At 40.5% G+C, this 63868-nt stretch overlaps 2 protein-coding genes across 2 annotated transcripts; one reads left to right on the forward strand and one right to left on the reverse strand.

Moving 5' to 3' along the window:
* Window positions 1–4326: 4326 nt before the first annotated feature.
* METTL4 (methyltransferase 4, N6-adenosine) lies at window positions 4327–23322 on the reverse strand. Its single transcript, XM_064442924.1, has 8 exons — window positions 22153–23322; window positions 21366–21428; window positions 17236–17602; window positions 14896–14965; window positions 13386–13560; window positions 13073–13179; window positions 12377–12465; window positions 4327–5596 (listed from the first exon to the last, which is right to left on the reverse strand). The coding sequence occupies exons 1-8, from the start codon at window positions 22579–22581 to the stop codon at window positions 5451–5453; spliced, it is 1446 nt and encodes a 481-aa protein (XP_064298994.1). The 5' UTR covers window positions 22582–23322; the 3' UTR covers window positions 4327–5450.
* Window positions 23323–23377: 55 nt separating this feature from the next.
* Window positions 23378–42941, forward strand: NDC80 (NDC80 kinetochore complex component). Its single transcript, XM_064442923.1, has 17 exons — window positions 23378–23498; window positions 24873–24983; window positions 25445–25531; window positions 26290–26413; window positions 26541–26713; window positions 28899–29001; window positions 29829–29918; window positions 31858–31951; window positions 33097–33203; window positions 34062–34206; window positions 34484–34689; window positions 35912–36064; window positions 36345–36434; window positions 37257–37349; window positions 38850–38980; window positions 39522–39624; window positions 39990–42941. Exons 2-17 carry the CDS (start codon window positions 24883–24885, stop codon window positions 40110–40112), a joined length of 1923 nt encoding a protein of 640 aa, XP_064298993.1. The 5' UTR covers window positions 23378–23498; window positions 24873–24882; the 3' UTR covers window positions 40113–42941.
* The last annotated feature ends 20927 nt before the right edge of the window (window positions 42942–63868 follow it).

A 63868-nucleotide genomic window follows, 5' to 3' on the forward strand; every position in this document is an offset into this window, starting at 1 on the left:
GCCCTTCTTCTCATAGGACTGATAGGGAGCTAAAAAGCTAAGAAGCCAGAAGGGAGGGCCATTGAGGATGACTGCTTGCAGTTTGGCAGCCAGGGTGTGTCCAAGAGGGGAAGCCTGGAAACCCCCAGCATTTTAGGTCTCAGCCCCACAAAGCAAGGCCCATAACTCTTTAATCCCATGACAGCCCATGTGGCAGGCTCAGATCCAAAGATGAAAGCCCCAGCTCTGCACCACACCATTGGAGATCAACAGGTTTAATAAAAAATATTTGCAAGTGAAAACTGATTTCTTTTAGAAAATTTTCAATCCACCCAAAGAACATCCCTAATGTGGTCTTGCCTCATCACCATTATCCCAGCAATGAAAATTCTCATAGCCAGGCCCAGCAAGGTGGCCTAGACTAATTAGAGCTGCTTTGGTGGCATTTTAATAATGCTAAGGCGAATCGAAGCTACCATAGAACCCATGAAACCACCCATCTGCCCAACCCTCTGCGTACTACTTGCGCTGTTGAGATGTGGCCAGAGTCATGGGAACTCATCTTGGCAGCTGCTCTGCTGTTCACTTACTAGAGTCTATGTTACGCCTTCGAAAAAACACCAAGAAAAAATGTATCTATCGTGCAGTCTCCAGGCAAGCTGTTAAAATATGTGTGTTATGAGGGCATCTCTAACCAAATAAAAAGTACCTTTCCCCATAAATTGGTAACATTAGGGCACTGACAGGTAAAAATGCAAAGGTATTAAGTTTCCAGGAATGCACAATTCTGGTTGTTATTTATAGGACAGTATACCCCTGATTCACACTACTTCAACACACCAGCTGTGCACATACACACACACACGCAATTCTCTGTGAAATACTGGCAGGTCCGTCCCCCTCCCAGTGCTGTCCAAACACGATCTTACGTACACTCTTCTCTCAAACCCGGCCGTGGACTTGGCATCTGTTGCCATGCTTTCCTCCATCAGACCACCGGGCCACAAACAAGATGTACCCGTTTTCTTCTGAGAGGTCCTCCATTTAGTGTGGGTTACCCAAGATGCCTTCTCTAGCAGTAAAGAGCACTTATGGCTGAGCCATAGGAACAGGTTTCTGGGTGAGATTTCCATCCTACTGTTCTGTACAAAGCTCCTTTCTCTTCTTGGGATCAACCTGTAAGACCCACTTTAGGAAGGCTGTCTTGCAGGAGCATCCGCCCCCAAAGGTCTCTAGTTAGACTGGTCCATACTAGTTGCTTCTGATAACCAAACTCCCCACATACCCCTCCCACCATGGTGATTTTTAACAGTTTAACGACTGCAGGCTCAAGCTTTGCCAATGCAACAAAGCAGATTTTGTCCATAAGGGAGACTCGTTAGTTAGTGGCTTAGCCATGCCTCTGTTGTATGGGTAGCAGTTTATCCCACCCACTTGTTGCTCTTCCTGGTTGTTTTCTCTAACTTCTCACTGTTCCTGAAATAACATCAGCCTTCAGTTACCACCACTAATGGAAAATACCTCATCATTCTAGGGAAGGGATTATCCAGTGGTGTCTCCTGTAACAGCAGAGACCTTGATTCACACTAGGTCACAGTGCGCACCTCTTCTACCAATACCAGACCTGACCAATGCACAGTGGGACTCCTCCTGATCCTTGGAGTCCTTCCTTTGGAGTCAGGGTGTAACCAGAGCACACAGTTAGATCAGACAAGCATTTTTCAGGTCTTGCAGTTTAGACATTGGCTTTGTGAAACAGAAGCTCCTTTCCATGGCTGTGTTCTCTGCAAAGAGCAATCGCCGTCCAGGTAAGGGCTGAAGAACATGGGGTAGCAATGTGCTGCCACCCAAGGACACCCCTAATCTTTACAACCCAAACATGTTACTGTGGCAAAAGTGGTTAAGTCAAGCAAGCTCCACTAGACTGTCGGACCATTCGGAAAATACCTGCCAGCTGGGACACCACAAGACTTCTTTCAGCAACTTGAACAAACCTCATTCCTTGGCTATTCTCTAGCCATCTTCCATTCCCTTACTGTTGCGTTCAACCCAAAATAAGCAGTAGGTAAGTCTTAAGTGGTATGCTGAGGTTAATGAACACAATTCTCAAGGCATAGTAGCATTTTCCTCCTGTTATTTTGTCATCATCTATATAGTTTGTAAATCGATTTTCAAGGTCAACTCTTTACTGCTGCTGACACCTACCTGAGCTGAATCCTATAAAGAGGTAAGAGCTGCTCACTTACTTCACCTTTTTAATAATGTTTAATCTTGCAGAAGAAACTTCCGTTTCCACAGGAGTTCACACCTAGCAATCACTATTCCAAAAACATATCTTACCGGTACAATTCTTCTTACTTTATAAAAGTTTTAAAATACAAGTAAAGGTCATATGCTAATTTGACATTTCAAAATCATACTCAAACCTGAAGCTTCGTAAAAGTAAGTTTGATTATGACACTTGATGTACTCTTTGTATAAGAGCAGCTTAAAATTACTTCTTATTGCTTTATGAACTCAGAATTTTTTGCAGTAAGACATAATTTTAAAAGGCCTTAAGTAGTGGAGAACACCTAGCCAAAGAATTTTTTTATCATTGTCCTGCTAAAATAACAGCAGATGTACCAAATGTACCGAATAACGTGCTTTCTGAAAATTCTTGAGCACAGTTCTCACTTCACCAAACTGCCACACAAAGAATTTAGAACTTAAAAAAACCCTATCAGTGTCGTTAATAAAATACACACTTCACTTATTTTTCCTTGGAATGTGTGAATTTTAAAATACTAAAATAGAAAAGCAGAAAATCTCTTTAAAAATTGGGGGAAAAAAGCCCTATCGTTTCTTGGGAACACTGAAGATGTGCATAATACCTAGGCTGCTACTTACCATATTCACCTCAACATCTCATTGCTTTCCTGTATTCCTCCATCCTTATCTTCTCCCTTGTTCTTTCATTTCTTACCAAGTCTGTAAACACTTCAGAGCAGGCTTCCTATTTTTATACAAGGCTTGACACAACAGAGGGCATCTTTCCAACACAAAAGTAATATGGAGCAATTGATATAGATAATATTATTCATTATAAAAGGAATTCGGATCTTGTCCTTTTATATTAGCTGGCTTCACTCACCACCGATTATTCGGCACGCTTCAGATGCTGCCTCAGAGGAACCATCTGACTGACACTGAAAGATCTGATGGCTGGTTGGGGACAGCTGAAATTTTGGACAGCTAGAAAAGTAAGAGGCTATTTAAATTATTAATTAAGCATAACAGGCCAATAATTATGCTTTAAAGATGACCCCGAAACTACCGTTAACACCACCATGAAATTTCTGAGTTAGCAACAGAGATACATTGAACCTCCTCCTGAGAAAACCCCATAGTTTCAGGTTGGCTGCAGTTGTGTTACGTTATGCACTTGTGCCATATTCAGAGCCAGAGTGCTGGAAAAGTAGCAGAGCAGACAGCCGTCCGACGCACAATTCTGTAACTATTTATGACAGGATCAGGTATTGTTTAGGCTCCAATTGTCAACTTCTGATTCTCAGACTGAGAAGCTTACAGCCTGCCTGCACATGCCCTCTACATACAAACCGTACTTTAAGGCTGGATTCCTGGCTGCCAGAATTGGCTGCTCAGCTTCTGAGCGCAGCAGCTCAGAAAACAGAGAAACGGACTACAAGGCTGCAACTTGCAAACTTGCACAGAAAAGAGACATTAAATAGGTCATCAATTCTTAAACAGCTAGAAGAAGGTCATTCCCTTAGAAGGATTCTGCTGCACAGCTCAAAGGAGGAGAAAGGTGGTTTCCTGATCTCTGAGACTGTTCATCCCTTTCCTTTATTTGCAGTTAAAAGATAATCTAGAGCCATTCATAGCAGTGGATGTGGAACAGACAATATCGTCACTTCTTGTGCTGTTTTACAGAGTAGAAAGGGAAAACAATATACGTGCAACAGTTATGATTTATTCCATGCTTTAGTCTCATACACTCATTTAGTACTGGATGAGACGACCTTGGGAGGGCAGGGGAATTCTGCCTGGGAACTCAGAAGCTCCAGGCAGGGAATGTCTTGTAAAACTGAAAGCAAACAAAGAACCACCTTCTCCCTTATAGTTGTAGGTAAGGTTGCTTACGTAGGCTAAATAAAATCATGCAGCACGAAGTGTTTTGCCTGGTAACTGTAACTACTTTCACTGTTACAGTACTTACCGATTTTGAGTATATGTTTCACCGGGGGGTGGGGGGGAGAAAAGAAAAATACTTTTTCCATGTTAACTCCACTGCTCCAATAAGTAAAACATAAAATTGTACCGTAATATAGAAACTGAGTCAGCAAATAAGATACTGACTTGTTTTTATTTTCATTTTTATTACAAAATTATTAAAAAATAATCTGCTAACATTTAAAGTTTAATTTACAGACCTTCACAGCTCATCAGACTACCAAAAGGGGAATGAATGCAAAGAAGGTATGCAAGGCATTTTGTTCTCCATTATAAATAGTCAGAGCTCAGGAGCTTGCCATCAGGAGAATCAGCTTGGCCAGCAGCTCTGCCTCTGCCTCTCTGCAAGTGAATAAGTGGCAGAGGCTTCGTTAAGTCTCCTTTTCTTTATTTTTCAAAGCAATTCTAAGGGCAGCAAAGGACACACAAAGCGTACCATTCTTAAGAAAAAAAAAAAAAAGATCATTTTTATGTTAGCTGAAAAATCCAGCTCACTTGCATGGCTTTTTAATGTTCCAAGAACATAAGGAAAGAGAATTTTTAAAACCCTTATAATCTGTTAAAATTTCAGTTAAATCTAACAGCTTCATATGCAGAATTTTTAAGATGTTGAGACTGATCATTTACAATGTATTCAAAGAATTAATACCATATACAGAAAGATGGGATTGCTGACTGTTTTAAAAGTGTGAGTTTACACAGGATGTGGTCAGTCAACAATTCATTTGCCAATTAATATAAGCACTGATCCTTTTATTGCCTCTGAGGTAGACAGATAATAACATGTAGGAGGATACACTTCATAATTATTTCAGTTCAAAATCCACTGTTTTGCAAAACCCAATCTTCTTTAAGAAAACATCATTCAGAACTGTTTACTTCCATTGCCATTCTTTAAAAATAATACCAGTGCAACAGTGTAGCACTTAAGATGCTCAGATTTGATAGCTGCAGTGAGACTGCTTTAAAATATCTTTATTTTCTTGAGGTTTGAAAAAAGCAGAGATGGACTTACACGCTGACATCAGTATTTAAATATCTCAAGATCTTCAAAATAAAGGACCAGCTTGTACAAATGGAGATACCATTAAACAGATATCCTTTCACTTCACTAATTTTAACTGAAGTGCAATTGGTTTTATTCCTGTTACCTTCTGAGTGCACCATCAGTAATAAAAGCAAGTTCAAGAGTCTGCTGGGAAGGTGTGGGATTGCAGAATTCAGCTACAAGACCCAACTCAGTTTTCATTCTGCAGAAGAGTGAAATAATCAACGTGCTGAAACTTCAAAACCTCATTTCCCCAGCTGGTCCAGCCAGGCTGTAGGTTGCGAGCAAACAACTCCAAGCATTCCACATCTGGCTTGATAAACTCTGCCAGAACCGCTGTGCAAGAGAAAAAAAAAAGAAAAAAAAAGATGATAACAACCGTGACTAAGGTACAAATAACAATAGAAACAAAAATAAACAATGAACAAATAAACAAATGAAACCTCCCGTGTGCTGCTAGTGGGTGAAAACTGAATGTTTCATTAAAAAAGGGAAAGACAGCAAATTAATTTCAGGGGTTTCATCAAACAGCTGGACTATTTATAGTGAGAAGGTAATTTTAAATAAGTGCCCTTGAGATTCTGAACAATACTGTCAAGGCCTTCAATAGCCTTGATTTATTGGTTTTCATTTAGAGAAAGGGAATCAGGATTTATTTCAGCCTCTACATGGATGAGTTCTGAATTTTTCACTAATACCAACCAAACAGCTCTTAAAAACTCACTTAGCTCCTATAACATAGGGGCAATATTTCTAAAAATAAATAAAAGCTTTCCTTAATTAAGATCACTCTTTTCCTCCACATCTTAAAGGGGATAAAAGCATTTTTTTACATGACAACTGCTAAAAAGGTAAAATAAGAAACACCAGTTAGATAAGCATAGCACTAAAAGGGCTATAACAATGCAGGGACTTCTTTTTCCCCAATATCAGCTTGGCAAATGCAGAAATATTTATATAACTGTGTTCTTTCATTCAGTAACGTAAATCTCAAATTTATTCTACTGTTGGGCACTTTTACTGCTTAAATCCAAATAGTTAGATGCCTGCCACTAACACCCACCGATTACGACTGGTATTCTTGGAGTGATAGAAAAAGATCTTACGTTCCACCTGAAAAGTATTATTGCAAACACTTTATTGTTAAATGTGTTACTTGCCACACAAAGCCATTTAGCTTGTGGTTGGGACAAACAAACCACAACTAGGTTGTGGTTAACGAGGTTTCAGGAAATAGCTACAAAGATTTTATGTATAAAAATAGGTATGAGAAAAGCAAAGGCTTAAGGAGTACCCAAAAAAAACTGAGGCAGAAAGAGTGAAAAGCATACGTATACTAAAAATTACATGTTTTTTTGTTGTTGCTACTGAGGTCAAAAGAAGAAAAACTAAGAAACCATTTCCTTTTCCAAAGGATCAGTGCAGATCAGATCTGAATTTCTGTAACTTAAAATTACAGCTCATAAATCCAGCATTATGTTGCTTGACCCAGTCTCTTCAGATATGATCATTGCAGAAAGCAAAAATACATCCAATCACCATATATCAAAGTGGGAGAGGGAAAGCTTTTTTTTTGTGCAATCCAAGTTCTGACTTTTTGCATCAAGTTTGCCAGTCGCAGACTCCCTGTGTGAGACCACAGCTGATTTTGTCACAGATTGCTCCTGTTGCAGAAGTATGAGCATCCACTTCACTTACTAGTGAGTGTTAACCAACCCCAGATGCATTTCCTACCTACACGATCACCCCTTCCACAGCTTCAATCCATTCAAAACTTTTTGGTAAACATTTTGTAATGGGTGTTTCCAGACTTTCTTGTATTTTGGCATGGCTTAAAAATCTATCCTCCTTCCCCCAATCTATACCAAATGTCAAATGAATGTCTCAGATGGGTTATCATCAAGGCAGCTTTTAATCTAAAAAATACTGCTACCAGCAGAAATCTTATTCTAAAAACTGCTTCTTTTAGAGGCAAGCTAAAATGTTTAAACAAATCTAACATTTGCAGAGAAGAGTCCAGGAGGTTTAGAGGAAAATGTACATTCTGACAGAAAACGCTGCACTGAACATCGCTGTTTGGTGTCACGGGAGTTTATCTAATTAGACACCACTTATGTGTAGCTGCTTTTATACCATTTTGCAAACCCAACATATTAAAAAAATGTGGTAAAATTTATTGTTCTTTTTCAATGTTCTATTTAGTTAAGGATTTCTTGTGCGCAATTTACTGCTCACATGATTAGAGGAATGGAGCACCTCTCCTATGAGGACAGGCTGAGAGAGTTGGGGTTGTTCAGCCTGGAGAAGAAAAGGCTCCAGGGAGACCTTATTGTGGCCTTTCAAAGTTTTATATACTTCAAATACTTAAAATCTTACAAGAAAGATGGGGACAGACTTTTTAGCAGGGCCTGCTGTTATAAGACAAGGGGTGATGGTTTTAAACCAAAAGAGGGTAGATTCAGTCTAGATATAAGGAAGAAGTTTTTTACAGTGGAGGTGGTGAAACACTGGCACAGGTTGCCCAGAGAGGTTGTAGATGCCCCATCCCTGGACACATTCAAGGTCAGGTTGGACGGGGCTCTGGGTAACCAGACCTAGCTGAAGATGTCCCTGCTCACGGCAGGGGAGTTGGACTAGATGACCTTTAGAGGTCCCTTCCAACCCAAACCATTCTATGATTCCATTACTTTAACAAAGATCTTCCAAAAATCTATTCTCTTGATCATCTAAGAAAAACCACGTTGCAGGAGGCTGCAGTTTTTCCACAGAAAAGAAGGGAGAGACTGTGGAAAGCAAAGTTCCAAAGCTTTCAATAAGCTCTCTGTGAGCAGACCCTGACATCTGTAGGACATCTTTTTGACCCTAATGGGCATAAGATCGTGCACAGCTTACAGCAGAGTCAGGCTTTATATGGCTTCCCCCACTCCATATAAAAACAAAATAGAACCATTTTATGCCTTATATAGGCTTCTAAGTAGAGGAAGCAATTGTTTAGGTGACAAAATTTCATTAAGAGCACATTAGTGTTGTTGACATTCATTCTTAAAATGCATAAATTAAAAGTACCATCACAGCACTAAGTCCAGTAATCAAAAGCAGTTTTACTAAGCACCAAAAACTTCCATGCCTAAAAACAATTTTAGAAGCAGACTTAGGAAATTCAACCAACCTCGAAGATTGGTTTGAAGGAAAGCAAAAAAGAGATAGCCAAAAAATAAGTCAGTTCAGCAGAAGCAGGAAGCTTGTGCCAATCTTTGGATTGATTTGGTTATAGAATTTAAAAAGGAAGTCCCAGGAATCTTCCCCTCGACTGCTGCCAGAGAGAGGGTCTTTTCTAAAGTCAGAAGGTTTTTTAAAAAACAGATTACATATAATTCAAGATCACATTATAGTATGATTTTTCATTGCTAGGTTGTAGGTATTTACATAATCACATCAGGCAGTAACTTGCACTGCAATGAAAATAACCATATCAAGAGGGCAATAATGTGGCTGTATCTTATTGGCATAAAATCTCATTACACAGGTTTCCTTAAAATAGGAAGAGTCAGTGTTCAGGTTACGAATTATAGCTTCTTTGCTAGGCTTTTATATCACCAGAAGGCTACTCTAACACACATGGATCTGACTTGCAGCCCTTAAGCAAACTCTAGAATTTTTTCCTCTGAAAACAGGTTAGAGGATCTACATCAGTAGAAGGATTAAATATTAAGTTTTTCTACCATAGCAACAGATTTAAATAAAAAAAGAAAAACCACACAATTACTTCTATCCACCTACAGATACCACTGACAATAAACAGCTTGCAGGTGTCATGAACACTATGACAGCAACTCAGGCACCTATCCTTGGGCACCTACACACAAAGCTAGCACAAAGCCAGCTGGTAGATGTAACACTGGTCTTCCAGAAAACCCACTTCCTTCTGAAGCGTGATCTGGCGGTCAGGCAGGATACCTGCCACACCTGCCTACTCCTAATCCCAAATATGTATTGAAGATGCATGCTGCTAAAAATGTTTAAATAAGGAATGCTTCAATAAGGAAAAGAAGGGATCATTTTCAAAACAAGCAACAGTTTCCCCTTATCTTTTGAACTTCCATCACCTAAAAAGCAAGTTCTGCACGGCAAATTGGATACATAAAGTGAAAATGACTGTCAGCTTTTCACGATCTGATTTGTGAGCCACACAAAGCACACGACTGAACTCATTTCGCAGTAATCCTTCAAAAGAGTTTGCAATGTAGAGGTCCTTACTGCCCAGTTTGTCTAATCCCTGAAGAGAGTAGGGCTAGAAAACGACCTGAAACTAAGCACAAAAATGGCTTTACATCTCTGCATCCTTCCTGAGCTTCAAGTTAACCCTAGATGTTGATGGACCTATCAATTAGTCTAACAGTAAGGACTCGCAAGGTGCATAAGGAAACAAAAGGTATTTACTTCTTACTTCCAAGAACACTTTTATAACATGGCCTAACAAGCCAGGGTTGCTACAGGAGGGAGTTCCCAAGATATCCCATTGCACTCTTCTGCTGGAGATATGCAAAGTGGCTAGAACATAGCCAAGAATTAATTCCAATGGTTTTAGGAATATTCCTATATGACAATATTATTTTCTAACAATAAATGTACATACTTAAAAACTGGAGGGGAGATGACTACAAGAAGAAGACTCTATAAAACAGGAAAAGGAAAGGGGGTGTTTGAAATTCTACATTACTTCACATCAATCATTTGTGTAACAGAATACCTTCTATGCCTTCTAAGAGCAACGCTGAATTGAATTAGGAAGAAACCCTGCTGTTATTTGAAGCAAAACCAGAAGTAATAAAATTTCATTTTAACGCATTTGCATAAAGAAGCTTAAGTACATTTACAATGACGTATTAAAGCTCTAAGCAGTGAACACAGCACATGCATCACCAAAAACCCCTACGGTCGCAATTTCATGGTTAAATGCACTGTAGGAACCCAAACATCTCTTTTTGATGGCTTACTTTAATTTACATCTTTCTCTTTCCCCAGAGAGATAAACTGTTACAATCAGTCATTAAGTGGCTACATATGTACCAACATACAGCCTTTATAGTAGTAATAAGAAATAAAGTACCAGACAGCATCAGTAAATACTAATATTTTTGGCTTTGTTACTACTTAAACAAAGCATAAAGAATGCGTGTGACTCATCAGGTGTCCTTCTGCCCCATTGCCAAATCTCTGCTTCTGTTCAAATTTCTTCTGAATCACTCTAGGATGTAGCTCAGCTGCTCTCTATTGGCCACTTGAGAATACTGTCCGGTCATGGAAGTGATACCCTTTTACAACACTGAAGTCAAAGCATCAGCAGTTAGCTTTTGTCTTATGGTCTACCTTTTCATACCATAAACATGGAGCTGAATGGAGCTGCCAAAACTGTAGGATACAAGTGGATTTTTATAAAAACCTTGTAAATCACTGATATTGCTCAACAGAAATTCATTCTTCAAACAGAAACATAAATGGTGAACAATGGTATCAAATGCCAGCATTCAAGACTCAAGAAATATATAAATTAGCATCGACAATTTATTTCAAAAACCATTCAGGATCATAATTTTTAAAGGATTCCCCAGTACGGTTTCTAGATTCTGCCCTACAAAAGATTGTTCTGAGGACCATTCTGGCACTAGAATTCTCTGTAATACTTATAAACCTCTGTTTTGCACCCCTGGATACCTCACAAGTTTACTGCTTGTGTCCGAGTGTGCTGCTAAGCACTGGTCTTCTGAAAAGGCTCTAGGTGGCTGCCTCAGATCACTACCCTACCATTCACTCGCTTAAATCAACACACGTACTTCCTGCTGTAGCCCTAATTCTTAAAGACATGGCTTCAGAACTGCAAAAAGATCCTCCTAGAATTGCCTTTTTTTACTTTTAGCTAACCAAAATATGTGCCTTCTTACTAGTTTTTCAATAGGTATATATGTATTTTTTTATTTAATAAATACAAGCCCAAAATACAAATTTTAGAACCTCCCTGAACATGTAACAACTGTCCAGATCAGCTTCCTAACCGAAGTTGTTCTATTCCTTGGGAATAGAAAAAGGAAAGCATGCCAGTGAAGCAAACTGTGATGCCTCTCCTCTCCAAGAACATTATGCATTTCTTCTACCTGCCTTTTCTGATGTGATTACATAGTGCCACGTGCACCTGGAATACTTGCAGATTCATCATGAGCTTTCCCCTTGAGGGACGATGAAACCATATGTTTCTTACCATAGCGTTGTAAAGTGCTCAGATGCTATAATGATGAAACAAGTACCATTTTCTATAGATGAAATTAGTCAGAGTGCTCCAGAACAATGTACTAATGGTAACATCACCCAGAAATCTTCAAATCCTTTGGACTAAACTCTGAAAAGTTAAATTCATACCCACGCTAACTGGCTGGCTGGTGTTACTGCATCAGTTCTAGTAAATTAAATGCAGCTCCTCAGAAATAAGCTGGGCACGTCTTATTTGCTGCCTATTGTTAAACAGTTTTAAAATAATTGGGTTTTTATTTAAACGCACAACTGTACTGCAGGTATATGAACAACTCAGGCAGAAATAAAATTATTTCTTTCAGGATGACATTGGCAGTGATAGGTTAGCATTTGGACTCAAGGATCTTAAGGGTCTTTTCCAACCTTAACGATTCTATGATTCTATAATAAAGAAAGAGGTTTCTGCTTTTATTAACTAAGTGTAAGATATCCTATTTTTTATATTCCCAAAGTTCCCCAACACCACAAGGTACTTTAGGTCATTTGGCATAACTACCTACTGTAAACTGTTCCTGCAGCATTTAAAAACAAATTTTAAAAATGTAGCTTTTTTCTTTACGCGTCTACCCAAAATATTCACACAATCATGCTTGAAGTTCTACTTTCATATTCATTTTTAGAGATCAAGACTGAGGCATCTGACAACATTGTTAGAAACGCTGAAGAACCACAAGTCCTATTAAGCAGAATTGTTTGGCATATGGGAAACCAAGGCACTTCATATATAAAGGTATCTCATTCTAGGTACATCATTTCAGATATCCAAGTCCAATGCCCTACAGAAACATTATGCAACAAAACAAAACGTACCAGTAAGAGGAGGTTTATGTGAGTGCAGACTGCAAGGTATGCTGACAATTAACTTATGTTCTGGAATTGGAAGTACATCTTCAGATTTCCTGTCGTATAAATCAGAAGAAAAGAGGCATGAGAATGAATACCACCAAATGTGATGCTGCAGCTCTCACAGAGCTCCTTCAGATGGGAGCTAACACAAAATGTTCATTCACAGTCAAACTTCAGATAAGTCTAAGGGAAGTTAAATGTCATTCACCCATAATACGTGAAAGGACAGTTTACGAAATCACTGAGGCTTTAGACAAAATGTGGTTAACAACAGCCATACAAAGCCTTTGAAAACAAACAACATAATCCTGTATGTTTTCATGTGTAGAAAAACACCAGCATCCCCAAAATGGCATCAGCCTGTGCCAGGGACACATGGTCCAAGAGAACTTGCCAGCAAAGGAAGCCCTCCCTGTCCACGAGGCTTTTATCTGAGCCAGTTCCCCAACACCGATGTAAGGAACAAAGGTCTCCACCCGTGAACCTCACTAGAGCACTCCCTCGTCCCAAAGCTAATAAAGCTATTTTTAGGTCCACAATCAGACACAAGATGATGCTAAGAGAAGATTTTGCATTATATTGTACTATGAACAAGTGATACATACAAAGAGAATCCTAGCAGCCTCAAAAAAGACATTTACTATAAATATCTTGGCATACCTTAATGTTTCCTTTACATCTTCTTGAACTCTCCCCAGCACAAGAACTTCATAGGGCTTTTTGTGTAAAGAATCCAACGGCAATATAAATTCTCCAGCTCTAGTAATCTGACACAAAGGAGTTAACAGTACACAGTAGAAGATTTTCATATCATATTTTTGAGACATTTTCTTTGATAATAAGATACTGTCAATACCATACCTTTCAAATACGAAAGCACATAAAAGTAAATAGACAAATTACAAGAATATGAAGTGTCATAGTGAAAGCCCTTTCAGTCTCCAACAAAGCAACAAAAAAAATGAGAACTTACTTTTACCCAGTGCCACTCAGCAAGTGCTTTCACAGACCAATGCGGATAAAGTTCATCCTTAACAAACCGTAAGTGCTTCTGTCTATTAGTCACCCACGTGACTACAAGACAATTTGGAGCAGCTAGTGCTGGTACAGGAATCTGCTTGATTTGCCATGAAGACAAGTGGCTGTATCTATACAGCAACACAGTGAGAATGCAAGTTAGCATATACCAAATACAAAAATTGCAAAGCAACACAAATGGATAAAGAAATTACACAGCCAAGATGTTTCAAGAATTGCCTCCTGACAAGTCATAAAAATAGATCAAGACTGACACCCAGTGGCCAAATCTGATGGAGTCTGATATAAAATTATTGGTGTATGTACTGAAGTTTTACTGAGCAGAAACTTTAACTACATATTTCTACTATTCCCCCAAACAAAGTATTATAAGTTGTGATTCTGAAGAAGTCTAAAAGCCCACATGATGCTATTCTATACTACCCGTGAGTCACAATTTGTGGAACCTACACGTTCCAGCATCGGAAACATTGGCATGCTGCCTACTGGAATTGGCAGCCACCGCCTGCGTACCTGGGATCCCTATACAACGCAGCACTGAGAACAACAGGGAGAAACAGGTAACAAGGATAAAATCCAAAATACCTCCTCGACTGGACTGCCCAGAGAAATCAAGATTCACAACCCAGATGTGAAATGCTTAACAAGGATTAGCCATCAACAAGGTAACTAACAGCAGTGATAACTCTTCCAACTTTTGCCTTTATTTTGTGCTGGCTAATTCATGCTTGTGAATAACTAAAATTTCTTTTTTTTTTGAGTAGACATTATTCTAGAAAGTTGTAAGGCCATATTTCCTGACTGCCCTTCTTTCACATGGATGCAATTCTATGGTAATCAAGAGAGCTCCACTGTCATAAGCCTGATGTTACTCAGTGGAGAAGGAAGCCCATAAAATTTTAAGTTAACCACTTGATAAACTACAGTACTCTGAAAGTTCCTATTGCACTTGAGGATTTTACTGCTGCATTATCACTTTCTCTCTTCTACCCATCACACTGAAGCCCAAACTACAGCACACATGAAAAAAAAAAAATTTAAAAACTAGAACTTCTGAATTAGACCTCAGTCCTGGAAATACTTACACATTTATCTCGCTTTATGCCCACTAAAGCAACCCTATTAATTTCAAATGAGTATCTGCATGATCTGGAGCTTACAAAACAGGCCTTCCTTATAAATCTCAAGGATTAACATTCTCTCACCAGTTAGGTAATTTAAGATCTACCCTTGCAAATATTTTGTATGCAAAGTATCCAAAGCATTTCAGTGAAACCCCCAAGACATTTCATAGATTTGAAGGTAGGCATGAGCCAAGACACTTGCTAGTTTAAGCTACAGTTTCACAGTTATATTGGTCTTGGATTGCACCGGTATATTAAAACGTTAATTACCCTTCGGAAACCAAGACAACAAAGTTCATTTGATTTTACTATAAAATTTACCTGTTACTCCTTTTAACGGACTTGTTGTCCCATGGTGGATCAATCACAATTACATCATACTTTTTCTTGTCTGGGAAGTGAAATTACAAAAAAAAAAAAAGCCAATAAATTCCTTTTAAAATAAATCTACTGATTTATTTTAAACTGATAAAGGCTTAGCTACCAACCTACAAACATTTAAAGAGCCAACCACGCAGCAAAACCACAGCTTTCTTCTGTTCTTTCCAAATAAGAAGTTAAAAGGCTTCTAGCATGCTTGTTTTAATTCAGATAATCATATACTTCAGGGATTTTTAGGCTGCTTACCAAAGGAAGGGACATAAATGTGATCTGTGTCAGAGCCCTCCACAAAATTTTTAACATCTTGGGGACTTTCAGAAAAAAACCTGATAGCAGAGCGCAAGTCTCAAAGATGAAAATTTCTCCAAGTTTCCTAACAGAAGCTATGTAATAAGGCACCCAGCCGAGTGAACGGCTGCAGCCCTGAACACAAGATCCCTGTCCATCTGATCCTTCAGCAGGCCAGTTGAGACACAGAGCTCCAAACCAGCCCTGGAAAACTCTGTTTTGCACCACTGGAGGTGAAGAGAGACAGAGAGCTAGACCCAGTGTATGAAATGGAAATTAATGGACAAGATGAAGGAGACCGAAAGAGTCTTCATGGAAGAAGCTGGGTTTGCTTTAGCTGGAGGAGAGAAAATACAGGACACATCCATGAAAAAACAGGACTCTCCAATTTTATTTTTTTCCACAGAACTTATTTGTTCCTCCATTGAGTGTGATGCTAATTGTTTAAACAGCTAGTAAGAATAACAGCTTCACTCTTAACGTCCATTCAATGTGCTTCCTACATCTTATTCCTTTATTAATATTGGAGGTGTTACACTGACAGTGGGCTGACCAGCAAGAAAGACTTCTTTTTTCTTCTTCCCTTTCACTTGCCAAATAGTAATTAAAATGAACAGTAGACTTTCACAAAAAAAAAAAAAAAAAAAAGAAAAATCTAAGTCATGGCATTATATTAACATTTACTGTTGGTTACTTCAAAAGCATTCTCTCAAATTTCTTGGACTGCTCTCTGACCTCTGGGAGAATCCAAACTTGCTATATGCACAGCTGTGCATAATGATAGTACAGTAGCACAGTAATAGTGATCTTCCTTCTTTCATACAGCTGAAAGCAATTAGCTGGCTAAATTCTGGACTTCAAATATAAAATTATTATTTCAATAATAAGATTCCACCTCCTGCATGTCTTCTTAATTAAAAAAAAATCAGTGAAAGCATCTAAATTGCATATTAGAAGGAAGGAAACATATGTAACTAACTAAGAAATCCAAAATTATTGATTAGAGGGTAGAGCAGTAATCCCCAGCTCTTGCTCACAGGAAACAACTTTCCTATAAGAATGTCTAATGAAGCTTAGATGCTAATAATAATAAAGGTCAAATTGAAAGTTAATGGAATGGTGAAGTACAGTGAAGACTACCACATGTTGTCAGCTTAAAGCTTTCTGCATGGCCCATTAAGGCTGGGGATACCGGCTTGGATAGCTTTTGATTTACTTTTACAGAGGAGTTATTAACTCTAAAATCCCACCACTTCCCTATCACTGATTTTGGCTTAAGCCAGCACTCTCAGCTGTGAAATGTAGCAGCTGATAACCAAGTCAGCTCATGTTTGCTACTCATGGTCTTGCTGAAGTGGTGTTCACCTCCAGCTGGGTCCAGCAGCCTCTCACATTGTTACCTTATCTGAGGGATGCTGGAGTTGGTTTCACAATCAGTTTATGACAATCTAAATAGACCCTGCTGCTAAACAGGATGAATCTGTAAGGGAACCCTTGCTTTAAGGTGCATAATCCCATCCCTCTCCCACGATCTAATCTAGCTAAAAACCAAGACAGCAGGAACACCACCCCAGCAGCAGCATGGATTTGTCTATATTAAAGCCTCATCCTATGGAATAGGGACCCAGCAGCACATCTAGTCCCAATTAATGCATTTACATGACTTCTATACTGACAGCGGCTCATGACACGCTTACAAATTGCCGTATTTTGGCCTTCATGTAAAATGCTGTGGCTGAGACTTTTAAAGGAGCCTCCTGGAGACAGATAATCCCCCCATGACATGAGCTCCTAATCACTCAAGAATCCTTTGAAAACCCTCACCTATTTGCACAAAGTTAGAAATACCACTTTGAAAGCTTGCAGCAGCATTTCCTACCAGTGTGATGCTGTACATTAAAATCCATTCATTGAGTCCTCAGTCATCCTGACATTAACTGGCCTTCTCATGTAGGAGGGAAGTGGTAAATTCTAATGCCTAAAGATACTTACAGTTCAGCAGGGGATGTAAACATGAAATATCAGATAAAAGGAAACTGCTTTTTGGTGGCACCAAGTATTTCTGCCCCATTAACACAACGATCTTTGCACAGTCTGAGCTGTTTTCTGTAACACACGAAAGCAGATCATGCTCTGGAATGGAGGTTTCATCATCTAGCACATGTATAGCTTGATGGTCACTTTCATTCACAGCTGGAAACTGCTTTGCCATTTCACATAATTCAGCCAACCCACAGCCTATGTGTCCAGGAACAACATTCTTCCTGCAACTGAGTTCTGCAGTAGTGCGGTGAAGAAAACCACTTTTCAGGCCTTCTTGAACTAAATGCAAAGTGCCTTCCCAAATGAGCTTCCTGACCTGTATGGTCATAAAGAAACAAGGGAAAAGAAATGATCTTTCAAGTATCTACTTGATCACAGAATGCAACGGAAATCAAAACATTTTCAATCTGCAGAGTGGGAAAAGGATCCTTGCCAAATACTGAGATCATTTACTCAAAAGCTACAAAGGCATGATAATGAGGCCATGCTAACTTTTGTTGTTGTTTTTTTTGGTAAAGTGACAACAATTAGAAGCCTAGAGAAAGAAAGAGTGACTGACTACTGAATAAAACATTTCACAGACAACAGAGGTGGAATATTATTGTTCCAAACAAACACAAATATCAAAGAAATAATTTAAGTTAAAATTCTAATCTAATTTCAAGCTACTGTGTCCATAAACATTTTTGTTTGAGATGTATACTGGGATCTAAAAATCAGTATTTTTCCACATTTTAATTAATTTTGAAAAACAATAGTTTATGCATTTTAAAAGTAATATGGAAGTACAAAAAGGAAATAAAATTATTAGAATTTGGTTTTGCATCTTTTCTAAGTGACACACCTCTCAAATAATCCGCCAGTGAGTCCAGAAAGACAAGACCCTTCAATCTATATACACTCTCAGTCATTTCAGCACCCTCCCTTTGCAAAATTTAGAGACCTAGTTTATTCCCAAATCACTGAGCCTGTATGAGTTTTAATTATCAATGGGACATTTTTGTTCATTTAGACTAGCAATACTGCCAGTTACAGTTGTATTATCGAAGGTTTCAAATACATATTATGGCTTCTAAAGCTCCTGGTTACAGAATCCTCAATGCTACAAGATATTTTTACAAAATACTCTTTATAACCATTTCCAAATTTGGGGGGGAGGGAGGGGGAGATTTTTTCAAAATCATTTTTTTAATATCACCACCATCTAGATATCTGAAGGGACAGAATCATCATTTTTTAGTACCTACATCTGTGATAGCAAAAGTTTGCACTACTTTAACAGAATTACTAGATGCATTCTTAGAAATGCTACATGTTGTACAGCTGAATTAATGCAGATGACTCTTCTTCTTATATCCACACGTTAATTCAGAGGTGAACAAAGCCTCTTATTATCAATTAATTTAAACATTAGTTTTAACAAATGGCTGCTGACGGAATATAGCGGTTTTTTTGTACTGTCCTCTGTGTTGACTCTGACTGAAATGCATAAATGGATTCAATGCCTGCTTTCATTGGCAGACACAAATTTAGGGGTTTTTTTTTTGGAAAATGATTCTAAAGATATCAATAAGTGCCAAAATAATCTGAACTGACTTGCAGAGCTACAGTGTTTAACACTACAAATACAGTAAAAACAATACATTCTAATCTGTGAATGGTATCACAGGCTAGCTGCAACCACATATTTTTCAAAACTGTCTTTTTTGCATATTCACCAAAAACCATTTGAAGCTACACAGGCCTCCACAACATCCAACTTCTTCTCTTCATTTCTTCCCTTATTCCTTTTGTTGAATGACTTTACTTTAGCTGAAAGGTTTTCATACTCAAAAATCTTCATTTCATGGAGCAGATCATCTTGAATGCCATTACACAGCACATGCGGGACAACCAGGGGATCGGGCTCAGCCAGCATGGGTTTATGAAAGGGAGGTCCTGCTTCACCAACCTGGTCTCCTTCTATGACAAGGTGACCCACTTAGTGGATGAGGGGAAGGCTGTGGACATTGTCTGCTTGGACTTTAGTAAGGCCTTTGACACCATCTCCCACATCATTCTCCTGGAGAAGCTGGCTGCTCACGGCTTGGACAAGTGCACTCTGCGCTGGGTTAAAAACTGGCTGGACGGCCGAGCCCAGAGAGTGGTGGTGAATGGAGTCAAACCCAGTTGGCGGCCAGTCACGAGTGGTGTTCCCCAGGGCTCAGTGTTGGGGCTGGTCCTGTTCAATATCTTCATTGATGATCTGGATGAGGGGATTGAGTGCACCCTCAGTAAGTTTGCAGATGACACCAAGCTGGGTGGAAGTGTCAATCTGCTGGAGGGGAGGAAGGCCCTACAGAGGGACCTGGACAGGCTGGATCAATGGACTGGAGCCAACGGTATGAGATTCAACAAGGCCAAGTGCCAGGTCCTGCTCTTTGATCACAACCACCCCATGCAACACTACAGGCTTGGGGAAGAGTGGCTGGAAAGCTGCCCAGCAGAGAAGGACCTGGGGGTGTTGGTTGACAGTCGCCTGAACATGAGCCAGCAGTGTGCCCAGGTGGCCAAGAAGGCCAACAGCATCCTGGCTTGTATCAGGAACAGTGTGGCCAGCAGGAATAGGGAAGTGATCGTGCCCCTGTACTCGGCACTGGTGAGGCTGCACGTTGAATACTGTGTTCAGTCTGGGGCCCCTCACTACAAGAAGGACATCCAGGTGCTGGAGTGTGTCCAGAGAAGGGCAACGAGGCTGATGAAGGGTCTAGAGCGCAAGTCTTATGAGGAGTGGCTGAGGGAACTGGGGTTGTTTAGCCTGGAGAAGAGGAGCCTGACAGGAGACCTTCTTGCTCTCTACAACTACCTGAAAGGTGGTTGTAGTGAGGCAGGGGTCAGACTCCTCTCCCAAGTAACAAGCGATAGGACAAGAGGAAATGGCCTCAAGCTGCGCCAGGGGAAGTTTAAGTTGGACATTAGGAAAAACTTCTTCACCGAAAGGGCTGTCAAACATTGGAACAGGCTGCCCAGGGAGGTGGTTGAGTCTCCATCCCTGGAGGTATTTAAAAGAAGGGTAGATGTGGTGCCTGAGGATATGGTTTAGTGGTGGACTTGGCAGTGATAGGTTAGCAGTTGGACTCAATGATCTACAGGGTCTTTTCCAACCTTAACGATTCTATTATTCTATGATTCTATGACCTTGACCTTCAACGTTCTCACCTTTAAGGTGATTCTGCACATGCATAGCTTATTCACAACAATAATTACAGGACCTCTACACTGTATCATAGCAAACTGTACATGTTTACTGCAAAATTGTTGCCATGCAAGAGAAGAAAAATTTAGTCTTTTAAATATAGCCCAAGAGGAAGAGAATTAAACAAAAAGCCCAGTATGACTAACACCTTTGTCAGAGGAAAGAAAGCAAGTGCAGGTCCTAGTTCAGGTTAACATCACTATTTAGGAAAGCAGTAAGAATACATCAAACATTAACCACAGATTACATTTCTAGGATTTACTAACATGCTTCAGTGAAATTCAGTTGTGACTTCACCAATACATTGCTGACGTGAGCCGAAATAGAGACTTGAATTCTAATTCATTCATGATGCTTTAGTATGACAACGTAAAATGTGAGAGGGAATAATTCATTCTCATTAGGCAAAGCGAGACATCTTGAAGTACATTTGTTCAGGGAAGCTTTGAATAACTTCAGCACAGCTAAAGATGAATTGATCTTCAGAACAGGTTACGCTGTTTATTTCAGTCATTTCCTGTTCAACTCAGTCACTTCCTGTTCAACTAATGTTCAACTCATGACTATATAATGCTCAGTTATCCATAACAGTAAAAGATATTTTGTGAATGCAGCTTGCAGCTCTTTGAAATGTCTCAGCTGTAGTTTCATGCCTAGTTTCACCTATATCTACACAGAAGATATTCTCTGTATGCACTTACTCATTTAAGGACTGGAGAGATGACCTCCCTGTTAGTGGAACAAGCTACAAGAACAGAACCTGTCTGCAACCATGACTTGCCCTCTGCACATGCCCAAAGTCAGGCATCACATACTCACAAAGTATACTTTTGTTCAGGCCTACCTTTGAATGGTATTCTAAAGCATCCAGTTCACCTTGGTTGAATACGCATTTCCTTTTACGTTTCTGCAGAATGAGCAAATGGGGGGGGGGGAATCCATATTACTCCATGACAAAAGGAAAAAACAGTCAAACATACCTGAATTACAAATGAACTCTTTCAAAAGCAAAAGAAACTTCAATCTCTTTCTTTTTCTATCACAAGCATAAGTCCAATAAGCAAAACGATCTCAAAATACTTAGGCTGCTGTAGGCATTCTCGAGGCACATCGATTCAAAGCTGTGTCGTGTTACTCACGGCATTGGGATCGGAAGGTACCTAGTGCGTGCCACAGCTCCCAAGTGCAGTTTATCAGTAACAGGAGAAAATTAACTAGTTCTTCACAATTACATCTGTTTGTTTAGATGAGCGACTGGGGTTATTTTTTTTTTTGTCCATAAGGAATAGTACTGAACAATCTAGATACTGAAAATAAATTCATACTGTCCTTCCCTCCCTGTTAATCTGCACAATCTTGACGGCTACCAGTTTTAGCTCAAGTGCCTGACCACAACCAACATCAGGTTTTGTGAGCAACCCGCTGTTTTTGAGTCGCAGGATGCACATTACTGACATAGGACGCAAGAATATCCTTACGAGTGCTTACATTTTCCATGCATCTTGAGATCTATTGTGGAAGACTTCCTGCTCTCCTACATAACTTCAGGAAACTGAAATGTGCAAGACATTTTTAATGGTATATTATTTACCAGGGGATTGCCGTAGTTTACTGTAATACAGAGAGCATACCTTCCTAGCACTGGCAACGGAATCTCCGACACCACTCGTGGTTCCTTCTTGGTGTTCCTCTCTGTTGCTGTTGGCCTTTACTTCTGTGAGAATCACCTCAGGGCATCCCTGCCACAGCTGCTCCTCAGGAGCTGCAGCTATATGGGGCTTAGAAATGTCAAAGAACTCCTCTCGAAACATATATCTAATTTTTTCTGTTTTACCTTCTGTTTCTATTGCATCTCCACGACTAGGAGTAGGACCATCTCTTGGTGAGGATGTGGCAGGAAAGGTAGAAGTAGCATGATAATGTTCAGTAGAAGCATCAGAAGCATTGAGAGTGACGTTACCACGGTATGCAAAGGAGTGACAGATCTCATAGCCACACTGGTTGATGAAAGACAGATGATCCACAAGCCACCCCGCCGTCAGCCGATGTACCACAGACATCACAGTTCCCCTTTTCACGAAGGAAAATCAACTCCTTGAAGCTGTAGCCGGTAATCGTACACACTTCCTGAAGCAAACTTCTCCTGTGGGAATTTTTTTTAAGAGTTCACTTTTCAGAATTATCACTGTTTAATAAAGCAGCACTTATCTTCTGACAGAGATTTCCACGTGCACACAGGATACACTGCAGAAACTTCTGACTTCAGCCGTTTTCCTCGTTGTGACCTGCTTCATTCCGATTTCACTTTTTTTATAGCAAGCAAGGTCTAAATAACTTTCTATAATTTTATAAAGTGTATATTTTATCTAAGATTACTTTTTTAGCCAGTTAGAAAACAGCATTATGATACACAGCAACTACATAAATCAAGACTTTACAGGGCAGCGCTCAGGAGCAGTAAGAGCAGTACCGGGTCAGTCGCGGCCCCGCGCCCGCAGGAACACCGGGCCCGGAAGCTCAGGGGTTTCCTCGGAACCACCCCTCGGCCGTGTCCCCTCGCCACTCGGCGGCAGGAGGGGCCCGACGGCGCAGCACCCCCCGCACCGAGCAGGGGAGGAGCTGCCGAAGCCCGTGCGGAGGCTCGGCACGGCGGCTCCGAGCAGTTACTGCGGGTGGATAGGGAGGGAGCGGCCCGCCGCCCCGGGCCCTGCCACAGCCCAACGGCACCCGGCAGGCTTACCGCCACCGCTCCGCCCCCCGCCGCCATCTTGCCGTACGGCCGCCACCTCCTCTCCAGAGTGCTTTTGGGGGAATCTGCCGGTTTGCGGGTAAGCAGCTGGTAAACGGAAGTGACGACACACCCCTTCAGCCCTCATCCTGATGCTTCGCCGCTCCGCTGTGACGTGCTGCGGCGCGCAGAGTGACGTAGTCGGCGGGCCGATTTGAAATTGAGAGGAAGGAGTCGGCGCTGTTAACGGTAACGGCTGGGCTGTTGGGACGGGTCTCTTCGTGGCGCGGGACTTCCCTGCCGAGCGGGGCGAGCGGCAGCCATTCCCCGACACACACACACACACCCCCACCCCCCGCCATTCCCCCCGGTCCGGGGCTGGCGCCTGCGAGGCGGGCGGCGGGCACCGCCCGGCCGGCCCCGGGGAACCCTGGGCCTCCCACCGGGGGAAAGCCGGTGCTGCAAGGGGGCCGGGCCCGGCGGCGGTGGGGAGCGTCGGGCTGTTGGTGCTGGCGTGTAAACGCCGCTGGCTTCCCTGTTTGCCTTTGGCACGGTGTAAACGCGCTGTTAATTCAAGTGGATGTAGCTGTGGCCGGTTCTGCCGCGCCCCTGACTTTTTTTTTCCTGCTAGCATGTTGTCTCTAGTAAACTCTGCTCTCAAACTAGTCACTTGGTATGTTTGCGAAAAAAATTTTTCCGTCTACCGTGGATCTCTGGAATAGTAATGGGAGAATGCAGCTTCTTCCAGAGGGAAAATGAGGTCGTGGATAGTCTGCCCTATGAAGTGGGCGGAAGCTAAACTTCTGCAACGGTTTGGGAGAAGTGCAGCTAGAAGTGTAATCGTGAAACACAATTTATATCGATAATGTGTTTTGGTGATGCTTGTAACAAAGGATTCAAACGATACAAAACAATAATGTTTTTGATGAGTTATAGTCCAGTCATTTGGGCACATCCCAAAAATAAAACAGATTATCTGTAGAGGGTAAAAGTTGGCATTTTTTGCAGAGTTAATGCCATTTAACTCAAAATCCCACTTAATACCACTGTGGGGAATATTCAATATTTTCAGGTGGGTTTATATTTTGTATGTGTAGTCTGAACATAGCCATAATATTACTTCAGAATAGTCTTTCCAGTTATTCTTCTATGGTTCTGTGAGGTCATTTGCAAAATCAATAACCAGGCTCAGAATTAGCAGCTAAGGAACAGAGGGATGATTGAAGTGCTAGAAACAGTAGTCATGTTAGTGTGGCCTTCCTCCCAGCTGATTGGACTGAAAGACTTCTTAAGCTGTTTTGCATTTGGAACCTGTAGGATAGAAATGACCAGGTATAAATAATAGGTTTGGAATAAGCACTGGTACTTTCATCAATAAGATAGTTAATTTGAAAGTCTGTGGCTACTGCTATATAGTTCTGGAGTCTGACATACACCATTTTCTATTAATTTTGGGGGTTTAAGATAACCCAATATTTCTGTAAACTGTCTGTCACACTGGTTGGTCCAAGGGGCAGTTCTACTTGCTTATTCTGACCCCTCAGAAAAGTCGTTGTGGTGTTTAAAAAAAGCAAATACTCTTAGGTCTTTGATTTTCCAATACTGACAGATTGTGATTTACAGTATAGTCACAATGAGGCGAAGCTCGAGTATTGCCGGAAGCAGCGGTCGGCAATCTATGATGGCACTGAGAGTGCAGGACAACAACAAAATGGGTCTTCAAACACCTCAGATGTAAGTGTTGCCGATCATCTTGCTAAGAATAGGTGTATAAAAAACTAACTCAGAAGAGATTTACTGTAGTGTGTTTGAGTGTGTGAGTAGCAACTGAAAAACAAAATTGGAAGCAGCAAGAAGAAAACTTGCTGCAGCCAAGGATATTTGCAGAAGAGCATCAGTTCTGAAAAAAACTTACTTTAAACTATTTGTTTACTCGTGACACATTTCAGATTGTAACACTTCTCACATGTTTCTTAGGAGGTGGCTGAATGCATATATGTATAAAATGTATACTTATAAATCTTGCAGGAGTAGTTTTGATAATGGACAAATAATGCATTAAAAACATTGACTTTTCTAAGATGGTGCAATGCTGAAGATGCGTAAGCTTATATACATGTGTTATAGATTTCTTACATGAACAAAAGACGAAATGGTAGAAATACATCATTTAAATGCTTGTCCCTATCCTTTAGGAAAGACAGAGGTACGTTTGGGAAGCTGAGCATGAGCAAACCTACACCTGGAACTTCAGAAAGAAAAGTCAGCTTTTTTGGGAAGAGGTATTGATAGCTTCAGATCTCTGTACTGTAAATTAAAACAATAACAGTCCCACATTGTTTTGTCATTTTTCTCTCTGGACAGATTTTCATTATAGGAAATAACAGATCTAAGCCCAGCAGACCTTCAGGTCTCCCTTCCTCCACTCTTTGATCACTGAACATTAATGCTGTGGAGTAGGAATTGCTTTGAGAGCTGTTCTGTCTCTTGGGAATGATATGTACTGCAGACCTTAAGAGCTTCTCATATGTTTGCCTGTGTAAGGAAGAACAATATCTCCAGTACACTCTGCCTTAGTTTTGTCTTCTAAAATGCAAACCTTCCAAAATTTTATTATTTTTAAGCTTAGTTCATGGCTTTTTGTGTTCTGATGGCTTGCAGATATCATCTTTCATAGGACCCTGCTGTTGCAGGGATCTATGCCTTTTAAATATTCCTTAAGTATTTAGTCTTTATTCTCAATCACCTACATAATTTTGTTTCTTCATCCTTGGGGTGTTTTTCTGCTCTATAAAACTTCATTTCTTTCAATAAACTGAAGGAAATATGCATCTAGGATGCATCTGTTGTATGCGTGCATCATGGCTTCCAGGCTGGTGTTATTTTTCCAATCATCCTAGATAAAGAGAAACCTTGAGGTATCCCTTGGCATAACAAATGCACAAGAAACATGAAAATAGCAATTGTACTGATTTAAACATTAAAAGAGTTCTTCTTTATCTGTATTGTGACAAGAACTGTATTTCTTTCTTGTTCTCAGAACTAGTGGGGCTGGAGGTTCACGCAACAGTCAGTATGGTGTGTTTGGTACAGAAAAGATCAAGGATCCCAGGCCGCTTCATGACAAGGCATTCATCCAACAATGTATCAAGCAGCTTTGTGAGGTAACTTATTAACTTATTCTAAATGTACGTTATTAGGCATAAAAGATACTAATAAAAATATTTATTTTTCACAGTTTCAACTTTAGATCTTATTTAGTGACTAATATGCCATGCTTCTTTTTCTCAGTTTCTTGTTGAGAATGGTTACGCCCATAACGTTTCCATGAAATCACTACAGTCTCCATCAGTTAAGGACTTCTTAAAAATCTTCACTTTTATCTATGGATTTCTCTGCCCTTCATACGAACTGCCTGACTCAAAATTTGAAGAGGAAATTCCCAGAGTTTTTAAAGAGCTTGGGTAAGATCATTATTGTTAGTCTGTTGTGCTAAATAGATATGATACAGCTAGAAATTTAAAAGCTAAGAACGCTGCATGATAGCTGGGGAGAACAGATAGGCTTCTTTATTCAGGTGAGACTCAAACTACAATGTTGTGATTACTTTGTTTCACTTCTGTTTAAGTTTACTCTGATCCTCAGACTCTACTATACATTTTATATTTGAACTTGAGAGCTATAGGCTCTTGGAAGCTTACTTCGTAATGTAAAATCTAATTAATCATCTTTTTGTATTAAACTTTGAAAGACAGACGCATTGGTTTTTGACAGACTTTTCTGGTTCATTCTGTTAAAATCCAAGAACTAAAAAACAATTTCAGAATGTTGGATCCAGTTAATTTAGTCAAAAATAATTTTAGCTGCAGTTTCTCCCACCCTGCTTTCAAAGCAGGGGGTGGAAATAACAAAAACAACTGCTGAGGTGAAAAAAAAAAAACACTAAGTAGCTCAGTATTTTATTTCTAATCTTGTTCAGTAAGTGTTTGAAATCATGAATGTGCCAACACTTTCCAAGAAAGAAAATCCTCTGCCTGTTGATGAATGTGAATTTTCAGTCTCATTAAAAAAAAAACAAAAAAGTGAAGTGTATTTTACTTCTGTAGATTTGAGGCCACGATTGTGTCAAAGCACCAGGGCTCCTTAGGTGTTAGGTACAAGTTTGTTCTGTTCACTTCTCAGTATTTTAATAACATTTTGTTTTAATCTATAACATTTGAAACTGGTGTCCTACCTGAAATGTTGAAAAGGCAGTTGCTCTCAAGAGGCTTTATTCTGCTGCACCAAGAGTGTAATCCTGGATAAAAAGACTTATTTTGAGAACTCACTTTAAGTTGTCATTTGAGAGTTATAAAATGGACCTAAATAATTAATTTTAAAAAAATTCTTAGGCTGAATGTCTCATGAGCACTTATTTAGAACCATCATAGCTTCTTGTCCTATGTTCTTAAAATCACTTTGAGCAGCTGAAAGTCTAAAGATAGAATAAAATCTGCACTTCAGTGTTCCTTGACTTGTAGAAGACTTTGAGAGGGTGTCTGTAATCAGCAGCGTAGCTTTTGTGTGCTCCATATTTATAGGTAATATTAATATTTTGATATGCAGCTGTTCCTAAAATCTTTTCTGTGATCGAACATTACTCATGCCTGTAGGGCACCCACTCCTTTTTCCTTAGAACCGCAGTGCCCATCTCTCCTCCCATAGCAGTTTCAGGAGAAAGACAAATCTGGCTTCTACCAAGACAACATACTAAGCTGAATAGGAAGGGGCTAAGGATTGTATGAAGGAATAGCTTACACTTTTTTGTATGAGGCTTTAATTGTTCCTATTCTTTGGATACGCAAAAAAAGTCTATTTCTTCAATCACTTCTTCAATAGCTAGCCAGTTGAGGGAGGTGACTGTCCCACTTCACACTGCACTGGTGCGGCCTCACCTCAAGTATTGTGTGTAGTTTTGGGCATCTCAAAATAAGAAGGGCATCAAACTATTAGAGTGTGTCCAGAGGAGGGCAATCAAGATGGTGAAAGGTCTCAAGAGCAAGAATTCTGAGGAGCAGCTGAGGTAACTTGGTTTCTTCAGCTTGGAGAAGAGAAGGCTGAGGGGTGCCCTCATCGCAGTCGCTGCCACCCTTGAGGAAGGCATAGGAGAGGGAGGTGCTGAAATAGGCTCTCTGGTGACCAGCGATAGGGCACGGGGAAATGGAATGAAACTGCATTAGTGGAAGATCATACTGGGCATTAGAAAAAGGTTCTTCACTGAGAGGGTGGTCCGGCACTGGATAATAGGCTCCCCAGGGAAGCGGTCACAGCATCAAGCCTGTCAGAGTTCGAGTGTCTGGATGATGCTCTTAGTCATATGTTTAGTTTTAGGTAGTCCTGTGAGGATCAGGGAGCTGGACCTCATGATCCTTATGGGTCCCTTCCAAATCGAGATATTCTGTGATTCTATGAATCACAAAATGAGAAACCCATGATAAGCTGAGTTCTTACAGCACTATTTTATTCAATTATCTTCCTTCAATGTACAGTATAAAGTACAATTGAGTTTGTTCTTCCTTCTGTGCCTTGATATGCATGTAAAAGCGTGCTGTTCCATTTTCATCACTGTTTGCCACAACTATGAAAAATGTATTTTCTTTTGCCTTGTAGGTACCCCTTTCCTTTGTCAAAAAGCTCCATGTACACAGTGGGAGCACCACACACCTGGCCTCAGATCGTGACAGCTTTGGTTTGGTTAATTGATTGCGTCAAGGTAGCATTTGTCTTCTTTAAGCCAAATATTTCCACTTTTCAGGCTGGAATGTTAGTTTCAATACAGACCTCCTAAATGCTTTCTAAAAATCTCTGTTTAGCATTTATGTAAAGAAAAAGGTAGGTGTTCTCACCTACCTAGGCTAAGGCTACCTAGCTAAGGCTAGCCCTTAGCCTTACCTTTAGTAACTTCTAAACTGAATTTTTAATGGTTTGTTTTTGTTTTTTTTACCGTGTGCACTGGATAAATTTGTGCGTGAGAAGGGGGGAAAATTACTTATACATAAAAATGTGAAAAGTTAATGGTTATAATCGTGTATCTCCAGTGCAGATCTTGTGACATCTGCCATCTTGTCCTAAATCTGAAGTCTAAGGATGGAATTTTCAGTAGCAATTATTCAAGTGTCCTGTCATTGATGTATAGGGTGGGAGGTTTTTGTTTTGTTGTTTTATTTTTTTTAAGTAGTGGCAACTCTCTGTTGCAGCCAGCTCAGGTCTGAGCAAAATTTGGAATCTGTGACAGAAGTTCACCACTGCTGAATTGGACACACATGAAAATCCCAACCTTTATGCTGAAAAGACACATTTGCTTTAGCAAGGCAATTTGGCAGTGGTGAATGAAGGCATTCCTCTTCATGTGCTTTTAGTTAACTAAACCACAGGCTCATTACCCTGATGTGCTGCTTCAGAATGTGACCAATCACCATTACACGCTGCTTGCTGAAATCCTAATCCAGTGTTACTCTGCTTCTTATGAACTTCCAACTAATATGAAAACTAATGGGGATTTTCGCACTTGCTCTTTGTATGTACACCTGTGCCTTTCAGTTGTATGCTGCCATGAGGGAAAATGCACCATTATTTGACGATGGACAGAGCTGGGGAGGAGAGACGGATGATGGGATTGTACATAATAAGGTACCATAAAAAGTAAAGGATTATTAGAATTGTATATGCTGTAACAACACAATTTAAATACGACACAGCCATTTTAACTTTATTTATACATTCTGTTCAGTTTTACATTCACAGAGTTCTCTAGGAAGTATAGTAGCATTACACAAAAAGCCTGATCCACTAGTTTCCTGAGCAGGCATCACGGCCAGTCTGTTGGTGAAGACTGGGTATTAAATTAAAATACCTTATTCTCTGAGTTGCTACTGTTTCTATTCTCTTTGTGGAGAAAGGGAATCATTATTCTGTTTGTTTATTGCCTTAGTAGGGTCTCAGATATATTTCTCTTTTGCACTTGAGTCTTCTAAGGTTAACAGCATTACAGTGTAAAGACAGTGACTTAATTATATATGTAGTGGCTCCTGCCAATATTTACTCAGTTTACCATTTAAAAGTTGGTTGTTCTGTTTAATTTCCAAGCCACAAACTAGGGTGGCAATGTAATTAAGGCACTTAAAAATCCAGCAGCTTGCTTTCTTTCTAATTTATCATAAATTAGTAGTACTATTCAGACTTAACTCAGTGTTAACACACAGCAGATGTTTGGAAGGGGTTGTATGATGTGCCAGTACATTTAATTAAAAAATTGCAGATATCAAATTAAATCAGTATTTTGAACTACAGTTACAAAACTGACAGTTGACAAGTAAAAATGGTTTTAAGCTAAATGTGTGCTTATACATTAATACATACGCATATATGTTGAAACAAAATTTGCAGTACGGACATAATTGCTTCTGCAAGATCTGTAATTTAAAGTTTCCAGTAAATTCTTTCTGGGTACCCTCTCTTTAATTCTAGATCCCTTTTCTGACATCTGCATAGCTGAACTATAGTGGTCACGTTTACTGAAGAGGTCTGTTAAACAGACCTACAGTTTCCATAAACTAGCCTGAGAGGATCATATGCTACAGGGTTGGGGAAGAGTGGCTGGGGAGCTGCCCAGCAGAGAAGGACCTGGGGGTGTTGGTTGACAGTCGCCTGAACATGAGCCAGCAGTGTGCCCAGGTGGCCAAGAAGGCCAACAGCATCCTGGCTTGTATCAGGAACAGTGTGGCCAGCAGGAATAGGGAAGTGATCGTGCCCCTGTACTCGGCACTGGTGAGGCCACACATTGAATACTGTGTTCAGTCTGGGGCCCCTCACTACAAGGACATCCAGGTGCTGGAGTGTGTCCAGAGAAGGGCAATGAGGCTGATGAAGGGTCTAGAGCGCAAGAGGAGTGGCTGAGGGAACTGGGGTTGTTTAGCCTGGAGAAGAGGAGCCTGACAGGAGACCTTCTTGCTCTCTACAACTACCTGAAAGGTGGTTGTAGTGAGGCGGGGGTCAGACTCTTCTCCCAAATAACAAGCGATAGGACGAGAGGAAATGGCCTCAAGTTGTGCCAGGGGAGGCTTAGATAGGATAACAGGAAAAAGCTTTTCTCTGGAGGGGTTGTCAAGCATTGGAACAGGCTGCCCAGAGAGGTAGTAGAGTCACTATCCCTGGAGGTATTTAAAAGACATGTTGTTCTTAGACACATGGTCTAATGGTGGACTTGGCAGTGTTAGGTTTGTAGTTGGACTTGATGGTCATAAAGGTCTTTTCCAAACTAGATGATTCCATACATTTCAAGATAACTTCTTAAATGTTATATCTACTATTCTTGTTAGGTATGCTGGAAGGGTGTATCAAGTATTTCAGTCCTTTCTTAATGTGAATTCTAGATGTCTCCTTCTGCCTGGATATAATCTGTTGATATTCTGTGTTTAAAAGGAGCAAAAAAAGTTGATTTTTACAGAAATGCAGTCAAACCAATGAAAGACCTTTTTGGTGTCTAATTCCATTGTTTGAGTAGATTTAGACTATCTAGATATTTTACAGCCCTTTGAATTATTGAAATGAAAACTTAAATTTTTTTCAGCTTTTCCTGGACTACTCTGTGAAGTGCTATGAGCAATTCATGAAAGGGAGAGATACTTTTGAAGAATTGGATGCAGAAGTGCAGTCAAAATTAAGTAAGTTTTCATGTTTTAATCGAGTATTTAATTGTGTTACTGGTTTCTTTCCTCCTAGCATTGGTTTTGCTCAGCTTACAATTAAAAGTGGTCTGAGGTAGGGGAACCTGAAATTCCCAAGTACCTCGCAATTACTTTGACTTAATTCTCTTCTCTTTATGCATTGTTACTAGTACGGACAGATGGGTCATGCTCTGCTGCCAGCTTACCTGTGTAACCCTATTGTTTTCAATGGCTTTGTGACAGAAAAAGCAGTATACTGTTTTTCAGATGCAAATTCCATCTATGTAGATGACTCTTTTTCTGTTTGACAGAGTTAACAATTAAAAAAAAAAAATATTACCAGAGAATGCACATCTGGCAAGTAATGAAGTTCAGCTTCTAAAAGCTCTGAAAACAGTCTGCAAGAGTTCCAAACTCTGTTGTGAAGGTTCCCATATATGCATGAATCTGTGTTTGTGTTTGGGGACATGGAAAATCATTAATTTTTTTGACTCATTCAATTCATCACCTACAGAAATACAAACAGAATATGAGAACAAGGAGGAAAAATAGTTCTTGCTTTCTATGTCCTCCTATGAAAAGCCAGATTAAGGATACTTCTGTTGCAGGCTGGAGCCGTCAGTTGGAGAGGAAACATAACCTACCAGACTTACTAGATGTTAGTAGGAAAAAGTAGTCATGTCGATGTTTGGCAAAGGCTGAGGGAAGTAGGGGAAAAGATGTCTCAAGAGGCAAGGAAGTATGTGCATGAGGAAGGAGGAGTATACAGACCAGCCTACCTTGTGAAGCTGGAACAGATGAAAGTTATCTAACAACCACTATCCTGTAATGTGGGCTGTATGAGAGTTTGGAAACTGACCTCACAGGAGTGATTTTTGAGCTCTCTTATGACATGGGGACTGAAAAACTATTTTCTTTTCCTGTTTGTTTTGGGTTTTGCCTATTTGCTTTGTAATGAAAGGTTTTCTTGATTGTTTGTTGGTTGTTTTGTGGGTTTTTTTGTTTTGTTTTTTTTATTTAAAGTAATTGTCCAGATAATGGGTATTTACTGTGCTGAAGGTAAAGCACAGATATTCAGATTAGGTGATGCTATTCAGTGAGATTAATTTGTAACCACCCCTGCTCCTTTCTTTTTCCCTCAGAGGATTTATTTAATATAGATGAATTCCAGATAGAAGGTTTAGTAGCTGACAACAAAAGACTTAATGAAGAGATTGCGAGACTAGAAAAAGAAAAGGAAAGCGAGCCGGTTAGTAAACTGTGTCTATGCTTCTTTATACAGTGGAATTGAATTTTATGTTATTGACCATTATTGCCGTTATTAAACAAAGATGCTGATTATACATTACAACGAATGGAAAATCATTTTCGGTACTCTGCAGGATTTTAATTAGGCGAGGTTATTACAGACTCTATACCATTATAGTACAAGGCATTTCCTGTGGAGTCTTCAGTCACTATTTGTTTGATATTGTACTGATATTTTCAGGTAATGAGATCTTGCTTTGGTTGAAATAATAATAAAATACTTGAATAACTTTTTTTTTCTGAACTTCAACATTATCTCTTCCAAAAATGTTGTTATGAGGAGTTTTTAAGGGATGAGAGAATGGGATTCAGTGGTAACAATATATTATAGGGAAAATATTTTGTTTGAAAAGATGGATTCTGCTTTTAATACATCATGAGCTTAAAACTGGTTTAGTGGCGGTGCAGCTGGCAAATTGAGACTCCTGCCTACTGTGCAAGATGTGTTGCTTTTATTACCTGCTATCCTTGCCCTTAGTTTTATCTGCCTTTGTGTATTATTATACTTAAGTTATGAATTATCTGTAGGAAGAACTTTCTTAATGCAATGCCTAATGCAAATCAAAGACTAAATGCTGAAATGAAAGAATTAAGGTACAAACCATCTTTTCAGTCTTTCTTATTATTTTAAAGATGCTTAACTTGATTCAGCTGAACCACAGAGATATAAAAAAAGTTATTGAAGTTCTTTAATTTTATATTTATACTGTTGAACAATTACTCTATTGTCTTGTCTGGAATGTAAGATAATTATTTTAGATTAATATAATAGCAGTTGTTCTTTCCATCTGTTTACTAGGATCGTAGAGTAACACTTCGAAACCTGAAATCGTCTCTTCAAGCAGATGTCCAGAAATACCAGGCTTATTTGGCTAATCTGGAATCTCATGTAGCCATCCTTGATCAAAAACTGGAAGGTGTTAAGGAGGAAGTTGAGACAGTGGGTAAGAAGGTCTCGGTCACAATTGGGATAGTGAAGCTAAAAGTAGGCTTAAAATAATTGTAGTTCTCAGATTCGGGACAGAGACAGACACTTAATATATGATGATGCTATAAATAATTTTCCAAAATGGATTGCTAATAGAGATTTTTTGGCTCATAGCTGCTTGTACAGTAGAGTAATGAAATACAGACATTATTTACTCAAAAAAACACAGATATTAGGCTTAACTATATAGGCTGGTATTTTACATCAATTTCACAAATGTTTTGTGGACTTAGAAATGGAAGTAGAAGCAATGAAGCAGGAGAATGCCCGGCTCCAGCATATCTTTGATAACCAAAAGTACTCAGTTGCGGACATTGAGAGAATAAATCATGAGAGAAATGAGTTGCAGCAAACCATTAACAAGCTGACTAAGGAAGTGGAAGCAGAAGAACATCAGCTGTGGAATGAAGAGCTAAAATATGCTAGGAATAAAGAGGCGGTATGTGAAAACCCTACTACACTGAGGGGTGACTATCTGTTTTCATCATGCAAGCTTAAACTTCAGACATTGACTCTTGTTAACTTCTTTCATAAACAATCTAACAGCATAGATATGACTTAACAGGCTAAAGTGACAAGAACAGCTTATGTTTATAATCTATCTGAAAAACGTTTCTTCTTTTTTCCCTTTTTCTGTTTTGAACATAATGGAAATATATTCTTTTCATATTTTTTTTTCTATACCATAAGGAACATAGCTAAAATATGCACCACTGTCAGCTCTCACTGTTACAGCCTCAAGTGCTTTGATAACATTAGCTTGAAATTGCTTTGATAACACAAGCAACTTCAGGCTACTGTTAAGATTTCATAGTAAGGAAGTAATGCAAAACCAGTGCTTTGGATCAATATCTGCATGCATTTAGGGCCAGATTGGTCCCTTATGTGGAAGTTCTGATAGGCTTTAAGGGCCAAATTCAGTCCCCTCAAACAGAAGGAAAAGATGTGGTCCTGTAAGTGGTGGGACTTAAAAGCTTCTGCTTTGCTAGATGGAGAACAAAAAAAAAATTTCAAATATGTTTTGCATTTGGCAGGGTTATGCTTTATCAAGCACTTGGTATTACCTTAAATTACCCATACTGTGCAAGTATGAAGCATATAAAAACTGGAAAAAAATACTTACATTGTTTGGTGTTTGCATGCAAATGGCACTCATTAATCAGAACATAAAGCATTTAATAAGCTTTAACTGGAGGAATGCTCCAGTTAAAGTATGTTATTAGGATGTGTGCCTATGTGGCATTTCCTGTAAAAACCTATGAGAGAAGGCATATCAACATGATGACTGATCATTGTTTTAGTTATTTGTATTATTTCCAAGCATGTTTTTCATTCCCTATCAACCAATCCTCAAAAATTTGGAGCGGGAAAAAACATGGCAAATGAGTAGGGAAAACTACGGGTGAAACCGTTCAGTCTCACCCATACACACTGAGAAACCTTGCAGATCAAACCCTCAAAGAATCATAAAACAGCACTTAATCCAAACAGTGCAAACTGCTGGACTGTCAATACATGCAGCTCTTGCATACTGCGGCATGACAGGGAATCATGTTTGTACAGAGCAACTCAGAAACTTGTTTGAAGTACTATATGAATACTTTTTGCAAAGCTTCCGTTTGTATTTCTTCTATGAGTTTTGCCCTTTTCTCCCTGAACAGATCGAAATGCAACTGGCAGAGTATCATAAACTGGCTCGGAAGCTGAAATTAATTCCAGTAAGTGCTGAGAATTCCAAAGGCCATGACTTTGAGATTCAGTTTAATCCTGAGGCAGGACCAAATTGCCTAGTCAAATACAGAACTCAGATCAAGGTAAGCAGAGTCGACACTGAATGTTTCTGTTACCACTCATGGAAAAAAAATGCGCTTCTTTGGAAATGTTGGAAAGGTCTCTCTTAACCTCTCCATGAAACTTCAGTGAAATGCTTGTGTGACGCGTTACCATAATTACATCATAGTATAGGAAGGAAATTTGGTATTGGAGGGTACAGCAGCCTAAATAAAAACGGGAGAGGGAAAAGACATACTGGGACATATCTTAGTTCAAACTAACAATTTGCATTAGCCAGATCTTCTTGTATGTGTATTACAGGCTCCCCTTATGGAGATCATAAACCAGACTGAGGAAGAAATTAGGAAAGCTACTCAGAGGAAAATGACTTTGGAAGATACTTTGGAACAGGTGTGTTGGTTAATGAAGATTAGGACTAAGATACCATAATGTTATCTGCTGGTCTCATTTATCCTTTTGCATGGCTGAAGTGTGGTGTGGTGGGTTGTTTAGGCTGGTTTTGTTGGGGGCTTTTTTGGGTTGGGTTTTTTTGGGGGGTAGGGAGGAAAGCTGTGAGAAGGTTGCTTTAATTATAATGGAATGTAAAAGCTTTTGTGATAATTAGGGTCGTCTTCTGTTGGTTGAAATAATGTGTATTCCCTGCATTGAAGATTATGCAGCTTATATATTTGACCATAAACATTGGAAAGATTTGTTCTTAATAAGTTGCCCATTCCAGTCTGTTGTGTGGCTTATCATGACTGACAAGTTGGTCATCAGGAAGATTTATAGCAATATTGGGTTCAGGAAGGATTGGAAGAGGAGAATTTTATTTCCACATTCTTCCTCTACCTCACTTTTTACTGCTGAGCACAACAGTATACAGTATGGAATATCCTTTTGCCCAGTTTTGGTCAGCTGTCCTGGCTATCTGCGTTCCCAACCTCTTGCCTGCCCCTACCCTAATCACTGAGGGGCTGTGAGAGGGAGATAAAGCCCTGATGCTGTGCAAGTGCTATTCAGCAGTAGCCAAAATATTAGTGTGTTGCCAATGCTGTTTTAACCACTTATCCAAAACAAAGCACGATACAGGCTGATATGAAGAAAGTTAATGCCACCCAGCCTGGCCCAGTTTAAATATTCCTGGGCTACCGTGTATTGTTTGTGATGGCATGGATTTATATGTTGGAAATCTTTTTAAATTATATTTTCTTGGTCATGTTTTCATTCTAGGTGAATGTAATGGTAGTAGACAAGAAAAGCAGTGTGAAAATGCTGAAAGAAGAAGCTGAAAAGCTGGATGATCTTTACCATCAGAAGCTTAAGGTAGAACCTCATCTAGGTTGATGACAATTTACCCTTAATGATATCCTTATCCTTAATGGTTGTATTTATACATAAGTTCTCAGTTTGCATTTTTGTTTGGACCTCTGCCCTTCCCTCCTTCCATTCCTCCTGCAGGATTCTCTCATTCTTCTCAGGCATGTTTGAGTGCTCCCTTAAGTGAGTCAGTTTTCACTTTCTCGTAAGACAATCTGGCATCATACTTTGGCAGATCCTGTAAATCATAAGCTACTACATCCAGTAATAAAAGCAGTGGCAATCATCTCCTGACCTCAGGGCATCTCAAAGCATGTGCTTGAAGGAGATTTTGGAGTCAACAGAATCTGCTTTGTCTATTCAATTTGTATGTAATAAATACTTAACGTTTTTAGTAAACATGTTTAATCACATTAAAAACTAAGGAAAACATTTGACTAAAAGCACATTAAATGTTTTAATGTTATAAAATTGTTGCTTCTTTGTTTCTCTTCTCCAGTGGGAGAGCAGTCCCTATCCTTTTCCTCACTTCTAGTTTAAGAACAAAACAGAGCCTCCTCAGTTAACAACTAAGTGGCTGTCTCAGTACCTCCCAACTTCTCTAACAGCATGGCTTTGGGGCTGTGGTGCCCAGGAGAAAAACGCTTTTTGAACTAAGCTAGTGTTTTAACATATCTGCTCTTTCAAAACCACACTGCTGTGCTATAACCACAAAACAGGGTTATTTTGTGGCTAATACCTGCTTAGATGGCTGAAGGCAATTCATTTAGTTTATTGTTTTTAAAAATGCCTGAAATTTTAGCTTTTGATCTATGCTGTTGCATATGCTTTTATTTTAAGATGAGCTCATAAAATACTCAGTTGCAACTGGATTGTTATAATAAGACATAGTCATGTAATTCCTTGTGTAATCTTTAAAATGCTATCCATAAGACTTCAGTATTAAAATTATTTTTGAAGGATGATGTTTCAGTAATTTACCAGAATTGCATGTTTATTTGATGGCAAAATTTAGTTTGGTTTTGTGCATTTAATTGTGCTAAGTATAGTGTCAACAGTGTCATTCTCCTTGGAGAGATGATTGCTTATATTTCGTATTCATCTTTCAGACACAGAAGAAAAAAACAATTTTCTTACTCCAAATGTAATTTTATTTTTTTACCCTAGATACAGTTATTCATTTTGTTCCATTTCTAAGCTTTGTAAAGTATGTAAATGACACTTTTTGAGATGATCTTTGAAGGGAAAATAGCTGCAACACAAACCTTGAAATATTAGAGAAGTTAAGGAAGGTTAGGCTGGTTTTGGGTGGAAGACAATACAGAAAATACTTGAAACTTAGGTTTGGGGGGTGTAATTTTTTATTTTTAGTTGCAAGTTTGGAGTTATCTGTGTGAATTCTGAATTCAAGTATTGGATGTAATCAGGCAATATAAAAGAAAAAAAATCCTAATTATTCCCAAGTTATGCTTCTTCCCGCCCCCCCCCCCCTTTCCTTGTTTACAGGAGGCAGAAAATGAAGAGGAAAAATGTGCAAATGAACTGGATTTGTTAGAGAAGCATAAACAGTTACTTGAGAGTGGTGTCAATGATGGTCTCAGTGAAGCCACAAATGAATTGCATGACCTTCAGCGACAGTAAGGCCCATAACTTCAAGTTGTTTGTGTGGTTTATTTTGTGTTTTATGTGTGTTAAGGATAAAGGCATTTTCTTGAATCCTAACATAAAATTCTTTGGTGAGCAGGTATCCATCTAGTATATTAATTTCACAAGTTCACAGTTGAAAGATGTTTCTCCTCAACACTCAATAATTTGTTAGAACATTTGTCTGCTGTATCAGAACTTCGGTTTTCCATGTAATTTTTTTCATATATATGGTTGTAGTAAGGAAATTAGTTTGTTTCCAAACTTATGTGACAACTACATTTTACGGCCTAAAGTCTGGAAAGACTATTCTGACTCTTTTCTGACTCTAACGTACTTTGTTTCTTACCCGTTAGCAAAATACAGTCCTTTTTCTTCTAAGTTGAATAATAATAACAAATCTGACTTCGTTCAAGTTAACACTAATTGAAAAAAAATATGGCTAAACATGAATATATATCAGATTTGGTGAAGTAATTGTTTTAGATGTCAGGAATTTTATAATTACAGATGTGACTCTGAGTGTCTTTTTAGATATCAAGTTGTAATGCAAACAACAACAGAAGAGAGCAGGAAAGCTGGTGATAACTTGAATCGTCTTTTAGAAGTGATTGCTACTCATGTAGTATCTGTAGAGGTAAGCTAAAACTTGATATTCAGAATTAAATCTTTCTAGAGATATTTGCAACTGCAGTTAAACACCTAGGAATTATTGCTCACTCTTTCCAAATAAGCGTCAGTTATTTAGGGCTGCTGCACTGGGTCTGTGGATTCTAGTATAATAAATGTGTTGACAAAACCTTTGGTATAATTAATCAGAATTTATCATTAAATTTCAGCAGTAACATCTGGTCAGGTAGAATCTGCTTCTGGTAGATGTCTTTCAGAGAAGTGTTTAACTGAAATCACTTAACCTGTGCAATGACTGCTTAAAATGCTTTAGCAGAACCAGTACAATAGAGACCATGATAGTTCTAATAAACTTTCTCTGAATCTTTCTAGAAATATCTTGATGAACAGAATGCAAAAATTGACAGAGACTATGAAGAATTCATGTCTGAGGATCTATTGTCATTCTTGACCAGAATTCTAGACAGTTATAAAAAGAAGGCTGAAAGTCTGTAATTACCGAAAAGGTGAAGATGAAAATTTTGTGTTTCTGAAGCTCTGGTATGGTGCCTTCAAAAAGGATGGGTAGTTCCTGTGTTTACAGTGAAACTGGTTACAAGTGTAAGGAAATGTTTATGAACTTCCTGTGTTTTATTACACTTCCTCCTTGCAGTATATTATACATGATTACAGACATCTGACAAGACAGCTGTGGAACTTAATTTCATTTTTTCTTCATAATCAAATCATTTGTGTTCTTCATGTTTTCATCAAATCATGTGCTCTTCTAGGAACATTAGTAAGACAAGAGTACAGTTAACCTGTTACCATAAGAAGCCAGAGTGGACTTAAAGATGGAACTGCAAGCGACAGCACAAATGCAGAGGGTATTGGCAACTTGAAATACTGCCACTTAAAAGTAGCTAGTGGTTTTTGTAAACTTGTGGGATTGCTAACCGAGGAGAGAGATACACTTTCCTTTCTGGAGTATAGTTTGTGCATTTTGTAATATATGTATGTATTTAGTGCACATGCATGACAGTACACATCCTTCCCCAAGCCTTTTAGTAGCACGACCAAATACAAATGTCTTTCAGTCTCCTGCTTGTTCATTTTTCTGTGAAACTGCCCAGAAGACCCCTCTTACATGAGTAAGATTTTTTTTTTACAAAAATCTCTTTGAAAAGATCAGTAGTAGTTATACAGTAGTGTTGTAAATAGTCTACAGAAAGAAAGTCAGTTTGAAAACAAAGTTCTAACTGCTCATAGTCCCAGACAAAACCTCACTGTACTACTTGAATATGTATACAAGAGGCAGCTCTAAGTAGGGCAACATATAAATTCTAGCAATACAGCTAATCAGTTTTAGATTTGGCTAATGTTGGATACATCAAAATGGTCTAAAATGAGTCTGCATTCTTCTGTTAGACCAGTAGGACAGACGTTATTTGATTTTTCTTCCTCAGGAAAGTAGCAGTAAAATTAGCATATGGAGAGCTCCAGTTCAAATACACTGAAGAAAAAGTAACACCATCTTTTGAACATGTACTTTTGTTCAGCGCTATGGAAGTAGCATCTTATCTACTTTGTATATACCTTTGTGTTTAAAAAAAAAAATCAGCATTTGTCTTGAATAATTTAGTTTATGGTGGTATTTCCTAATAAAAGTATTGGAGTATTTGAGTGTTTTCAAGAGTTCAGTAATAAATATCACTGATTCAAATATACAATGATAAAAACTTTGCAGTCTGTTCAAAAGTTTTTAGCAGCTGATAGCTAAATGAAATTGCTCCTTAATTCTATAATTAGACACAATATTTGAATGAAATGCAGGTCCCTAGGATATACATAACTTAACAAAACTTAACTTGGATCATCTGAACACAGACTGCAAATAAAAACTGAACTGTTTTTAATTCTATACTATTTTTGCAGAGCATATATAAAACTCAGTTGTCTGTAACATAGTGTCGTGGTTTAACCCCAGCCAGCCATGAAGCACCCAACAGCCACTCACTCGCTCACTACCTGCTGATAGGCTGGGGGAGAGAATTGGAAGAGTAAAAGTGATAAAACTCATGGGTTGAGATAAAGACAGTTTAATAGGTAAAGCAAAAGCTGTGCACGCAAGCAAAGCAAAACAAGGAATTCATTCGCTGCTTCCCATGGGCAGGCAGGTGTTCAGCCATCTCCAGGAAAGCAGGGCTCCATCACACATAACAGTTACCTGGGAAGACAAACGCTGTCACTCTGTCCCCCCTTCTTCCCTCAGCTTTATGTGCTGAGCATGACATCATATGCTATGGAATATCCCTCTGGTCAGTTGGGGTCAGCTGTCCCAGCTGTGCCCTCTCCCAGCTTCTTGTGCACCCCCAGCCCTCTCACTGGTGGGGTGGTATGAGAGGCAGAAAAGGCCTTGACTCTTTTAAGTGAGTGTGTAAGCCCTGTTTAGCAGTAACTAAAACATCCCTGTGTTATCAACACTGCTTCCAGCACAAATCCAAAACACAGCTCCATACTAGCTACTAGGAAGAAAATTAATTCTATCCCAGCCAACACAGTGTGTGACTCCTCTGGCTCAGGTACGAGTGTTTTGTTTCAGATATTTTGATAATGATAGCATTTTTTAAGCTTCTAACTTTCTGTTCTTTTGTTGTACTTCAGAAGTTTATTTTGACAGCTGTAAGTTTTCTGACAGGTGGGTAGTAGTTCTGCTTGTCCTTTTTCATTTTACCTTTACAAACTCTTACTACTTTTTTTATGTAACAGCCTAATCCTTACCAAATCTCAGTTCCTTGTTCTTAGAAGCTTTTTTCTTTTGTGATCTTTCTGATATTTTTGTTATCTAAAGCAATATTCTTCTAGTTAAGCAAAACTGTGAACTATACAGAATAATCATGTTCCTTTAAAATATGTGCTTATTTAGGGGTTATGCTCTCTCTTGGCTGCCTGACACCTGTTTGTCTCTGCTTCTATAGCTGTTCTTGTGTATGAGCATCTGCAGCTTCTTTGCTTTGTGGAGTAGTCAGTTAACTGAGTAAATGAAAGCAAAATAAATGTCATTTCCAAGGACTAATACTAAACCAATGGTAATGGGTTAAAAAATCAAGGTCACAATGACCTTCCTTCATGTACTGGCAAATGTAATATTTTGAAATTAAAGTAGTCTCAGTAATAAAAAGTCCACATTTGTAATGCTGGCAACATGTTTTTGTTACTGGGCTGAACTAAATTTTTGGCTTTTGTATGGATACAGTTGCCTCATTTATTGCTAGTGTATCTTTTGTACAGTTAATATGCCTTAAGTTTATGTATATTTACACTTAATAAAATTTCTTAAACCTGTTTCTCTGAAGGATAGACTCCTACTGCAAGTATAGAAACATGACATAAAAAGCACAATTAATTTGATTTTCCTGGAGTTAGGTAATTATCTTAGCAGCTGATACTAATTCCCTGACTATCCTTGCTGTTAAACATGCATTATGCAGAGGAAAAATAAATATAGAAGCATGCGCTTCCTATAAATTGCAAGGGAATAAAAATTGTCTTAACCTTTTTAAAAAATAGATGGCTTTTTAAAAACTCTAAGGAACAGAGGTCCAAGCTACTTTTACAACTGATTCATGTGCATAAGTACCCCTTCAGCATTAATCTCCCTGACCAACTTTTTGCTATCTTCAGCATTAAAGAACTATTTCCTTTACATGACCACTCTTCCATCTGATTATATTTTTGACCTAGTTATGAAAAAAATAACCCTTGATGCTGTAGAAGCATGGTAGAACTCTGTGTATAGCTTTGTTCTCTTCCCTGGAGCATGTAATTTTTCAAATTTTGTTGTCAGAAATTTGTATCGCTGTCAAGAACTGGGTAGTTCTTTTTGGAGTACTTCTTGAGTGCATCTTAGGAGCCTGATAAGGCTTTTTTAACTTTGTAGTGTCTATTCAGCTCACGTGTCCATTCAGCTTACTCAGACCCTTCTCATTGGTTTTGCCAATGTACAGTACTGCTTGCCTATGCAAGCCTTTAGTTCTAAGCTGGATAACAATATGTTGTCCTCTGTTGGTTCTGTAATACTTCTAATATTTTGTGTGCTTTGGCATTTCATGGGAGTTCTCATCCCTGCTCTACCTTTTGTGGTAGAATTGAAAACCATACATATAATTTTATATTTTCATTTCTGGAAAGAGTTTCTGGAAGAAAAGGCCGACAGCTGAATACATTCCCTTTTCAGTTAGAAGTGGGGAAACTCCCTTCAGCAAAGCTCTGTGGTAAAAAGGAAGTCCATGGCCTTTCATGCCAAGTGACTCTGCAAAGCAATAGAGATTTTGTGGATGAGAGTAATGATTGCTACTTGCCTATGTCTACTCTAGAGATTATTTGGTAAGTATTCTGAGCACTGCAAAGAATCTGAAGAGACTAAAAATGTTATCTTTCCACTCTTCTCTGAGGAGCACTGTTGTTTTTTTAATACTGGAAACCTTAATGTCTCCTTTCAAGTCAGTTAACCTTCCTCTTTCGGCAGTACTATAGAACAAGGAATTGACCTGATTTTACAACACTTGCTCTCCAGATTTTTGGCTGTGAAAGGGTTCTGGCATGATGCGATCATGTATTGTTGAGGTCTCTCTCCTTGCAAAGATCTCTACCATACAAGACTATTGGAGTTTTATGTTTTAGGCACTTGTTGAAAGTTTTCGATGGTATTCACTCCATTTTACAGAATGGAAGAAGCACAGAAGACTCACACAGCCCTCAGTGTCCTCACTGGATGAGGGACTATTGATGCCTTAGCCAATGTCATACCTCAGGGAAGTGCACTGGCATCTTCAATCCTGTATAAGGAGACTGGCAGAGACTGCTCAGTCAGCCTGCGAAAACCCTTAGTTTTGCAGGCTTTTCCTGTAGAACTTGATTTGTTTACAGGATTTTTCAAACAGATGTCAGTTTGCATCAGTACAACAGCAAGATCTCATAGAAGAGTATCTGCATGCAGTTTTGATGTCCATTTTTCAGATTTGGAGATTAAAAATTTACGAGAAGAATAAAAGGCAATTGATACTTATCACAGGTCAGGCAACAGTAACGATTGCCAAGCAGAGAAAATGCTCTAGATTATAGCTCACACCTGAGGCTGTCGTACCAGTCTGACCTTAGAGTACTTTATAAAACATTACAGATACCAGCTCTGCTGTGGTCAGCTCCCCTCTGGAGAGTGGACCTTTTGTGAACCCTAGTTCATAAGGGTCTACCAGTCCCAGTATTTGTCCAAAGTAGATATGATCATATCTTCTACAGGGTGATTGACTGTCTTGTCCCTCCATTCCAGAAGCCCTTATCAACAGCTTCGTGTAAACAAGGAGTCTTTGTAATGTGTGGTCTGTATGGTGTTTTCCCTAGCACCTCATGCGTGCGATCACAATTTTAATTGGCATTATCTTATCTGATTAGCATTTTAATCTTAAGAACCCTTTGCACAGAGCTAATATTTAAAAGGCACATGAAATTGTCTGTTACTCCAATTTCACCTCCACTGAAATATTTACCAGTTTGGTAAGACTCCAGAGCAGAAGGAAAGACAGGTGGTGATGGAATGTGTATAAATATTTTGAACCAAGCAAGGTGTATGGAATTTTGTTTCACTTTTTGTACCAGGATTCAGAATAGTGAATGCCTTTGTATCAGTAGAAATCACTTGGCCTTTCTGAGAACACTGAACAGTAGCACAGTCATGCGTGACTACTGACAAACCCAGCCAAAAGGACAGTCCTTCACTAGCCTGCCTGGAAAAGAGCATCTGGAGTTACCAGTTCTAATTATCTGGCAGATCTTAGTCAGCAAGGGTTGTTACATTTGAAGTGCAGAGAGGTATCCTGGTATTGGCTGGGACAATTAATTTTCTTCCTGGTAGCTCATACAGTGCTGTGATTTGGATTTAGTATGAGAATAATGCTGATAACACACAGATGTTATAGTTGTTGCTAAGCAGTGCTTACGATAGCCAAGGACTTTTTCAGCTTCTCATGCCCTGCCAGCAAGAAGCTGGGAGGGGGCGCAGCCAGGACAGCTGACCCAAACTGGCCAAAGGGATGTTCCATACCATATGACATTATGCTCAGTATATAAACCAGGGCAAGTTGGCCAGGACGGGGTGACCACTGCTTGGGAACTGGCTGGGCGTCGGTTGACAGGTGCTAAGCAATTGCACTGTGCATCACTTATTTTGTATGTTCTTTTATTATCATTACTATTATTATTTTCTCTTCCTTTTCTGTCCTATTAAACTGTCTTTACCTCAACCTGCAAGTTTTACTTTCCCCCCACACACACACCCTCCCCCCCCAATTCGCTTCCTCCATCTTACTGTGAAGGGGAGTGAGCAAACAACTGTGTGGTGTTTAGCTTCCTGCCAGGTTAAGCCACAACAGGCCTTTTTGGTGCCCAACATGGGACACAAAGGGTTGAGATAATGACAGATCTGACCACAGTGTATTAAGAAAAATTTGTTCTAAGCATTCATTATATTGGTTTAATAGTTGCCAGTCACAATGTTGGTTTGTTTCCTCTCTAAGTTGTGCTTGCTCTCAAAGCTGTGTTATGCAACACCTTACTTGCAGTATATGTTCCCTGTTGTGCTGTTTATCACTGCTGGGAGCTGGGTCAAGGTTATCCTTTTGCTGCACAGTGTAACACTGGCTTATGATAAAATTCTTGGTCATGAGACTAACCTGGTATCTGCACTCCACATTACCGTCATCTTTGCACCTTGGGAGCCACCTCTTGGAAACTATTAATAATTACACTCTTTACCTTCTCTCCTTGGAGAACTAATCTATGGGGGACACAGGGGGGACACTTTCCCCCACTCCTTCACTTTTGCTTTCTCCTTCAAGCTAGTTACAGCAGCTCTTGAGAATTTTGAATATCCTTGGGATGTTCAAACCAGCATTGTCCTATCTATGTCTCCTCAATGTGTGTCAGGTATTGCTTAGAGTTAAACAACTATTTAAGGACAGCACCCAGAGATCTACCCCCATAACAGGCACTGCAGCTACTACAACCCACATGACAGGCACTGCAGCTACTCAGACCCCAGCGACCCACACTGGCTACTCCAACACCTGCGACACACACTGAAGATACTCCAACCCCAGCGACAGGCACTGCAGATGAACAAGAGGACCAACCTGTGCCAGGATCAGTTGCCCCTGTACACAAAACAAATACACAAGGAAATCAGCTCCTTTAGTATGGGATGAAGATGAACCAGGACCATCACAAGAACAGGAGGAGGAAGAGGCAGAAACCATAAATGAGACAGTAACCACCCAATCCCTATCCCTGGGTGAGCTGCGAGATAAGCGAAAAGGTTTCAGTCATCACCCAGGCGAGCACATTGTCGCCTGGGTGCTCCAATACTGGGATAATGGGGCCAGTAGCCTGGAATTAGAGGGTAGGGAGGGAAGCCAAGCAGCTGGGGTCCCTTTCTAGGGAAGGGGTTGTTGACAAAGCAATTGGAAAAGAGGCACAAGCCCTCAGCCTCTGTAGATGACTCCTGTCTGGAGTGAAGGAAAGGTATCCCTTCAAGGAAGATGTTATATGTCACCCAGGCAAGTGGACCACCATGGAGAGAGGTATCCAGTACCTAAGGGAATTAGCTGTGCTGGAGATGAATGATGATGACCTGAAAAACAAGCAGCTATCCAAAGGTCCAGATGAAGTCAGGTACACATGACCCATGTGACAGAAGTTTGTATGGAGTGCATCATCATCATATGCCAACTCACTGGCAATAATGACCTGGAAAGATGGAGAGGGACAAACAGTGGATGAGTTGGCTGGCCAACTCCAGCAATGCATAGAAAGTCTCTTCTCCCTCATCTCAGCTGTGGAGAAACTGGTCCAGCAACTCAAAGAGGATAGATCCTACTCCCCACCTGTACGGACCAATATCTCAGCAATTAGGAGTAAGCATTCCTCTGCACGAGAGGAAGGATGTAGGGGGTACACACCACAGGCTACCTGTGGGTTTACCTGTGTGACCACAGAGAGGACATGAGGAAGTGGGATGGAAAATCTACCTCAACCCTAGAGGCACAGGTACATGAGATGCAAGGAAAAAGAATCACAAAAGGTTTTTTTTCAAGAAAATTGCTGCTCCAGTCTCCAGTGGGCAGTTCCCCAGAGAGAGTAGAAAGGCTTATTTTACTTCTGAGCTTAATGATGGGACTTCTGATTCATATTTACAAGAAGTGAGTAATGAGTACTATGACCAGGACTAGAGGGGCCCTGCCGCCAGCCAGGTGGAGGAAAGGGACAACCGGGTTTACTGCACTCTGTGAATCTGATGGCCTGGCACAACAGGCCCAGAGGAGTATAAGGCTCTAGTGGACACCAGTGCACAGTGCACCCTAATGCCACCAAGCTATACAGGGGCAGAAACCATCTGTTTTTCTGGAGTGACAGGGGGATCCCAGCAGTACTGGAAGCTGAAGTGAGCTGGGAATTAGTGCCATTGTGACTGGCCCAGAGGCTCTGTGCATCCTTGGCATAGCCTACCTCAGGAGAGGGTATTTCAGGGACCCAATAGGGTACCAGTGGGTTTTTGGTATAGCTGCCCTGGAGACAGAGGAAATCAAACAGCTGCCTACCTTGCCCAGTCTTGTGGAGGACCCTTCTGTTGTGGGGTTGCTGACGGTCAAAGAACAACAGGTGCCCATCACTACCACAGTGGTGCACCAGCAGCAATATCGCACCAGTTGGGACTCCCTGATTCATCCATGAGCTGATTTGTTGACTGGAGAGCCAAGGAGTGATCAGCAAGACCCGCTCACCCTTTAACAGTCCCATATGGCCAGTGCGGAAGTCTAATGGAGAGTGGAGGCGAACAGTAGACTATCGTGGCCTGAATGAAGTCACTCCACCACTGAGTGCTGCCATGCCAGACATGCTAGAACTTCAATACGAACTGGAGTCAAAGGCAGCCAGGTAGTATGCCACAACTGATATCGCTAATGCATTTTTCTCCATCCCTCTGGCAGCAGAGTGCAGGCCACAGTTTGCTTTCACTTGGAGGGACGTCCAGTGCACCTGGAATTGACTGCCCCAGGGGTGGAAATGCAGCCCTACCGTTTGCCATGGACTGATCCATAATGTACTGGAACAGGGTGAAGCTCCCGAACACCTACAATACATTGATGACATCATCGTGTGGGGCAACACAGCAGAAAAAGTTTTTGAGAAAGGAAAGAAAATAGTCCAAATCCTTCTGAAGGCTGGTTTTGCCATAAAACAAAGTAAAGTTAAGGGACCCACAGAAGAGATCCAGTTCTTAGGAATAAAATGGCAAGATGGCCATCATCAGATTCCAATGGATGTGATCAACAAAATAACAGCCATGTCTCCACCAACCAGCAAAAAGGAAACACAAGCTTTCTTGGGCGTTGTGGGTTTTGGGAGAATGCATATTCCAGATTATAGTCTGATCGTAAGCCCTCTCTATCAAGTGACCTGGAAGAATGTTTTCAAACAGGGCCCTAAGCGACAACAAGCCTTTGAACAAATTAAACAGGAGATAGTTCATGCAGTAGCCCTTGGGCCAGTCCGGGCAGGACAAGATATAAAAAATATGCTCTCTACACCACAGTCAGGGAGAATGGTCCTACCTGGAGACTCTGGCAGGAAGCACCAAGGGAGACCACAGGTTGACCCCTTGGGTTTTGGAATCAGGGATGCAGAGGGTCCAAGGCCAGCTATACTCCAGCTGAGAAAGAGATATTGGCAGCATACAAAGGGGTTCAATCTACTTTGGAAGTGGTTGGTACTGAAACACATCTTCTCCTTGCACCCCGACTGTTAGTGCTGGGCTGGCTGTTCAAAGGGAGGGTCCCCTCTACACACCATGCAACTGATGCTACATGGAGTAAATGGGTCGCACTGATCACCCAACGGGCTTGAATAGGAAACCCCAGTCGCCCAGGAATCTTGGAAGTCATCATGAACTGACCAGAAGGCAAAGATTTCAGCATATCACCAGAGGAGGAGGTGACACCTGCTGAAGAGGCCCCACTGTATAATAAACTACCAAAAAATGAGAAGCAATATGCCCTGTTCACTGATGGGTCTTGTCATCTGGTGGGAAAGCACCAGAGATGGAAGGCTGCTGTATGGAGTCCTACATGACAAGTAGCAGAAACTGCTGAAGGAGAAGGTGAATCAAGTTGGTTTGCAGAGATGAAAGCCATCCAGCTGCCTTTAGATATCGCCAGCCGAGCAAGCGGCCAGTACTTTACCTCTACTGACTCATGGATAGTGGCAAATGCCCTGTGGGGGTGGTCACAGCAATGGAAGCAGAACAACTGGCAGCACAGGGGCAAACCCATCTGGGCTGCCACATTGCGGCAAGACATTGCTGCCCAGGTAGAGAACCTGGTTGTAAAAGTACATCATGTGGATGCTCATGCCCCCAAGAGTCAGGCCACTTGAAGAACATCAAAACAACCAGCAGGTAGATCGGGCTACTAAGACTGAAGTGGCTCAGGTGGATCTGGACTGGCAATGCAAGGGTGAATTATTTGTAGCTCAGTGGGCCCATGACACCTCAGGCCATCAAGGGAGAGATGCAACATACAGGTGGGCTCATGATCAAAGGGTGGACTTGACCATGAATGCTATTGCACAGGTTATCCATGAATGTGAAACATGTGCTGCAATCAAGCAAGCAAAGCGTGTAAAGCCTCTCTGGTATGGAGTACGATGGCTGAAATATAAATATGGGCAGGCCTGGCAGATTAACTATATCACACTTCCACAAACCCGCCAAGCGCCATGTCCTTACAATGGTGGAAGCAACCACCGGATGCCTGGAAACTTCTCCTGTGCCCCCTGCCACTGCCTGGAACACTATCCTGGGCCTTGAAAAGCAAGTCCTATGGTGACATGGCACCCCAGGAAGGATTCAGTCAGACAACGGGACTCATATCCAAAACAACCTCATAGGCACCTGGGTGAAAAAGCATGACATTGAGTAGGTATATCACATCCCCTATCATGCAGCAACCTCTGGGAAAATCAAACAGACTGTTAAAGACTACACTGAGAGCAATGGGGGTGGCACATTCAAACATTACAATACGCATTTAGCAAAAGCCACCTGGTTAGACAACACTACGGGATCTGCCAATTGAGCTGGTCCTGCCCAATCAGAACCCTTACGTACTGTGGAAGGGGATAGAGTCCCTGCAGTGCACGTAAAAAATATGCTGGGGAAGACAGTTTGGATTAATACTGCCACGGGCAATGGCAAACCCATCTGTCATATTGCTTTTGCTCAAGGAAAAGCAAAAGTGGTGGGTGATGCAGGAGGATGGGGAAGCATGATGTGTAACTCAAGGGGATTCGATTTTGGGAGAGAATAGCTAATGAATTAAATTGTATTATGTTAATTGCTATATAATCCTGTATATCATCACGTCTATGGTGGCTGTACGCCATATCAATGGTATCGCAGTAAGAATCACCCAGATTAATGAAGAAAAAGTGTTGCAGAGGGTAAATTAGAAAGGCAAAAGCCCAGCTAGAACTCAACCTGGCCACTGCTATAAGGGATAACAAAAAATGTTTTTACAAATACATTAACAACAAAAAGAGAACCAAGGAGAATCTCCATCCTCTATTGGATGGGGAGGAGAACGTTGCTACTGAGGATGAGAAAAAGGCTGAGGCACTTAATGCCTTACTTGCCTCAGTCTTTAACAGTCAGACCAGTTAGCCCCAGGGTATTCAGCACCCGTGCTGGTAGGCAGGGACAGGGGGCAAAATAAATTCCCCCATAATCCAGGAGGGAGCAGTTTATGACCTACTAAGACACCTGGACACTCACAAGTCTATGGGGCTGGATGGGATCCACCCAAGAGTACAGAAGGAGCTGGTGGAGGAGCTTGCCAAGCCACTCTCCATCATTTATCAGCAGTCCTGGTTAACAGGGGAGGTCCCAGATGACAGGAGGCTGGCCAATGTGACGCCCATCTACAAGAAGGTTGGAGGATCCAGGGAACCACAGGTCTGTCAGCCCAACCACAGTACCAAGGAAGATTATGGAGCAGTTCACCTTGAGGGCCGTCACACAGCCCGTACAGGACAACCAGGGGATGAGGCCCAGTCAACATGGGTTTATAAAAGGCAGGTCTTGCCTGACTAACTTGACCTCCTTCTATGACAAGGTGACCTGCTCACTGGATGAGGGAAAGGCTGTAGATGTTGCCTGCTTAGGCTTTAGTAAAGCCTTGGACACTGTCTCCCACAGCATTCCCCTGGAGAAACTGGCTGCTCATGCCTTGGATGGATATACTCTTTGCTGGGTAAAAAACTGGCTGGTTGGCCAAGCCCAAAGAGTTGAGGTGAATGGAGCTAAATCCAGTTGGTGGCCAGTCACGAGCGGGGTTCCCCAGGGCTCAGTGTTGGGGCCAGTCTTGTTTAATATCTTTATCAATGATCTGGACTAGGGGATCAAGTGCACTCTCAGTAAGGTTGCAGATGACACCAAGTTGTGCGGGAGTGTTGACCAGCTCGAGGGTAGGAAGGCTCTGCAGGGGAATCTGGACAGGCTGGATCCATGGGCCAAGGCCAATTGTATGAGGTTCAGTAAGGCTCAGTGCTGGATACTGCACTTTGGTCACAACAACTCCATGCAACACTACAGGCTTGGGGAAGAGTGGCTGGAGCTGCCCAGCAGAGAAGGACCTGGGAGTGCTGGTTGACAGCCACCTGAACATGAGCCAGCAGTGTGCCCAGGTGGGCAAGAAGGCCAACAGCATCCTGGATTGTGTCAGGAACTCTGTGGCCAGCAGGAGCAGGGAAGTGATCGTGTCCCTGTACGCATTGGTGAGGCTGCACCTTGAATACTGTGTTCAGTTTAGGCCCCCTCAGTACAAAGAAGGACATCGAGATGTTAGAGTGTGTACAGAGGAGGGGAACGAAGCTGGTGAAGGGTCTACAGAACAAGTCTTGTAAATGAAGGAGCTGCTGAAGGAACAGAGATTGTTCAGCCTGGAGAAGAGGAGGCTGAGGGGAGACCTTCTTGCTCTCTACAACTGCCTGAAAGGAGGTGGTAGCAAGGTGGGCGTTGGTGTCTTCTCCCAAGTTACTAGCAATAGAATGAGATGAAACAGCTTGAAGCTGCACCGGGGAGGTTTAGATTGGTTATTAGGAAAAATTTCTTCACTGAAAGAGTGATCAGGCACTGGTACTGGCTGCCCAAGGAAGTGGTTGAGTCACCATCCCTGGAGGTATTTAAAAGACACGTAGACACAGCACTTCAGGGCACAGTTTAGGAAGCATAATAGTGTTGGGTTGATGGTTGGACTTGATGATCCTAGAGGTCTTTTCCAACCTTTATGATTCTATGATTCTATGATTCTATGAATTAACTTTTATGAAACTGAGCAAAGTGCAGCAATGATAGAACGAGACAAGCACAGAGATAATGGTACCACTGGCTTCAGCATGCAAGAATCCAACACCACACACCATCTCTCCTGCTCCAAAGCACTGTTATGGCAGATGGACTAACTGAACCCAATGGACATTTCAGAGGGATGGCCCATAGACTAAGGGAATGATATCTGTGTAGATATATTAAAAGACAGAAAAAGCAGTGATGATTAATTGAAATGTATTGGAAAGTATGGAACACGGGCATGACATAGATGGTATAGAATAGGGGTGGATACTGTCCTGATTTCAGTTGGGATACAGCTAATTTTCTTCCTGGTAGCTGGTATAGTGCTGTGATTTGGATTTGGTATGAGAATAATGTTGATAATGCTGATAACACACTGATGTTTTAGTTGTTGCTAAGCAGTGCTTACAGTAGTCAAGGACTTTTCAGTTTCTCATGCCCTGCCAGTGAGAAGCTGGGAGCGGGCACAGCCAAGACTACTGACCCAAACTGGCCAAAGGGATGTTCCATACCATATGACATCATGCTCACAGTATAAACTGGGGGGAGTTGGCTGGGGAAGGGACGACTGCTGCTTGGGAATTGGCTGGACATCAGTCGGTGAGCAATTGCATTGAACATCACTTGTTCTGTATATTCTTTTATCATTATTATTTTCCCTTCCTTTTCTGTCCTATTAAACTGTCTTTACCTCTACCCAAAAATTTTACTTTTTTTCTCCAGGTCTCACCCCTGTCTTACTGTGGTGGCTGTGTGGTGTTTAGCTACCTGTCAGGTTAAATCACAACAGGACGACATCAAAGTTATGGGCTCTGCTTGACTAATACTGTGTAGTGACTTACTGTCATCTCCCTCTCGCAAGGGTTTGGCTATCAGCTGTAAGAAAATCATAAGGAAAGCTGCAGAGTAGAGTCACACAATATAAGAAAGGAAAACTACAGCCAGAGGTTGCACTGTTCAGACAAGTGTAGGTTTTTTAAGAGGAAAACCACCAACTTGAAAGATATAAAATTGTAAAGGAATAAACAAGAGATTAGGGAATGGCAATTCAGCATCACTGAGGATCTCTTCCAGCAACCAGCAAAGATCAACCTTTCCCACCCAATTGATTACTCAGAAGATATTCCTCAGGTGTTTTATTATGGGTGCTGAGCACACAAATGCTTAGCCTAGAAGCTCTTTAAATCCTAGCTGTCTTTTGTGTGTGCTACAACAAATACTGTGATACACGCTTGAAAAATCTCTGCATGACAAAAGATGCCAACAAGCAGGAAGACAGGGCAATGGTTACTGTGTCACCATCCCAAAATCTGGAGTGTGGGTTAATGCCATGCAGAGACATTTAAATGACTAAGCAGTCAACAAGTCTTGCTGGCCTTTTGGCTTGGACTCCAAGGTGCCACTGCTACTGGAGCTGGTGATGAAGGCACACCTGATAGTTCAGGAGAAAACTGCTGTTAGCCCAGGGTAAAAGGGAAGAGTAAGAAAACACTGCCAAAAGCCAAGGTGATAGGAAGAGTAAAAGGAGGAAGCAGCCTTGCAGAGAAAAAGCAAGTAGTAATGACAATCAGCCATAAAAAAGGCTAGAACATACTCAAATAAGACCCTGTAGCAGCAATATCAACTTGAATTGAAAAGCATAATGTCCCACACCTGCAGCAGGACCTTTTCTGTGATAATGTATTTATGAAGGTTTCCTATTTCTTACACATCTTACAAAAGAGCATGATGTATTTGATCCCAGTCTTTATGACTTGTAAGAGTGTGGTTGGAAGAACTTCTTCAGACATGGTCTCTAAAAAAAAAATATTTGCAAGCGTAACAGCAACAGCATTCTATTAAAATATTAATGCTTGAAGACATTAATCTTATACTGCAACAGATTTTCCACAAATTAAAACCTATGTTTTCTCCCAATGAGTATTTGTCAGATACATGTTTTCACATACTTATTCAAGAATCATTTATATCTTTTTGTCTCACAGAGGAATAAATTTTTTAAGGCTTGGTCCATCCTCATTAACTTTCCATGAGAGCTGACTGGTACTCACAAGATGCAGTGGACTGCTATCAAACTTCATGACCACTGCATTTTTGGTTGCAGTCATTTGCTTCCAGTGGGTGAATGGCAAAAGCTTCTTGCTAGTTCACTTTTCAGAGAGGTTCCCTGGTATTGTCATGGTTTCCCTCATAGAGTTCTATAACAATCCTAGGAGAGCTGCCAGGCTAAATCCTACAAGTATCCATCTAGTCTGGTGTCCTCCTTCCTAATATGTCTTTGGAAAATGATGCAAAAAACTCTACAACAATCAGATATGGGATGACTTGTTTTTCATCCTAAACTCTTCCTACTCAGTAATATTTGGATATTTATCCTAGGGCCAAAGTATATGATTTGTATGTCACCTGGTAATAATGTAATTGTTTATTTTTTTGAGTTCTTAATCTCCTTTCTATTTATATACAGAAAAATGGTTTTATATCTCACTAAAGTATTAATTCTCACTATGTGAAAACATATTTCACAGTTCAATCAAATGTTTTATGAAAAGTATATCTTCCTGTATATCTGCATGTTTTTTAATAGAACTCCATGTCCCTTTTTCTTGCTTTATAAGATAGACTAGAAGTTCCTGATTTTCTTTACTATTTTTATACTTTTATCTAAAATATCTTCTCAGTTTGGAAATCCCAGTTGTCTTAGGCACACTTTCCACAACTAGTTATATCCTGACCATAGTCATCAGAGCCATTATTTCCATTGGATTTTAAATGTGCATGTCACATTGTACTTTTGTTAATGAAGTACACATTGAACAGTGAGAATTTACATGAGTTTTACTCACAAAGCCCAGCTGATAGAGTTAATTTGGATCACAGGAGGGTGAAGGAATGGTTCATTGTCCCTCCCACTCCTGCACCATCTCTCCCTGTGTTGCCTTCAATTTTTAAAAATATAATTTAATCTGTTATCACATTGGTCAGATATCTCAGATTCATGGACTGTCTTTACAGTCCTCTCAACTTGACTAACTGGATTGTGCTTCACCAATTTTGTCATTTTAATTGCTCACTATTTTTTTTTAAGTTACTGAGAAGTAAATGAAAATACCAGATAGCACTTCAGTAACCCACTCCTCCACATCTACCTTAGCTTGCATGTTATGATAACAATTCACTGTTTATTTCTATTGTTTGGTTTCTGTCTAACAGGTGGTTTTCTGAGTAATAATGCTGTCATTTCACACCTCAGCGGTTCAAGTAATGATGCTGTTTTGTTTCACACATCAGGGGTTCTCACCAAGGTACTTTTTGTAAGGGGCCATGTCAAAGGTCTATGGAGTTCTAAATGCAAATGCCACAGGCTCCTCTTCTTAGATACAAAACCTTTGTTACCTTAAGAAAGAGCAGCACTTTCTGTTAGATAATTTGGAAATTGTAGTTTAGTTCCTACAAAGCATGTGTAGGCAGTAGCATCCAGTATCACTCAATAGACTGTGACACTGCAACAAGCCCTACTAAAGGGGCTGTGCACTTTATTGTAGTGAAGAGACAGCAATTTTCATTACATGTATATGAAATACTTACTATCCAAATATCAATTATCTAAATAATGTGGAAGGACGGGGAAGTCTGATGTGCACCTCAAGGGGATTTGATTTTAGGTGAGAATAGCCAATCATTTAAACTCTATGGTAATTGCTGTGCAATACTGTATGTCATTACTACTATAGTTGTTATATGCCATGTCAATGGTATTACAGTAAGAATCACCCAGGTTAATGAAGAATGAACTTTTATGAAACCGAGCAAAGTGCAGCAATGATAGAACCAGAACTGGCTTCAGCACGCAACAATCCAACACCATACACCATCTCTCCTGCCCTGAAGGGCTGTTACAGCAGATGGAGCCCAAAGCCATGGACTAAATTAACCCAACAGACATTTCAGAGGGATAGCCTATAGACTAAGGGAATGATATCTGTGTGGATATATTAAAAGACAGGAAAAGCGGTGATGATTAATTGAAATATATTGGCAAATATGGAACATGGGCATGACATAGATTGTACTGTCCTGGTTTTGGTTGGGACAGAGTTAATTTTCTTCCTCGTAGCTGGCATAGTGCTGTGATTTGGATTTACTATGAGAATAATGTGATAACACACTGATGTTTTAGTTTTTACTAAGCAAAACTTTTGCTTATACTAAGTCAAGGACTTTTCAGCTTTCCATACTCTGCCAGCAAGAAGGTGCACAAGAAGCTGGGAGGGAGCGCAGCCAGGACAGCTGACCCAAAACTGGCCAAAGGAATATTCCAAACCATATGATGTCATGCTCAGTATATAAACTGGGGGGAGTTGGCTGGGGGGCAGGAATCACTGTTCTGGGACTGGCTGGGCATTGGTCAGCAGGTGGTGAGCTGTTGCATCACTTATTTTTCCTGAGTTTTCCCCCCCCTCTCTCTCTCTCTCTCTCTCGTTGTTTTCCTTTTCATTACAATTTATTATTAGTGTTAGTGTTGCTGTTAGTATTGGTGCTAGTATTATCATATTTTATTTCAATTATTAAACTGTTCTTATCTCAACCCATTAGCTTTCTTACTTTTGCTCTTCAGATTCTTTCCCCACACACCAGTGCAGGGAGGGTGAGCGAGTGGCTGTGTGGTGTTCGGTTGCCAGCTGAGGTTAAACCACAACAGTCGATCACTGAAATTTTTAATAGATTGGGGAACATAAACTTCAATAGTAACACAAGATGTGAGAAGCTGGGCCTGTGATCCAGGCAGCAAAGACTTCAGATTACTGGTGTGAACAGAGTGAGTATTGTGTGCCAAACCACCAGGGTCAATTTATGGCTCCCAGGCAAGAAGGGCATGTTAACTACTCATTTTGCAATTAAAGACCATCATGAAAATACTTTAGGTTTTGATGTTTTAAATGGACGAACCCGGAACCTGCCACTGCAAATGGCATGTGGTCCTTTGACTCAAACATCAACCCCAACCCCGGCAGAAATCGGAAGGCATCAGTGAATGCACTTCACTCGTGCACGTAGTGCAGCCCCTGCACTCCCCGAGTCAAAAATTACTAACATACCGCAATATACAATTTCTGCTGTGGCATGAAATGGAATTTCAGACGTCATAGCTGGTTGCAGAAACAACAAATTATCTCCAGAACCCACTCCCCATATAATTCACCTGTCTGGCCAGTTTGGAAACCAGACAGGAGGTGGCGTTTGACAATTGATTATTGGTGCCTGAACACTAATACAGCCCTGCTAACAGCTGCTGTACCAAACATTGCAAACCTAACAGCTCCTTTGCAAGCAGCTGCACACCCATGGAAGGCGGCACTAGATGGAAGAGATATATTATTTATGGTTCCCTTAAAAGAGGAGATCAAGGCTTTCTTTCACCTGGGAGGGAATACAATATATCTTTAACAGACTCCCACAGGGGTATAAACATTCACCCACAACTGCTCATGCTGGACATGCTGAACTTTTACAGACAGTCTCACTCACCCAGGAAGTGAAACTGTACTGATATATTCATGATATTCTGACTGGAGGAACTTTCCCTGAGAAGGTGGTGGGAAGCAGCCACAGCAGTATGGCAAACACTAAATAAAGCAGAAATTAAGATTCCACCTGGAAAATGTCAGGGACCAAGTAAAGAAGTAAAGTTTTTAAGTACTTGGTGGATAGCAGGCCGTGCAATGATTCCTCCAGATACTTTAAGAAAAATTGAAGAGCTGCAAATGCCCCAATCAAGTAAGGAGTTACAACAATTAATGGGAACTTTAGGATGTTGAGGAAGCATGTACCTGGATTTTCTATCATTTCCTGTCCATTATACTCACTCTTACAGAAAGGTAAACCTTGGGAGTGGAAGTTAGAACATAAATAGGCAGTCAAAATTCTTAACTGAAGAATTAAAACCATATCAGTCACTGGGACCAGTACACCCCTGCAACCCTAACAGAGCCGAATGGGGTTTCGCCAAACATGCTACTTACTGTAACCTGTTCCAAACCGGCCCCGATGGGCAAAAAAGACCTTTATTGTTTAGCCTAACCGCATTTAAAGAAACAAAACAACAATACTCTGAATGGGAAAAGGGACTTTTAACTTTAGTCTGAGCAGTTAAACAAGTTGAGAAAATACAACAGGGTCAACCTGTGCAAATCAGAGGACCATTTAATTTACTAGAAGCAATCCTAAAGGGGACTGCTCCCCCAGAAGGAGTTGCACAGAAACCCACTATCAGAAAATGGTATGCCTACCTAACGTGAGTTGCAGAAAACATGATTAACTGAAGGACACCCTAAGGTTTTCAAATTGCAGATGCCTATAAAAACAGATCCTTTAGCATTACAACAACCTTTTAAACCTTCACCTATTCTGGATGCACCGCCCCTCACTGAGGGTACAACAACAGAAAGCATTTGATTTACGGATGCTTCAGCAAAAAGGGTAAATGACAATGTAAAGCTGTTGCATTAGATATCACCAGTAAACAAGTAATGGAAGAAGGTGAAGGCAGTGCACAAGTAGGAGAAATAAGAGCAGTTGTTCTGGCAGCACAGAACGGAGCAAAAATCAATTACATACTCTTATGCTATTTGGGCTGGTGCCACGCAGTGGCCCTGCCAATGGGAAACCTTGAACTGGGAAGCAAATAGATCCCCAGTTTGAGGAAACAAAGACTGGCAATTATTACCAGATAAAGCCAGGAAAACACCTTTCAAGATGGGATGGGTCAAAGCTCATGTTAAGGATAATCAACCAGCCACAAAGTGGAATCAAAAGGTAGATGAGCTAACGAAAATTGGGAAAAGCACCTTAAATCCTGAGAGGTGTTGACTGGGAGAATGGTTACATCAAAACCTAGACCACACAGGTAAAGAAGCACTTTGCTGCACAGAGTAAAGGCTGGCCTATAGACAGAAAAACTTGTGAAATTACATGCGAATCATCCTGCTGAAGTACCACTGCATGTCAATGAAGGGAAAACTTCACGATCTACATGGCAAATTGATTATATTGGACCATTTGGACCTTCTGCGGGATATCGATACATCCTTGCAGGAGCGGCAGTATAAGTCTCAGAGAGACGATGGGCCAAATAAAGTGAGAGGGCTATCATTTTGGTTCTCAAATCTACCTACCCCAATGTTATCCAAAGTGATAATGGCTCACATTTTTTGTGTAAGGAAGTGCAAAATTGGGCAAAACAAGAGGGAATTAAATACTACCCTGAATCAAATGGGATGGTAGAAAGAGCTAATGGCTCGTTGAAAAGGAATCTCAACGCACATGAGGCTCAGTGGGACGCGTGACTCCCCAGAGTCCTCCATCAATTAAATAATCGATATGGACCTACCGGAAGCCCTGTAAACCGAGCATTCTTCGCAAAAACTGAGCTTAGCACTCCACCTACTGGGAAAAGAGAATACCCGACAACATGACAGCCGGAACTGCCTGTGATGGTCAATCTACCATCCATTGGTACTGTGCCTATACCGTTTACTACACCTCGGGGCCCACTTCCCTGAGAAGCTGCCGATAGTGGTGGTGACACAGAATTAGTGCACGATGGATTTTTTCTTCTTTTTAACAGGGTAACCTGTTTGGACTCTCCCCACTGAAACAAGTCTGTTTTTCTCTTACAAGATGACAAATGGAAATGCTGTGTTCGTGTTACTACTCCAAACCCCAACAATGCTGCTTCTCTTAACCTGTGATCAAAGAACCCTACAAGGCCATGGTCTCAAGCTCATGTTAAGTACACTGGGAGTATGGGAATGCACTCCGCTAAGGGAGATTTAAATCCTTCTGCTGTGGTCACGCATGGAACTGAAAGATACTTAGAAAAAAAATGGAAATATATTCTCTATCCATCAGAACAAAGAATGTGGGCCAACGAAACAGAAACAAATGGCAAACTGTTGATGTTAATGAATGCATTGTATGGGAACAATGAGGGCTTATTTGTGAGTTACACGATCAAAGGCCAAGACATTTGTCTTGACACTGAACAAAACGTTTGCCATTTTGAAATACATCCTCATGAAGCCCCTGAAACTGTACCTACATGTGTTGAAAAAAGGATGAGTTTGTATTAGAATTCTTTGTGATTTTATATTTTTAGATAACATTACTGTAAATACAAGCGATCACTCAAATATTTGTGTTTGTAACTTTACTAAAGTTATGGGATGCGACTTTTGACTACTCAGCTCTTGTTACATCTTACCAACTGTTATAATCTAATTATCACTGAGTCAATATTTATTGCTTACCCCCATCTGAATGAATCTTATATTGGTGAAGTAACTACTACAATATGATGACCTGTGTCAGCTGCTAGAACATGTCCAAAACAATGGATGCAAAACTCTTTATCTTGATAGGGAAGAGATACACCATGTCTTGGAAAGAGTGAAGAGGGATGGAGAACACCATTGGTGGGAAACTCTTATTGGATGGTCACCAACAGCAACAGGAGTGTTTAATCTTATGCTTCACCCAGTTGTGATTTTATTAACTCTAACTTTAATATGCCTATTTATTGTAATTATATTGTATATAAAGGTTTGGTATATGATAAAACAAATAACCCGACATCAACCACCCAAAACATACAAATTAGCACATAACAAATAGCAGTGCTTTACTGTCTACTTAACTGTGGATCTATAAGCACACAAATTATTGATATACTATTTATGGCACAGAGGCAAGAGGTGAGTGTACTGCCACCCTGTGAAGCTAAGATGAATTGACTATAGCCACAGGGTGAAGCATGGCAGTGTGGTCCTCCCCTCCCCATACCCCCCGGGCGAGCCATAACCACCAGTGGGTGTCATCCACTGGGTGTCACTTATTGTGGACTTTGGGGATGGATGGCAAGACAGTGGCCAATGGCTGTCTGGACCGGTGACCCACGACTGTCTGGACCAGTGACCCAAACATCTTGCTGGTATGCAAATTGACTCTAAGTCACCTTACTCTATAAGTAGTGCACAACACAGAGCCTGTTGAGCTGTCCTGCACAGCAGCGTGCTGCCCACCAGGATCTCCCCGAGTGGAGATGCCTCTCAGGGTTACTCCTTGAGGTTGAGAGATTCCTTGCCACAACAGATCCTCAGCAAGTGACAAATAGCATGTTAAGCTTTGAAATCTTAACTAAGTGATATAAAGGACTGATTGCACATATATAATCTTTTAGACATAAACCATTGACCAAGTCTGGGACTAGGATTGGATCCAGCTGCACCTAGACTCCTCTCTGAGGTGGAGTTCAGTAAGCACGAGGGTCCTTTCAGAACCTCATGACTCAATGGGAGGGTCTCCCTGACAGTTTTGTCTGACCCTCTATGTCCTCTATGCAGTAAATAATGACATGTACCTTGCCATCAGATCATGTTAAACCACTGTCATATTTACCATTGAACTTTGCTAACTCAGTTTTATATCAATAAAGCGTATTTCCTGCTTCTCTCTTACAAGTGAAAGGTACTCTCTCTCCTTCCGCAACACTGCATGAACTTAAGATCCTGCATGATGGGGTTGTTTTCCTGTTACTTATTTGTCACTTCCACTGTTTTACAAACTTCCCTTATGCGCCACCACAGTCCTTACAAAGCTAAGAGTCCTTAGAACTGAATCAGCTGCACTCTTCTGAGCATTCCTGTTCATACCTTTTCTAAACAAGCAGGACAAAGCACGTACAAGGGCTGTGTTCCTTCATTTTTCTCTTTCATTTCATAATCCTACCCTAAGAACACTACACACACTACATACCCCTTGAGCACTGCTAAATGAGAGATCAGTGAACATGCAATTATATACAAAGAAAGCTTGAACGTCATTTACAACTGGGGGGGGGGGGGGGAATATAATCTTTTTAGAGGGCTTGAAGGTCAAATATCAGTGTCCAGCCATGTGCGTCTTCCAGGTATCAGTCTGTACAAGGAGCTGTATCAGACGATGAAAATGTCACCCTCAGATTAAAGAATGACTACAAATAAAAAATGTTTCCACTCACAACTGTATTCTTAGACCTTCTCTCAGAAATGACAGCAAACACTGAGGAAACTCTTTAAAGCATTATGCTCAATTGGCAATACTGAAAGGCTATCCATAAGCTCAGAATGTTAAGAACAACACGCAGCATGAAAGGATGAACTGCAAGTACAAGGAGAACACACAAAACTCTGAACACATCCAGTTTCTCCAGGTTAACCCCATCAGAAGCAAAAGCTGCACCTGCCCAAAACTTGGACGCATAAATTGTGGTTGTTGAATTTCTCTAAGCTTGTTTATAAAGCGAATCCTAGCTATGTCCCTGCTGTTCATGACGGGAGGAAAAGCTGTTAGTCTGCCCTACAACAAATGAGAAATCAAAAGTTCCCAACAGTTTCCTGACAAGTGTGTTTTGCTGGTTCCTTAAAGACCGTGAAGACTGTATTTATTTCTTGATTATTTTATTTCAACTGCAGTTTTACTACTATAATCCTGCCATTCTTCCATAATGGCACAATGCAAAAGTCATTAGGGGTTTGCATATACAAAAAACCCAAGAACTTCATTAAAATATTAAGTACGTTTTTAATTTAAATGTGATTTTAAGACTGAAGACAACACATCAACTATTTCCTTCAGAGGAGGAAGGCGTGTCAAGCATTTAACGTTACGAAACAGCAGGTGACAGGACTCCATCCCCCAGCGTATATGCCGAGGGAGGCGAACGAGGACTTCACGGCCCCGGACTGAGGCCCAGCTCCGCCACACCAACCCC

The sequence above is a fragment of the Phalacrocorax carbo genome, chromosome 2, assembly GCF_963921805.1.
Source record: "Phalacrocorax carbo chromosome 2, bPhaCar2.1, whole genome shotgun sequence".
In the NCBI taxonomy this organism is placed as follows: Eukaryota; Metazoa; Chordata; class Aves; order Suliformes; family Phalacrocoracidae; genus Phalacrocorax; species Phalacrocorax carbo.

Bases quoted from the DNA above. Each gene is read 5' to 3' on its own strand.
- METTL4 (XM_064442924.1), bottom strand. From the start codon at position 22,581: ATGTCTGTGGTACATCGGCTGACGGCGGGGTGGCTTGTGGATCATCTG. The intron at 21,429-22,152 runs GTATGCTCTCTG...CTCATTCTGCAG, and splicing joins CCGTTGCCAGTGCTAGGAAG to AAACGTAAAAGGAAATGCGT. The intron at 14,966-17,235 runs GTAAGTATCTTT...TTCACTTCCCAG, and splicing joins TTTACATCCCCTGCTGAACT to ACAAGAAAAAGTATGATGTA.
- NDC80 (XM_064442923.1), top strand. From the start codon at position 24,883: ATGAGGCGAAGCTCGAGTATTGCCGGAAGCAGCGGTCGGCAATCTATG. The intron at 29,919-31,857 runs GTACCATAAAAA...AATTTTTTTCAG, and splicing joins ATGGGATTGTACATAATAAG to CTTTTCCTGGACTACTCTGT. The intron at 38,981-39,521 runs GTAAGGCCCATA...GTGTCTTTTTAG, and splicing joins TTGCATGACCTTCAGCGACA to ATATCAAGTTGTAATGCAAA.